The sequence below is a fragment of the Coffea arabica genome, chromosome 4c, assembly GCF_036785885.1.
Source record: "Coffea arabica cultivar ET-39 chromosome 4c, Coffea Arabica ET-39 HiFi, whole genome shotgun sequence".
Taxonomy (NCBI): Eukaryota; Viridiplantae; Streptophyta; class Magnoliopsida; order Gentianales; family Rubiaceae; genus Coffea; species Coffea arabica.
In genome coordinates this window covers 48352206-48424294 of record NC_092316.1, presented here as the reverse complement: position 1 = coordinate 48424294, position 72089 = coordinate 48352206, and the positions used below count along the sequence as shown (strand labels likewise).

Here is a 72089-nt window from a genome sequence, read left to right as displayed (position 1 = left end):
AACATTGGCTAGGCTACAAATACTGTAGCTGAACTGTGGGCAATGAAGGGATGGATTGCAGTTGAACTAAGCAACTTAATATTTCTAAACTCATTAGTACGACAACGGGCACAGAGAGGCGGGCAATCTCGGTCAAACTTTCTAAAAAATTCCTTATAGGGTATTAGCTTTGAATTAAACATCTATCACTTTGTGCCCCCTGGGGCAGTTATGTTTTTTATATCCTTTAATTTTCTCCTTGAAAAAAGCATGACAATCAACTAGCTCTAATTAATAGAAGTAACCCATAATAAATCAACTCTAGTTTCCTTATAATATACAATTATCTTAAGTCTAAATCATACCTAAGTTGCTATATAAATACACACTCACATTTATTGCACCCCTTGTTATAACACTTTCCCAAATTCCCTATACTTTTCCTAAAAAAACTAACACTTAAGACTCTTTTTAATGAGTGCCTCTATAGGCACTGTAGTTTTAAATATAACCTTAGAAAATATTAATTTCTCTTCATGTAAAATTCCTAAAAACAAACTCTTAGTTTCTTCTATTAGCTAAATTTAGAATAACATTATACAAATAGGAAACAAATGATGAATTAAAGGCAATTCAAAAATGGCTGGAACTCTATTTATACGGACTTAAATTTTTTTTTTAAAAAAAAGAACGATAGAAATATTATTCAAAAGCCAGCTAGCGAATTTTGATCAATCAAGCATCAATCTCTAATCTTTTTCTAGGTTCATTGAACTCATATCAAATTCCACTCTTCTTAAAAGCAAGTCTATTTTTTCCTTTACAAGTCCTCCTATATTCTAGTTGATAATCACTAATTTTTTACGCAGTTGTACTTATTGTAAGTGAATGATTTTGAATTTTTTTACGATTATTACGTTGTGAATTAATATTATTCTAAATTTTTATCTTAAGTTATCGTTTATTGAACTTTCATTTTAAATTAGTGTACTCCATTTGTTATGATTTTTTCTTTGTTGTTCCTTGCTCGACTGTTCACCCCCTTAAATCAAAATCTCGCATTTGTCCTTACATATATACACATGTATATGCATATATGTATGTACATATATATATGTGTGTCTATGTATAAACAAATGCACGTACAACCACATACATTTGCATATATGTGTGTCTATGTATATGTGTGTGTGTATTTGAGCTCAAACCCTTTCGGAGGGATCAGTTTGGTTAAGATGTTGAATTTGGTACCAGATGCTCGTTTCTAATTTTATATATGCATCGTAGATTCTCAGTGGCTCTTTTTTTATTGTAGGAAATGATGATTGCCCATTATAAAGGAACATGCATACATGCATATATATACATACATGCATACATACAGACATATACATACATATATGTATACATACAGGTTTGAGTATTAATATTCTCTCTGTTATTCATGTTCCCAATTACAGAGTAAGCGGAAGTGTAGTATGAAAAGATTCTATATTCATATCTTCTTCTTATAGTTCATAAGGAGTAATTATATGGATATTTAAATTAACTAATTCGTCCATATGTTCAACTTTGATTCCTATATCATATTCTGCTAAAGTTATATGCATGTTTATGATTTGAAACTCTTTAGTGCTAGCCATAAAAAATTTTTGTTGATTGTTTATCAATATTTTAGAAAATTACTCTCCAATTTCTATTTGTTTAAAGGGTTAATTCCACTTTGTCCCCCCAAACTTTGGACGATTATCCATTTCAGTGTCTAAACTTCAAAATGGGACACTTAAGTCCCTAAACTTATAATACCTTCCACTTAAGGAAAATTGTTAACAAATCCTGGATGTCGTTGGTGGTTGAAGTGTCCCATTTTATAAAGGTTTAGAGATTTAAGTGTCACATTTTATAAGTTTAGGAACTTAAGTGGGAAATATTTATAAGTTTAGGGACTTAAGTATCCCATTTTGAAGTTTAGAGACTGAAATAGGTAATTGTCCAAAATTTGAAGGGATAAAGTGTAATTAACCCTTGTTTAAATATCAAGAAAAGAATTGGCCCAACACGCTTCCTTCCGTACCTTTTCTTATTTTTGACCGAACAATTTCCTGGTTGAAAAACTCACCACCGATAAGAGTCTCGTGCCGATCTCAATAGGAACGAAGTGACAAAAATAGTCAGGCAACATCTCGGCTCACCTTCAAAATTGCCAGCACAACCTTAATTCGTTTCCTACACTAGTGTACTAACAATAGGCAAAGATTTATGAAAGATTCTTCTCTTATTGATATAAACAAAGAGAAGTACACGAGATTTTCCTAATACTGATAGACTAATATAAGCTATTTAATACATGCTTCTATTGGATAGAAGTAGAAAAGGACGGGTACATGTTCTTTTATTATGGTCTTTCTACTACCCTGACAACTTTCGCCTTTTTCTAATAAATATGAAATATTTTTATTCGTATGGAATAATTTTATTTTAAAAAGTAGATTTATAGTGTTACATCGGCAGATTCACTACCGATGTAGTAAACCGAATATTTGTTCATGATAAATTGGATTGTTGCATCTTTTGCATCAAACTAAAAACAATTACGCAATTCTAGGTTTATATCATTGTAAAAATATTGCAATTAATCCAAAAACATCCATCATCGTTTCGTATACCTCAGTATTTGATGAATGTTATTTCATTATAATAAGGATTGATCCTTCCTACACTAACAGTACCTCAGTATTTGATAAATGTTATTTTATTATAATAAGGATTAATCTTTTCTGCACTGACAGTGTATTGCTTTCCTACATTGTCAGTGTATATAAATGGATGTCTAGTGGCTTTTAAAAATTTTTATGATTGTTGAATACTCAAGACTATAATAGTTTTCCAAAACGAACAATAATTAACAATTTAATGTAATTTTAAAAATGGTTTAACTACGGGGGCTTTGCTCTTTTTCTAGGTACCAGCACCTGTTACAAAACCACATAGAATCAGTCCCAACAGGGATGTCATCTTCATTTCGATGCGCAGCCATGAGTTCAATTCTTTATTTCAAGACTCGCATGCCCAAAACTTGCTTCACGTTCAGAAACAAAACTATATTTTCCTTCCGCATGTTAATCCCAATCCAATATTTGCCAAAGGTCATTCTACGTTCTTGTTCCTATACCACCTGAGCAGCTAATTACCGGTACAGCCAATTGTGCATCGACCATTCCACCTATCTCAGTTCGCATCTACCGTCCCCTTAGTAGATAATAGCATGTTTGTACCTCCTCAAGTTCGTCTTGTCTAATAATGTTCAGTCCGTCCACGTCTAGTTTAAGTGCAGATGGGGTACTAGCTGTTCAATTATTGCCCAGAAAATGAGTTACCAATCATTCTTCCATGTCCTCCTGAAAGAATTACATATGGTAGAAAAATATCTCATCAACGTATCCACAGCTTTTCTCTTCTGACAGGCTCGATTTGAAGGTGCTGCAATTTGATGGCACTGGCCTCCTCCCAACACTCGTTTAAGACGATTATGCTCAATCCATCGGATCTCAGAAAGATACAATACTGAAGATGGACCCTATTGGTACTCATCTAACATTTGGAAAGTAACTACAAACACAAGTCAATTTTCTAGCTTAACAACGTAATGTCTAAATTTTGCGACTGCTACCTAAAACACCATGCCAGTTTTCTTGCTTAATCGCATAATTCTCTAAATCTTGCAGTAACAGTCTGTTGATATGTAATCAACGGACAAAAGAATACAAAATGTCCATTTCAACGTTCAGGTCCGCAATGAAACCAAGCAATTACCCGTTATGTTAGGACCGGGCCAGGAAATAGACAAACTCAAGTTAGCACAAATTAGGCGGTATAACCGACCATATAATAGATAGGCGGTAGATACCAGCCATATAATAATTAGGCGGTAAAACCGACCATATAAAGACGGATAACAAAGCAAATAAAAGACACAAAAGATTTACGTGGTTCGGTCAAATTGACCTACGTCCACGGGCGAGGGAGGAGCAATATTTCTACTATGAAGAAGAAATACAAAAGCCGTAGGAAAGTGGTTCCTAGACCAATAGGGCACTTATAAAAGAGTTTAGAAAATATTCCTAAACTCAAAACAAGAGAGCCTAAAATATTTAACTGAATGGGCTAGATGACTCAAGAAACTAATAGCCCATATAACTCTCTTGAGTGGTGCGAGTTAAAACCTTCAGAAGGCTTCCTTATTTATAGGAATCCAAAGGAGGCATTCCTCAAGCCTTTGTCGATGTGGGATGCAAAATTTTGCCACCAATTCAACCATTGTGGGCGTCAACAATTGCGGCTCAACAAATCTCCACCTTGGCATAATTTTGAGTCCCACCATCGTCAATAGTAAAATCGCTCCACCTTCTCCACATAAGACCCAATGGGTCTAAATCACAAACAACGAACACCAACCAAGTCCAAGCACTGCTTGAACTTGTAATTTGGAAGAGGCTTCGTAAACATATCGGCTGGATTGTCCTTAGTATTGATTTTCTGAATAAGGACTTTTCCCTCAGCAATGATATCCCGAATGAAGTGATACTTCACATCAATGTGTTTCGTTCTCTCATGATACATTTGATCTTTAGTCAAGTGTATAGCACTTTGACTATCACAGTGAATATCAGTAACACCTTGATATAGACTTAGCTCGCTAAATAAACTCTTCAACCACAAGGCTTCTTTGATTGCCTCGGTCACAGCCATATATTCTGCTTCTGTAGTAGACAAAGCTACGACAGGTTGTAGAGTAGCTTTCCAACTAACAGCACAACCGCCAATGCAAAATACATAGCCTGAAAGTGATCTTCTCCTGTCAAGATCTCCAGCGTAGTCTGAGTCTACAAAACCAACCAAAGTATTATTATTTCTTCCAAACTCCAAACATGCATTTGAAGTACCTCGCAAGTATCTGAGAATCCACTTCACAGCCTGCCAATGTGTTTTACCAGGGCAAGACATATATCTGCTAACAACACTGACTGCTTGTGCAATATCTGGACGAGTACAAACCATTGCATACATAATACTGCCGACTGCACTGGAATAAGGAACCCGTGCCATATAATCTTCCTCTTCATCTGATTTTGGTGATTGAGCAGCAGATAGCCGAAAATGGCTAGCAAGAGGAGTAGATACTGGTTTAGCATCTTTCATGCCAAAACGCTCCAAAACTTTCTCAAGGTAATTTTTCTGGGTCAAAAATAACTTTCCTACTCCTCGATCTCGATTGATATCCATGCCAAGAATTTTCTTAGCTGCTCCCAAATCTTTCATTTCAAATTCACTATTTAACTGCAGTTTCAAGGTGTGAATTTCTGACAAATTCTTGGCAGCAATGAGCATGTCATCAACATATAACAATAAGTAAATGAAAGAACCATCATTTAACTTCCGGAAGTAAACACAACTATCATACATGCTCCTCAAATAACCATGACCCAACATAAAGGAATCAAACCTTTTATACCATTGTCTTGGAGACTGCTTCAATCCATATAAGGATTTCTTCAACAAGCAAACATGGTCTTCCTTACCTTCAATTTCAAAACCCTGGGGTTGTCTCATATAAATTTGTTCTTCAAGTTCGCCATGTAAGAAAGCTGTCTTAACGTCGAGCTGTTCTAACTCCAAATTATACATGGCAACTAAAGCAAGCAAAACACGAATAGAGCTATGTTTAACAACAGGTGAGAATATATCATTAAAATCAACACCTTGTACCTGACTATAACCCTTTGCAACCAATCGTGCTTTATATCTTGCATCTTCAACCCCTGGAATACCTTCCTTTTTCTTGAATACCCACTTGCAACCAACAATTTTCTTAGCTGACGGCGGCTTTACAAGAACCCAAGTTTCATTCTGATGAAGAGATTCAATTTCTTCATTCATTGCAATCAACCACTTTGCAGAATCATCACAAGAAACTGCTTCTGAATAGGTGGAAGGCTCACCAACTGCATCAGTTTCTTCTGCAACAGATAAAGCATATGCAACTAAATTTGCATATCTTTGTGGTGGTCGAATATCTCTCCTTTGTCTATCTCTGGCTATGGAATACTCCTCTTCTTCTGAACTATCTTCAATAGTAGATTCAAGTGCATCTACTGGCACTTGCTGAATAGAAGATTTGGATTGAGAAGGACCAGAACTGCCAATATCAAGCTCCACCTGCTTCTGTGTACTATCAGTAGTACAAGGACTAGAAGACTCCTTCTTGGAAGATAACATAGATAATTCATCAAAAGTAACATCTCTACTGATTACAAATTTTGGGGATTTGGGATCAGGATACCATAATCTGTATCCTTTCACCCCAGAAGCATACCCAAGAAAAATGCACTTTTTAGCCCTATGCTCCAATTTTCCATCATTCACGTGCATGTATGCTGGACACCCAAAAACTTTTAAATTTGAGTAATCAGCAGGAGTACCTGACCAAACTTCCTCAGGAGTTTTGAAATCAAGAGATGCAGAAGGAGAACGGTTGACAACATAACAGGCCATATTGATTGCCTCTGCCCAAAAGTCGTTTGTCAACCCTGCATTGGAGATCATACATCTTGCTCTCTCCAAAAGCGTTCTGTTCATACGTTCAGCTACACCATTTTGTTGAGGCGTCATCCTGACGGTGTGATGCCGAGCAATTCCTTCATTCTTACAAAATTCATTAAATTCACCTTCACAAAATTTCATGCCATTATCTGTTGTCAACCGCTTAACATGTTTTCCTGCTTGTTTCTCAATCAAAACTTTCCATTGCTTGAAAGTTAGGAAAACATCATTTTTATGCTTAAGAAAATAGACCAAAACTTTTCTTGAGTAATCATCAATGAAAATCAACATGTACCTGGCACCACCTTTAGAAGGAGCACGAGAAGGACCCCATAGATCTGAATGAATGTAATCGAGAGTACCTTTTGTCTTGTGAATTGCTGGTGAACTGAAGCTGACTCTTTTCTGCTTCCCAAAAATACAATGTTCACAGAATTCCAATGGCCCGGTACTTTGTCCACAAAGAAATCCTCTTTTGCTTAGTATGCCCAAGCCTTTTTCGCTCATGTGCCCCAAACGCATATGCCATAATTTGGTGATGTCTGTATCTGACAAAGATGATGTTGAAACAGCAGCAGCACCTGTCACAGTAGATCCCTGCAAAATATACAAAGTACCAGATCTGTGTGCCTTCATAACAACAAGAGCTCCTCGAGTGATTTTGAGAACTCCATCTCCACCTGAATACCTGCACCCGATAGACTCAAGAGTGCCCAAAGAGATGAGATTTTTCTTCAAATCTGGAACATGTCTAACATTTGTGAGCGTCCTCACAATACCATCGTACATTTTAATCCGGATTGTGCCTTTGCCAACAACTTTACAAACAGCGTTGTTGCCCATTAAGACAACTCCACCTTCAGTTGATTCATATGTTGAAAACCAGTCCTTATTGGGACACATATGATATGAACAACCCGAATCTAAAATCCACTCATTGTTAGACCTAAAATTATTTTCCGTTGCACAGAAAATGGTTCCATCATTCTCATCAGCTGCTATACTAGCTTCAACGGATTCAGTATTTCTCTCAACAAATTTCCCCTTTTGCTTTTCTTTATTTTTCAATTTAAAGCAATCAGAGATAACATGGCCCTTCTTTTTACAATAATTGCACACCACATTTTTATGTCTGGACTTGGATCTACTTCTATTTTCTGTGTTTCTCTTTTCAGATCTACCCCGAACAAACAAGCCATCAGCTTGACTCCCACTAGTTTCCCCAGTAATATCCCTATCTATCTGCTCTTTAGATTTTAATGCAGATTTAATTTTCCGATACGAAATTGTTTCCTTTCCATATATCATAGTATCACGGAAATGTTTAAAGGACTGGGGAAGGGAACATAAAAGTAATAGGGCCTGATCTTCATCATCAATTTTCGAATCTATATTCTCCAAATCCATAATAATGGAATCAAATTTATCAAGATGGGAGAGTATAGATGTACCTTCAGACATCCGAAGCATGTACAAACTCTGCTTCAAATATAGCCGATTCTCGACTGTCTTCTTCATATACAAGGCTTTCAATTTATCCCACATAGCCTTGGCCGAAGTCTCCGTTGCTACCTCACGCAATACCTCATCGGAGAGATTCAAAATTATGCTGGATCTAGCCTTCTTATCCATATCAGCGAAATCCGCATCCTTTACATCTTCTGGTTTATTCTCGATTCCATGAATCGCTAGATCAACTCCGTCTTGAACAAGAATGGCCTCCATCTTGAGCTGCCACATGCCGAAGTTGACATTTCTGTCGAATTTCTCGACAACCGTCTTTGTTATCATCATTGTTGCCACAATTTCTGTAACTTGAAGTTTGTCTCAAAAAACTGGCCAAACAAATATGCAAGTCTCGTGAGCGGGCCCCACAGGGTGAGCGGACCCCACGAGATAAGCGGGCCCCACGGGGATGAACGGACCCCACAAGGTGAGTGGGCCCCACGGATAAACGGACCCCACAGGATGAGTGGGCCCCACAGGATGGACGGACCCCACCAGATGAACGGGCCCCACCAGATGAACCTGTCTTGCAAAATATAACAACCAGCTCTGATACCAGTTTGTTAGGACCGGACCAGGAAATAGACAAACTCAAGTTAGCACAAATTAGGCGGTATAACCGACCATATAATAGATAGGCGGTAGATACCAGCCATATAATAATTAGGCGGTAAAACCGACCATATAAAGACGGATAATAAAGCAAATAAAAGACACAAAAGATTTACGTGGTTCGGTCAAATTGACCTACGTCCACGGGCGAGGGAGGAGCAATATTTCTACTATGAAGAAGAAATACAAAAGCCGTAGGAAAGTGGTTCCTAGGCCAATAGGGCACTTATAAAAGAGTTTAGAAAATATTCCTAAACTCAAAACAATAGAGCCTAAAATATTTAACTGAATGGGCTAGATGACTCAAGAAGCTAATAGCCCATATAACTCTCTTGAGTGGTGCGAGTTAAAACCTTCAGAAGGCTTCCTTATTTATAGGAATCCAATGGAGGCATTCCTCAAGCCTTTGTCGATGTGGGATGCAAAATTTTGCCACCAATTCAACCATTGTGGGCGTCAACAATTGCGGCTCAACATGTTATTAGAATGCTTTGCTACACCATCTTGCATATCTGCTAATCTGTCCGGCAGGCCGAAAGGATCCACCAGCATTGCTACACAGTTCCGACAGAGTCACAAAGCATCAGCTTCTTAAAATATCAGCTCTCCAACCCAAGCACCTTCAATTGCAACAACATCACTACTTGAAACTCTAGAAACTGATGCACCATCACCATTAAGAGAAGAAAAAGATCTTCAATCAGGGAAGTGACCCCTTTTTCCAACATACCAAAGTGAGCCTGAGCGTCCAAGCGTTTAGCAAAACAATCTTCATTTGTACATCTATCCCTGCTTCTGTACATATAGGCTGCTTTAAAATCAGCTAATATGGCTTAACACCAGACAACTTTTTCGTTTACCACTTGCTTCACATAGCAAGTATATGTAGACATTAACAACTACGATGCATCTTTATTATCTATGGTTACATTCATATTAACCTATATTCTCGACTTCAATGACGAACCTAACTTTATCACCTTCACCAAGACAGTCAATTATTTGCACAACCAGACACAAAGCATCAGGCACAAAACTAGTGAAGAGGAAATATGTTGGATGCATCTAACACCTGCGGCAACCATTTATATCCTAAAGGCGCTAGACATAATGTTTAGGGTTCCATATCTAAATTGCCGTTGGAGAAGTATACAGCCTCTTTTACTGTCCTCAAGGGTTGAGGCTTGATATTTCCAGCCATGTAATTGTTACACATTCTAATGTACTCTGTTGTAGATAAATCACCACGGGTTATGTATCTGTCGGCACATCTTCCATAAAGTGCGAAGCCTCATAGCTAGTCTTTCCTAGGCACTATTTGTTTTGAGGGAATGGGAAGGAAAGTAAAGGAAATGGAGAGATAAGCTTATTGATATTTGAATTGGTTTTTCAAGAGGGAAAGGAATGGATAAGGGGGGGAAAGGAGGGATAAGGTTTGATTATTTTTTGTCAACCTACTCTCCATCCAAAAGCGGGTGGAAACAGAGGGAAATGACATCAAGATTAAAGAAAATTTTAAATTTCCTACAAACCTATTATGTGTTAACAAATTAGACTTTTAAATTATGGATAAAAACATAACTAACGCACGATAGTTTCCTTTCGTTTCGTAATCCAAACAAGATGGATAAAGTCCAATTTCCTCTTATATTCTTTCTTTTCTTTTCCACTTGAGTCATCTCCTCTCCTTCCCTTCCCTTCCCTTCCCTTCAATCCAAACGGTGCCTTAAAGAAGAAACTAGGAGACCTTCAATCCAACGGTGCCCTTAAAGAAGAAACTGGGATAGACTAACATATTACACCCACTCTTCCAGAATTTGACAGTAATGATCGCTGTTTACTAGAACCTATTGCTCTCAAAAGGAGGGCAATCTTAAGAAATTCTCAACCTGTTATTCAATATCTTATCTAGTGGAATCAACTTGGTGAGGCGGAAGTTTCTTGGGAAGATCTAGCATTTATCACAAAACAATTTCCACAGTTTCAGCTTCGAGGACAAGTCTTTTCCTGTTCAGAGGTGGAATTGTCAAGATTTAAATTGAAGCACTTGATCAGTGAATTCACCGAGAGTTTGTCTACAAATTGTAATTAGTAGGTATTAATAAGAATTTAGTGGAATGATGTCTATCTAAAGGAACAAGTAGTTAGCTAGCAAGTTAGTTACTGTCAGGATCTATAAGTGCAGAATTCTAACTACTTCAGGAAATCATCTAAGCAATATTAAGAAATGTTTCTCTCTCATCCACAAGATCTCTAAGAGAATTATAGCTAGTCAACACTTAATTACTGAGGAGTCTGACAGAGAGCACCATGTAAAACTTTGGTCCACCTGCCTAGGAGTCCCAAGGTACACCATGCAGCTGCTGTCTAGATCTAAAAATTTCCTCAAACAAATAACACTGTTATATTGTCAAAGATGTGGGTAAAGCCGTTATACTGATGGAAGTTTACAATATCATCCCAACCCTTAACAAGATAAAATGTTTCACATCACTTGTAGATCATATAACTAGTACACCAACTCTATTATACCCCTAAGCAAAGAGAAGTTGCCCTTACATGTACAAAAGAGAGAGAGAGAGAGAGAGAGAGAGAGGGGGCGAAGAAAGACCCAAATGGTTAGCTTTCAACATGAACTAACTAAAAGTGATTGCCGAAGATAGAGAAATAGAAATATCAAATGTGCTGAATCTACTATAAACAGCCTACAATGAGTAATTCTGAAAGTTCAAGGCTTATATGTGAGCTAGTAAATCCATGAAAATAATAGAGAACCAAATCACTAAAACTGATGAACCAGAATCAACATTAAAAATGAAAAAAATCATAAAGATATCAGAATGCTATATTGACTTTCATTTTTGCCGGGTAAAAACGCTGATACATAGCAATCATGATCCAGGTGCAAAATGAGGATGCAGGATGAGCATTTTAGTAAGGCCTTTTGAAGCCACAAGTTCTAAATCACAGCCAATCACCCAAGCTCAACAAAACACGCCTAAGCAAGATGCAATTATACATATCCATTGATATTATCACCAAACCAAATTCTCTATACAAGAAATACAAACTATGGTGAACCAAACAATCATACTTCAGAAAAGTTAGATACTCAGAAATGGTACATGACTTTTCCAACACTTAAGCTTATTAGTGAATGTACCCTTGGCATCATGTTAAAAATTCAATTGGACAACATGCGAGGGCTTTCAAAGTCATACACAATAAGACATAAACCCTGTTGATATAGGATGAAATGCAATAAACTGCAATATCATAATAATACTAGTGATCGATGCACACTCAATGTGTGTGAAAGTGATTAAAAAAATCTTCAGTTGAACTAATGAATATAAATTCATTATTTGACAACAAAATCTGGTAGTGATATAATTTTTTAAGTTAATACAACAAATACCATAAAAATCAAACAAAAAAATTAAATCAAGCTGTTATCTGTAAGTGGTTATGTTTAAGTGATAAACATGTATTCCATTAGTTGAGTGATGTTAGTGGTTGAGCTGAAGTAGGTTACTGGTGAGGAGTTATTTGAAGGGTAAAAAAGGAATTCCAAAAAGAGACAACAGATTATTTACAGCAAACCTGCTCCCATTTTATTGTTGTAGAGATAATTGAAGAAAAAAAGGTTCCACACGCAAAACGAGAGAGATAGACCACCAAATCACAAACATATAATAAATGCCAAAAAAAACCAACATCGTCATCCAAGTTCCGACAAGCACCATGACTGTCAGTGAGAAGTTAAGTATACCACTCTTGCATTCCTCATCTAACCCTTCACACTCAATCAACTGTAGAACAAACCAAGCGTGCCAAAGCAAGAGATATGTGACTGACAATTAAAGCACCAAGTTGCTGCCATCCGTCCATACAAAACATTGGCGGATACAAGCTCGAAAAGGCCTCGAAGTGAGTAATTTGGAGGAGAAAAGGTATACCCTGAAATAAACCCAAAAACCATGAGTTCATTAACTAGGTCAACCAGCAGAAATTAACCATACACCAAGGTCAAGAAACCAGAGACTAATAACAAAGGCAGACTACTAGTTTTTATATCTGTCAATCTAGATTGAACATGGCGGCCAATTTCATCCCAGATCACAGTCACATATGACGCAGCCATTTTTGATGCATTTCTTGATTGATATATGTGAATCATCAGACTATTTAAATCTCAATGATTTTTATGAAATTCATTAAAAAATAAACATCAGATATCCCATGTCCACTCAATGACGACAAATTAACACAAAAAACCAAGTTAAAATACTAACGATGTAACAAAAGCACTCCAGGGTAGGAACCTTCACGAGCAGAGATATTTGCGCCACCACCTGGTACACAAGCAACACACACCAACATGCATCAACCCTTTAGTTTGATTTAAAATTTTTTCCCCAAAAAGGAGCCACGTGTGCGGGATAAATACCAAGAATAAAGTAAAAATACTCGCTATGGCTCTCCCAAACCCAGGATGGTCCGGTTTTAGAGCATTTTTAAGGAATTCGATATATTGCTTAGCCTGCTCCATTAAACAGAATGTCTTGTCAAGAACTTTCTTCTTTTCGCTAATGGTAGTCGTGCTCTCCATTTCTTGCTGCTGCTACCGTAATCACACATGCCAGTAAATAAACCAAAAAAATGAGTTAATTAAGCAGGTCAATAGTCACAAACTAACCACACATCAAGGGCATGAAACCGCGGACTATTATTAAGTGTGTGTGAAACTACTACTTGAGATAGCCTGTGTCTGTCAAGTTAATTTGAACTGGGCTGCCAAGATCATCCAGCATCATGATCACATATAATGAGCCCAGTTTTAATGCATTAGTTAATTTTATGCATGTGAATCACAAATATCAATTTGTTCTCAATAAGTTCTCAATTAATTTCAGTAACAAATAAAATCCGTTTATCTCCCTTCCACTGAATGACAACCAATTAAGTATGAACAATTCACGAGGATCAAAAACCAAGTTAAAAAGCATACTCTGAAACAAGAACGCATGAAACTAGCTTTCATGAGCAAAAACATTTGCAATATTACCTGGTACACAACAAAGACACCATCATGCATCAAGTCTTATAGTCTTACCTTAATTTTTTTATCCATTAAGAAAAAAAGAAAAAAAAACTACACATACAAGATACATACCGAGAACAAAATTAAAATACTCCCTCTGAAGACCCCTTTTACAGCTTTGGTATGTGCTTCATCTTCTTGACAAGTCTGTTAGGACCGGCCCACGAAATAGACAAACTCAAGTTAGAACAAAGTAGGCGGTATAACCGACCATATAAAAGATAGGCGGTAGATACCAGCCATATAATAATTAGGCGGTAAAACCGACCATATAAAAGGGTTGTGTCAATCCAATAAAGACAAATAATAAAGCAAATAAAAGACACAGAAGATTTACGTGGTTCGGTCAAATTGATCTACGTCCACGGGCGAGGGAGGAGCAATATTTCAACTATGAAGAAAAAATACAAAAGCCGTAGGAAAATGGTTCCTAGGCCAAAAGGCACTTATAAAAGGTTTAGGAAATATTCCTAAACACAATACAAGAGAGCATAAAATATTTGACTAAATGGACTAGATGACTCAAGAAACTAATAGCCCATATAACTCTCTTGAGTGGTGCAATTAATTCCTTCAATAGGCTTCCTTATTTATAACCTTCAGCAGCCGACTTTTCCTTGCCATTGTTTGATGTGGGATGAAAAGAAGAAAACTTCCTTACGCAGCATCTGATGTGGAACGAAGAATTTTGCCACACAAGGTCAAACCTTGCGGCTCAACAAAGTCAAACCAGACCTTTCATCTTGAGAAGGCCAATTAGGCATTTCAAATTGAAAAGTCCAATCACAATTTGTCACGCCCCGAGCCCGCACGTGCCCGTCACATGACATCCGCCGTACTCCCAAGTTCCACTCAAGAATACAAGGCTACATTAACTAAGTTAACCTTGACAGTACTAAATAATTTAACTAAATAAAGTGTGGTATGAATTACATATAAGAGAAAGTCTACGAAGATCAAGACGTTCGTACATTTATTCTCTAGTAGAAACAGCGGAAACAAAGGTAAGTAAGACCAACAATTGGACATAGCCAGCCTGCCAACTTCTATTCATCTAAAACTAATAAAAGTCATCCTCAGGATCTCTACGTAAACCAATTCATACTCTTCAGAATATGCAAAAATGGTAAGAAATGGGTTGAGCGACACATCGCTCAGTAGGTAATATTTACCCCTCTGTTGGACCATGCACTCATAATTTTATAGATACATATATATAAGTACAACTCAAATCGTTTGCATATCATTCACATCCGTAATTTTCAAAGTAACGTTATTTATACAGCAATCAGTAGTAAAGAATGACAAACAATTTAAAAGCATCTTATTGATAGTTGTACATGAGAAATCGTAAAGTCATAAATCATTTCGTCTCAAGTTCCAAATCTCTTCATATCCATTCGTAAATCAACTCATATCAGTTATAAGTCTCATTTCAAATCAGTTCATAAATCATTCCGTCAGATCAGCTCATAACAAGTACATGCAATGACCGGCTACTGAGTACTCAACCTAGAGATTAGATCCCTTCGAGGTGGACGACCAATAGATTTCATGACTATCGACTGATCTCATTTCATTCTTGGATCAATCGGCCGGACTTTATACCAGAATACCATGACATTGTCAATCGGTTGGGCTTTATACCAGGCTACCATGACTTTGTCAATCGGTCAATCGGCTGGGCTTTATACCAGACTACCATGACTTTATCAATCGGTCAATCTGCTGGGCTTTATACCAGGCTACCATGACCTCATCAATCGGCCGGACTTTATACCGGGCTACCATGACGATTAGACAGGACTATAACCCCTACCGTCTATTCCATGACCGCTCTGAACTTTACTTGTCAAAATTCATTTCATATACCGTATACATAAATTTTTGCTTTCATAAAAGATTCAGCTCATTTTGTATATAAGAAACGTATCAAAACATTTCAAATACGTCACATGGTCCATTTTTGTATAGTAAAATATAACTTTCATAAATATCTAAGCAAAGCATTTAATCAAACACCTTTCGAGTCAACACAACAAAATAGGATTGAAAACAAGGATTTCATTTTGTACATTTGAAATCTCAGAAGGGTAAGTACCACCTACCTCTGTTTGGCTACTCGAGTGGAACTACCTTAGGTCCTTGTATCGCACCTATCAAATGTATAGGTTCCCTAATTAGTTGGTACTTCCTATAAATGCATAAATATACAACCTCTAAGTAAGTACAAGATTCATATCTAGATCATTATATGGACCCTAATAGCATTCCTCTCAAATTGGATGATTTCTATTTTTAGAAAGTTTCCTAATTTGGAAAGTTTCTATTTTTAGAAAGTTTCTTAATTTGGAAAGTGTTCATTTTGTAAAGTTTCCCAATTTAACAGAAAATAATTATTCATAAGCATGCTTATTATCTTGACTATTATCTTACTATATCAATTTGTAATTTATAATTATTCCTTATTATTATTATCGTTATTATTAGCGTTATCATCCACATTATTATTTACCGCTATGATTATTATCGTTAGCGTTATTATTCGTACTATTATTACCATTATTATTATTATTTTAAGCATTTCGTTTAACAATTTAGAACTTATCTTACCTTGTCTAATTTGGCTTAATACGGCTAAACTACGGTGTTTTAGATTTCCATTATAATATCTTATACGTAATTAACTAAGTATAACTTTACATGACTAACCCTTCCATTCTAACAATTGCCTTAAATTGGGTCTTGCATTTTAACATTCACAATATACTATAAAAATGGGCTAGTTATATTTAAAATTTATTTATTAAACATTTACTAAATTTTTATACTATAGTTTGGTCCAAGTTTAAATTGCCTCCCTTTCCACTTATTTATTTTTGTTTATTGTTATCATTTTTTTTATTTCGGGTGGGACCCATGGTTGGCCAAAGGCCAACCATATCTGACCATGGTCGCCATGGTCCCCCAATTGATTGGCCGAAAAGGCCAACCACAATTGCTCCATTGTCGCCAGCACTTGCTGGCGACATCACCATCATCTTTTTTTTTTCTTTACTTCGGTCTTGGCCAACCTTAACAAATTCTTTCTCGGCCGCTAGAGATAGCGGCCCCCCCACTCTTCCCTTTTTGTGTGTGTGTGTGGCATTGCAGAAGCAACGCCAAGCCGAAACGGAGCAGCGACAGCTCTTCTTTTCCCTTCTTTTTTTTTCCATAGATTCAAACACCCTCTAATCTCAAGATTTAAATCAATCCCCTCTATTTCTATTAACCCAGATACGAATCTTATCAAAACATATATAATCTACACCTACATAGCAACAATACATGTCCATAAAATTCCTAAAACAATTTATACAGCTACTAAAACTTAAAAGAGAGGTTTTCTTGCGTAAACTCGAGACTTACAGGTTTAGGTGCCTAGTCGTCGGATCGATTGACGATGTTGCCTGCTTCTCTTTCTCTCCTCTCTGATGGCTCTTGCTCTAGAAAGGCAGACGAAAGAAAGGTAAGGTTGGGCTTATTTTTTTGTCTAGGGTTTCAATAAAATCCTAAACCTAGCACTACTTATATTAGTACCCCTTATCCCATCTTACAGTTACTTATTTTATTTTTTCCCTTTTACTTAGTAACCTTATCTTTTTAATTATTGAGAGAGAAATAAAATAAAATAAACTAAAATAAGGTAATAAAATCGGTGCCAATGGTCGTGGGTTTCACACTATTTTTATCTAGAGTAGTCGAATTCAGTTTTTGAAAAGTCCAATCAGAATTTTTATCTTTAGAACTCCAATTAGGTTTTTTATGTTGAAAACTCCGATCAGAACTTTTATCTTGATAAGTCGAATTAGAATTTCTGTCTTCAAAAGTCCAATCATGTAACAAGTATTTATCGTCCAGATATTTCTCTCTGCTGCTGATGGTGATCCTTCCTACCATTTCTTGTTGCCACTGCCACAAGCACAGATGTACGCATTCAAGGAGTACCACTTACACCTGATTTGACCGATTTCATCATCAGTTTTGACAAAGGGATCTGTCCGGATAAAATTTCGATGAAAATATCCATTGTCGAAGCCTGGGGAACATTGTCCAATGATGAGGAGATCGCTTATGCTCCACAACTTAAGCAGATGGTCTTAGTTACTCCTCAATACGACGAGTGGCTCAGAGAATCTAATGCCGAGCGACCACTGATGGGACAATCCGAGGAAGTCAAGAAATTAATGGCTATCATTGAGGCGAAGGACAAAGAAAATGCGCAATTAAGGCAATCTGTGGAAATGAATAAAGGTCTGGCAGAGAAGAATAAGAAATTGTGTGAAGAAATGCAAAAAAGATACCAGGAATTGAAAAAGAAAGTGTGACAAGTTGTATGTTCAAATTGAACGCATGCAGAATCCTTATTCCAGAGAGTCAAAAGATGCTGTGATAGATAGATTGAAAAAGTTTAATGATCTTGTACGAAATCAACTTCAAGAAATGATGTAGATGATGTATGAGATTACGAAGTTCATTAATGAAATGATCTTTATCTTCTGTAAGGTTATTTTCAAAACACAGGTTTGGTGAACAGGCCTCACTACGAAGGTGTTGCATCATATTAGGCCTACCCTTGGCAGAAAAAGGCTCCCCCATAGGACATGCATCCGAATTATTTAAATATATGCTAACTCATTTTTTTTTCTTTTTCTTGAATAAATTACAGTAATTTGACAGAAAATCCATTCCTAAATCAGTTTCTTTTCTCCACTATCAGGTATTTCTCACAATAGCTACCCAAAGAAGGCCCATCATCACCAGATCTCGAAGTAGAGCCTTGAGACAGCCTGCAAACACGAGTTCAATACCAGAAACTTCAGAAAGATCTGCTATGGTTACGTCACCGGACTTCACAGCATTGAGAGCTCAGTTAAATGAGGTACTTGGCAAGTTCAATGAGTTAAGTACTGAAATGGCCGCACAAAGGTGTGTAATTGATCAGTTGATCGCAAGCAGTAGTGGTGGTGTCCTGAACGACCAAGAACTTGTCGATAATCATCCATCTGCACATGACCATCAATCACCCCACACATCCAATGCCCAAACAACTTTCCTTCCTCCCTTCGCTAATCCTCTTGAAAATACCTTTACCCGACTAAACTCAGACCTTTCCTATATGCATCCGAATTATATATTGATTAACCCAACCAGTAACCAAATCCCTCAAACTCATCCACAAACCAATCTGAACGTTCCCCCTAACCCTTAGGAATCCCACCACCACGTTGCAGAGCCTTTTGTGTTGGATACTGCATCTCAAGGGAAGGCGGCGATAGAAGAACAACCCGCACCTATAGACAAGGATCTGTTGAGAAGGTTGGATCGATTCGATGATTTTATGAAGCAGAATCAAGGATTGAGCAGACATGGTGGGTTGGACTACGATGAATTGTGTCTTTTCCTAAATATTCAGCTACCATTGGGATTCAAAACTCCCAAATTCAGTAAGTATGATGGAACCGAAAATCCTAAGACACATCTCAAGATGTTTGGCAACAAGTTGGGTAAGCCCGTGGATGATGAAAATCTGCCTATGCGTCTATTTCTGGAAAATTTAGAGGGAGATGCTCTAGATTGGTATTCAAATTTGAAGTCTGGAGAGGTCAAAACCTGGTTGGATTTGTTAACAGTTTTTGTGAAGCAATATGAGTTTAATTGTGAGTTGGCACCGACACGAACAACACTGGAGGGTACCAAAAGAAAGCCATCGGAAGATCATAAGACCTATGGAAAACGGTGGAGAAAGTTAGCTGCCAAAGTGCAGCCTCCTATGACTGAGGAGTAGATTGTTCGTATTTTCATCAAGACTCATGATCCACCCTACTTTGAAGAGATCTTTCGCATGACTGGAAGTTCGTTTGCTGCTATTATTAACAAGTTGGAGGAATACGACGAGTTTGTCAAAGCAGGGAAGATTGTTAATGTATCGGCATTGAAGTTGCAATTGGATGCTTTACAGAATCAAAACAACATTGGGAAAAAGTCCCAATTCAAGAAGAAAGAAGGAGAAACTACTTTTATATGGGATCAAGGCCTATTTTTCAGACCCAAAAACCATCCCACCTATTCTGTTCCTTACCCGTATTACACCAACCCTCAACCAGTCTACCACACTACTACCCAACTCCATCATTCCTGATCAAGTTACTTGAATACCTCACCGTTACCTCCAACTCCACAACCTATCTTTCAAAGTCACTCCCGTCCCAATAATCATTCCAGACCAACCCTGCAAAATAATAACCATTCTCAAAATCTTTTTCAAACCAAGGGAGTTCAAAATCAAAGGCAATTCCGAACCTTCACCAATTTGGGCCGACCCATTGATCAATTGAATGAGCAATTAAAAGCAGCTGGAAAAAGTAGCACTATTCCTCCCAAACTCTATCCCAGAGGTCCTCCTGACGGTTATGATCCACAAGCAATCTGTGCCTATCATTCTGGAAGTCCAGGTCATACCATTGGCAATTGTTAGGCTCCTAAACATAAGATCCAGGACATGATTGATTCTGGAGACATCCTTCTTAGAAGAAAGGGAGAACAAAGACCCATGTCAGTAAGAATCCTTTATCTGAGCATGGAAGCACTGTAGGAATTATCATCGCTGATGAAGATTTTATCGATCCCACTCAGTACATTGTAGATGAAACTGAGGTGTTTGGTGTAATGGAAACTGACCATGCAAGAATGGGAAAATCGCTGTCTGCTGAGAAGTTCATGACTAATGATGATGTTGAGGAAAAGTTAAAGTCTCTTGTATTTGAAAAAGAGGAGCCATTTATAGTAGAAGGGGGAGTTTTCGAGGTTGACAAAATCCCTTTTATTCTGAATCTACCATCTTTTGAATGAGATATATCAGAGCCCGTTATTCTCGAATTTCCAGAATAAATACCTGTCAATAACTTGCAAGAGATACCCTGGAACTATGAGGAGTTTATTCTATTGATGGGAGATAAAAAATGCTTAAAGGAAGAGATATCTACTATTACCACGTTTGAGAGAATCGTGGGAAACTCCGAAATAGACGTTCAATCCAAGGCCAAGGTTAAATCTCCGACGCCCAAGTCTCTTGTGCTTGAAAATGAAGCCGTGGATTTCTTAAAGACACTGAAGAGAAGTGAGTACAAAATAGTGGAATAGTTGGATATGATGCCTGCTCAGATTTCTTTTTTGAATCTTCTTTTAACCTCCGACCTACACAGAGAAACATTATTCAAAATCCTGAATGAAGCTCAAGTTCCTAAAGATATTCCGGTGGATAAATTTTCTAACATTGTGGGGAATGTACTTGCTGGTAATCGTATTACCTTCTCTAATGACGATTTGACTGCAGAGGAGATCGGGTATAATAGAGCCTTGTATATATCAGTCCGGTGCAATGGAAAGCTGTTGCCAAAAGTTTTAGTGGATAATGGGTCAGCGTTGAATATCTGTCCATGGAACACTCTCACCAAGTTTGGATTTCTTGACATTAAACTCCGCCCATCTACAACTGTGGTTCGAGGATTCGATGGTTCAAGGAAGGGATCTATGGGTGAAATAGATTTGGTATTGGAGATAGGCCCTGCTCAATTTCAAGTTACTTGCCAAGTAATGGACTTTTCCAGTGTTTACAATATTTTGCTTGGAAGACTTTGGATACATGTTTCCAATTCAGCGCCATCTTCTCTGCATCAAATGTTGAGATTTATTGTGAATGATCAGCTCATTACTGTGTTTACTGAGGATTACTGTACCATGATTGTTGATGCAAAATTCAAAGGTGAAGACAGAAAAGGGATTCCAATTTCATCTCATCATGTTATTGACATCGTCTCTGTGGGATGGGTATCCAGAGATAAGTTGCTGATTAAATCAGATTTGCCAGAGGCCAGTATCATGATGGCTAAGGAGATGATCCGAGACGGATATGAAATAGGAAAAGGTCTTGGGCGGGAATTGCAAGGAATTTTGGAACCAATAGAGATCCCGACGCAAAAGGATACATTTGGACTGAGATTTCATCCAACTGCTAAGGATAGAAAGGAAATGCAAGCTCGAAAACAAGCGGAAAAGAAGGATAAGCAAATTGTCTTAAATGTCCCACCGCTATATCACACTTTTCCTCGGCCATCAGAAATGATCATGCCAGAAACAAAAAATTCTGTGGAGGAGATTAAAGTGGACCTATCTCAATTATTTGTCGGGACAACTTGTGAGGAGGAGCCATCAGAGAATTCAGAATTTTTACCAATTACCGAAGAAGCCATTCAAAATTGGACTGCTAATTATCTTCCCCCTCGAAGGGAATTTCGGTAAAGTTAAGGGGATTGTCTTTTGTCTAGGTTCATATCTAGATTGGACGGTAGTTTGGATCTTTTGTTAAAATAAATTGCTTTTTTTTTTAAGCCTTATTCTCATTTCAGTTAATATAGCTTGTTTTGTTCAAGAAAATTGTTGAAACGAAAATAAAGGTTTGGGCTAGATATGTCTTTAAATGGCAATCATGTCAGTGTATTTGTCTTTTTGTGAAGTTTTGATGCATTTTGAATTTAATGAAATAGAAGATCTTTCATGAATTATTTATTTATTTATTACATATGTTCTATTTTATTTTCAGATGGCCACAAATAAAATCTTTTGACTCTTTGGATGTCACCATTTTGGAATTCGATGGCTGCAACCTCGATATTTCTCATGAATTTGAAATCATGCAATCTGAAATTCAAAACAAAAACGATATCGAGGAAGAATTTGAGTCTAGTTCAAGGGATTTAAAATAGTATGAAGAGAAACCCAAACCAAATTTAGAAGAAACAGAAATCATCAATATTGGCACTAAGACAGAGGTTAAAGAAGTTAAAATCAGCATTCATTTGAAAAAGAAACAGAAAGAGGAAATGATCGAATTCTTAATGCTATTTCAAGACGTGTTTGCATAGTCATATGATGATATGCCAGGGATCTCTACGGACATAGTGGTTCACGGGTTGCCAACTAATCCAAATGTTCTACCTGTGAAGCAGAAGTTACGTAAATTCAAACCAGAAATGAGTCTCAAGATAAAAGAACAAATTGTGAAACAGCTCAATGCTAAGATAATCATGGTGTCCCATTATCCCATCTGACTATCGAATTCTGTGCCAGTGCCTAAGAAATCTGGGGAGGTGCGAGTATGTGTTGATTACAGAGATCTGAATAAGGCCAATCCGAAAGACGATTTTTCTTTGCCAAATATTCATATTCTTTTGGACAATACTGCTGGACATGAAATTGAATTTTTTGGTGATTATTTTGCTGGGTATCATCAATTTTAATGGCGGAAGAAGACAGAGAGAAAACCTCTTTTATCACCCCTTGGGGAACCTTTTGTTATCGAGTGATGCCTTTCAAGTTGAAGAATACTGGAGCTACTTATCAGAGGACCATGACTACCCTGTTCCATGACATGATTCACAAAGAGATGGAAGTTTATGTGGATGATATCATAATTAAATCCAAGAAGGTCGAGAATCATTTGGTTGATTTAAAGAAACTATTTGAAAGATTGAGAAGATATAATTTGAAGTTTAATCCTGCGAAATGTGCTTTTGGAGCCCCAACTGGCAAATTATTGGGTTTTATTGTCAGCAAACAAGGTATAGAGATAGATCCTGCGAAAATAAAAGCAATTTGAAATATGCCCATTCCTAAAACTCAAAAAGATGTGAAGAGTTTTCTTGGAAAGATCAATTTCATTGGCCGATTCATCGCACAGTTAACCTCTACTTGTGAGCCTTTGTTCGAATTGTTGAAAAAGAATGGGCCGATGGATTGGAATGAAAATTGTCAGCAAGCTTTTGATAAGATAAAAAATTACTTGTTAAATCCTCCGGTCTTAGTGCCACCTCAGCCAGGAAGACCTCTGATTATGTATTTGTCTGTTCTTGATGAGGCTGTTGGATACGTTCTGGGACAGCATGACAAGTTTGGAAAAAAGGAACAAGCCATCTACTATCTGAGTAAGAAATTTACAGCATATGAGGCCAACTATTCTTTCCTTGAAAGAAGTTGTTGTGCTTTAGTATGGACAGCTCAGAAGTTGGGGCATTATTTGCTCGGTTATACCACTTACTTGATTTCTCGTTCTGATCCTCTAAAATACTTGTTGGAAAAGTCGATGCCCACGGGACGTATGGCTAAGTGGCAAATGATCCTTTCCGAGTTCGACATTGTCTTCATAACACAAAAGACAGTCAAGGGTCAAGGCATAGCAGATTATTTGGCAGAAAATCTAAGAGATGATGATTACCAGCCATTGCATACCTACTTTCCTGATGAAGAAATTTTGTTCGTCGGAGCAGTTGAGGATATGAGTGACCAGTATCCTGGATGGAGGTTATTTTTCGACGGCGCGTCAAATTTTTTCGGAACTGGAATTGGAGCAGTTTTAGTGTCGCCTGAAGGGAAACACTATCCTGCTACTACCAAATTACGGTTTCCTTGTGCTAACAACATAGCTGAGTATGAAGCTTGTATTTTTGGATTGAAAATGGCATTGGATATGGAGATTAAGGACCTGATAGCATTCAGTGATTCCGATCTACTTGTGCACCAGACGCTTAAGCAGTGGGTAACTCTGGATTCAAAAGTTATGTTGTATCATTGTAGTTTGCTCAGTTTGACCAACAAATTCAGGAATTTGGAACTCAGACATATTCCCTGCACTGGTAATGCCTTTGCTGATGCTTTAACTACTCTGTCTTCGATGATCCAACATCCAGATGAGCTGGTGATTGAACCTATACATATTCAACTTCAGAATAGACCAGCGTACTGTCTGGTTACGGAAAGGGTCACTGATGGTCGCTCCTGGTACAATGATATTAAGGAATTCATGAAAATGGGATCCTACCCTCCTGATACTGATTCTGTTGCAAAAAAATTTTTACGCAGAATGTCATCAAGATTCTTCTTGAATGGAGATGTGCTATATAAGAAAACATTTGATTTGGGCCTTCTGAGATGCATCAATGAAGAGGAAGCCGGTTATATGATGAAGGAAGTGCATAGTGGGATTTGTGGGTCACACAGGAATGGGCATCTATTCGCTAAGAAGATCATGAGAACAGGATATTTTGGCTTACCATGGAGCATGACTGTGTAGATTTTGTTAGAAAGTGTGTTAAGTGTCAAATGCATGGTGATGTTATACGTGCTCCTCCCACAGAATTGCATAGTATGACTGCTCCATGGCCATGTTCGATCTGGAGAATAGATGTGATCGGAACTATTGATCCTCCTGCTTCAAATGGGCATCGATTCATCTTAATGGTGATTGAATATTTCACCAAGTAAGTTGAGGCCGCGTCCTATAAGCATGTGACTAAAAAAGTAGTGTTGGATTTCTTGAGAAATAATATCATCTGTCGTTTTGGGGTACCAGAGACATTGATCACCGATAATGTCAAGAACCTCAATAATGATATGGTGGATGGATTGTGTGAACAGTTCAAGATTAGACATAGAAATTCGGCCATTTACAGGCCTCAGATGAACGGAGCTGTTGAAGCTGCAAATAAGAATTTGAAGAAGATCATTCATAAAATGACTGAAACACACCAGAATTAGCATGAGAGACTGCCTTATGCACTGATGGCATACAGAACTGCAATCAGGACTTCTACCGGTGCAACTCCTTACTCTTTTATGTATGAAATGGAAGCAGTATTGCCTGCAAAAGTTGAAATTCCTTCCTTACGCATTCTGATGGAAGCTCAGATTGAAGAAACTAAATGGGTCAGAGAACGTCATGAGCAGTTGTCTTTGATTGATGAAAAGAGATTGAATGTCGTCTGTCATAGACAATGTTATCAGCAACGAATGCCTCAGGCATACAACAAAAAAGTCAAACCCCATTTGTTTGAACTTGGAAATAAGGTCTTGAAACAGATTCTTCTAATGCAAGAGGAGGCTAAAGGGAAGTTTTCTTCCAATTGGCAAGAACCATTCATTGTTAAGAAAGTGTTATCCGGAGGAGCGTTTATCCTTATGAAAATGGACGGTCAAGTTTTTCCCCAACCAATCAATGTAGACATATGTAAAAAGTTTTTCATTTGATTATAAAAAATTTTCTTTAAAAATTTGCAAGAGACGGATTAAGGCATACTCCCTCTCATTTTTTTTCCTTTTCGATATCCTATCCCTAATTTATTTTTTATTTTATTTTATTTTTTTTCCTTTTGACTTTTCAGAACCACCTTCCTGTTTCACTTGGCAATCCTTTAAGATCATTAACCCCATACTAGGGCAATTTTGTTTCTTCCAAAAAAAAAAAGAAAGAAAGAAAAGAGAAAAAGAAGAACAAAAAGCAAAAAAAAAAAAGAAGAAAAGAAAAATAGAAAATTTGGGTTAGAATTTAACTGGGGCAAAATTTTATCTCTTTCGACCCTAGATCGGAGCAAGTTTTTGAAAGAATGCTATCCCAAGTGATTGCAAACCCATTATATGATCCACTTTCAAGCCTCAACCTCTCCTTCACTACTTCATCCAATCCTATTTACAAGAGCTCAAAGTTGTCTACTTTCATCTTTTGCAGTATTTTGAGGAAAATTTTTTCTTAATCAATTGGCAAATGATGTAAATATAACTTTTCTGAAATATGTTAGAGAAAGTTGTCTCACTGATGCTACTTATTATCAGAATATGACTGGATTGATACAGTTGGGGTTAGAGTTGTTTTGTCTATGTCTTTAGGTGAAAACCTGAAAGGGCACCTTCTAAAAAAAAGGATAAAAAAAGAAGAAAAGATAAAAAAGAGAGAAGAATAAACAAAAGAAGAAAAAAAAAAGAGAAAAGGGTGGGGGCAACTTTAGTGAAAATCCAAAAAGGCGCTAAGGTAGGGTTTTGGAATACAAGAGAATCAACAACAAAGAAGAAGATTGCTGAGATCTGAAAACTGGTGACTATGTTGATTTGGGTCTCTTTCATACTATTGTTCTTTTGCCGACAATGAATTCCAAAATGGATGACGTCGAAGGGGTCAGATGGAGCATTTTTCCTCATCAAAGGCCGTCCTTTAAATATGAATCCAACTTTTGATCCGTGGACCTATATTCAAAAAATTCAACAATTTTGTTTTACTATTCTATTTACTATTTTATTTATTTATTATGTATCATTATTTATTTCATATTAGCATTATTGCATGATGAATAATATATTTTTTAATTATTTATGTTTCTCATTTATTGGGTCTCACTCAAAAGATAATCCCCTATAATTTATTCCAAAGGAGTCATGAAATTGAAGGTCCTATAATAATAAAGTATGGTCAATTGACATTTGACAGTTGCAAGGATTCTGAAGAGGTTGTCGATTGAACATAAGAAAGAAATTTGTCGATATTGAAACTCATGTTTACATGGCTCTCAAGGCAAAGGGATCACATGGTGGTGGCAGTGTTTCTATCACAGTTGTTTCTTTTCCTTGTTCCTTTTTGCAAGAAAAATTATGTGACACAATACTGGTTTAGTTGAGTATAATTCATACTGGGGCAAATGGTAGAAGGATGGGGCTCCGAACTTCGCTGTACATCTCTGAAAAAAGGAAAGAAAAATCATTATTCCTTCTCTTTTAAAGTCCGAATAATCAAGAAAAGTTATAAGTCCACCAAGTAAGTTTGTCTTGGTTTATTACCTTTTGAGCAACATGCATTCTGATTTTTCAGTTCGATAGCATTGAACTTGTATTTTCATTTCTTCCGCTAGCTATTTGGGTTCGAGTTTAATCCGACCCATTATCTAGGTTTCGAGCATATTTTCATTCTCTCGATAGGTATTTGGGTTTGGATTCAACTCCATTGAACAATCTAGATTCTTGATAATTTAATTTCTTATTGGTGAGTCTCAACGTCTACCGCGTACCCTTCTATCTCCCTTCTTGACAATTTAAATTCCTATTGGTGAGTCTAAACGTCCACCACGCATCCTTCTATCTCCCCTTCTTGATAGATCAGAAGATCAAATTTATTTTTCTGTTGGTGAGTCTCAGCGTCCACCGTGCACCCTTCTATCTCCCTTCTTGACAATTTAATTTTCTGTTGGTGAGCCTCAGCGTCCACCGCGCACCCTTCTATCTCCCCTTCTTGACAGATCAAAAGATCAACTTTAATTTTCTGTTGGTGAGTCTCAGCGTCCACTGCGCACCCTTCTATTTCCCTTCTTGACAATTTAAATTCCTGTTTGTGAGTTTCAGCGTCCACCGCGCACCCTTCTATCTCCTTTCTTAACCCTTCTATCTCCCTTCTTGACAATTTAAATTTCTGTTGGTGAGTCTCAGCGTCCACCGCGCATCCTTCTATCTCCCTTCTTGACAATTTAATTTCTTGTTGGTGAGTTTCAGCATCCACCGCGCATCCTTCTACCTCCCTTTCTTGACAGATCAGAAGATCAAATTTAAATTTCTGTTGGTGAGTCTCAGCGTCCACCACGCACCCTTCTACCTCCCTTCTTGACAATTTAATTTACTGTTGGTGAGTTTCGGCGTCCACAGCGCACCCTTCTACCTTCCCTTCTTGACAGATCAGAAAATCAAAATTTAAATTCCTGTTGGTGAGTCTCAACGTCCACCGAGCACCCTTCTATCTCCCTTCTTGACAATTTAAATTTCTGTTGGTGAGTCTCAGCATCCACCGCGTACCCTTCTATCTCCCTTCTTGATAAATTTAAATTTCTGTTGGAGCGTAACCGCGTCCCTCCGCGCATCTTTTTCAAAAAAAAATTGCATTTAATTTCCTGTTGGAGCGTAACTGTGTCCCTCCGCGCATCTTTTTCTAGTTATGACAATTTACTTTTGTGTTTTATCATTCATTTTTGTGTTTCATGTTTAGAAGTTCTGAGAGCTCAGACTTCTTTGACTTCGCAAAGATCACAAATGGTCAATGTACTTGTTTCATTATGGTTCACTGGTATTCGAACTACGTTTGACATGATTCCCATGGCGGGATACATAGACAACTCTACATGAGTTCAGTCACATTTTTTTGAAATTTCATTGCATCATTTTGTTCAATAATTTCAGCCAATTGTTGGCTTGATATTTTAGTTCAGGTGCAGTTAGAAGACACAGATAAGTGACTTGGTGTCTACTTCTTTGTCTTGAATTTCTTCGAAACTCTAGACAAAGAGGAGCAAGCTATATACACCAAAATTTTGTTAAAATTTTAATGTTTTCTTGAATACTTTTTATTGAAATATTTATTTTCTTACATTTTTTATATATTGACAGATTTGTTTCTTTAAAAAAAAGAAAAAAATAAAGAAAGAGGAAGCGGCGTTGGCCATCATGATGGCCACCAAATTTTGTTTTGACCAAGCTTTGGCGGACAAGATTCCAGAAAGGAATGGAAAAGGCAATGAAAAAAGGCCAAAAAGCAAAAGAAGAAGGAAAAGGAGCTTTTGGCTTCCATTATTGGCACTTTCTCTTGGACAAGATAAAGGGACAAGAAGCACGAGAGAAAGGAAGGAAGCAACGGAAAGAAAAAAGCGGCAACGGATCCAAGAGAAAAAATTGCAAAGAAGGGCTCTTAAGATTACCTTTAAGACCTCTCTCTTGGCCTTTTCTTTGGGGACTCTTGACAGACAAGCAAAAAGGAAGCAAGAAAAAAAAAAAGACTCCACCCTTGCTCCAGCATATACCAAGCTCTCGGCTCTCTCCCAAAAAGAGGAGACAAGACACAGATAAAAAACAAAAGGGCTCTCCCCTTTGGCTTTCCTTGAGCTTTCAACGGACAGAAAAAAGCCAGACAAAAGAAATTTTGGGTGCTCGAGGCTCCTGACTCTCCATTTTTCTTCGGCTACTAACACATTCTCTCCTTCATTGAGGTACTTATTTTTTTTTCTTTTTCAAACCTTCCTTTCCTCAATTAATCAGATTAAATTCATGCTACCATTTATTTGTCCCTTGCTTTCGTTTGTTGTTGTTGCTACTAATGTTGTTGAAGTTTTGGGGTAAAGCCATGAATAAACATTAAGAAAAAGATGATTTCTGTGAATGCATGTTAGGTGTTTGTAAAAATGCAAAAAAATGGAAAGCGAATTAAAAACTGAATATTGTGCATGTTTTTCTTGTCAAAATAGATAACCGTTGGCAAGTATAGGTCTGAAAATGTTGGAATTTTCTAAATATTTTGGAGTTTTTGAGCTTTAAAGGCATTGAAGTAGTTTTCTTCATTTAGGGGCTGTTTTTGCTTTAATTTAACCATTTTATGTTGTTTTCTTGTCAAATTAAAATCATAATTGTATTATAGAAGTTGTAAGAGTGTTGTAGTATAATTTTTATGATTTTTGGTGAAAGATAGGGTGATTTGAAAAATAAAAACTGTAGCTGTTTTTTGGCATTTTGGCCACCTTCAGGTCATCCTTTGTAAAAATTAACTCCGAAAATGGAATCTACGCGAAAAATAGAGTGAAGGGGTGTATTTGGGCAATTTTTGGCCACCGGAAAATTTGCCGGTGGCCGCCGCCGCCGGCAGCTGCCATAACGGCTGGGAAGTGGAGGAAGAAGGAAGAAAAGAAAAGAAGGAAAGAAAAAGGATGGGTTGGGCTAATTTTTATTTGTTTTGTGGGCTTGTTTCTTATTTTTGGTTGGGCTAGAAGGTCAAACCCATGTTTTATTTTGGTTGGATTTGAGTTATAAAAGATGGGCTGGCCTGTGTGTTTTGGCTTGGACTTTTGGCTGGACTTAGGTAGTATCTGGTCCAAGCGCCTATTGGGTTAGGAAGACCAGAAATGAATTTGCTCTTTAATTCCTGTACTTTTACTTTATTGTATTGTGACCCTAAATACTTTAAATTTCTTTCAATTAGGTCCTTAATTAATTGCAAATAGGTCCATAAACTTTATTTTTCTTTAATTTTGACCCCAAATTTTTGTAGTAATTATAATTTAACCCTAAAACTTTATTAATCTTTGCAATTAGGTCCGTGACAGATTTGATTTCTTAAATAGAAGTTGCTTTTCTTCGTAGATTATTAATTATATTCCATTTGAATGATTCAACTGATTGATTTCATATTTATTTTCATTTTTTATGATTTATTTATTAATTAAATTGGTGCCTTGATGATTCTGTTAATTTTGGAGTTAAATAGGGCAAATCCCATTCCCCATTAGCTACTACATCAAGGGAGGTATCTTCTTGTGTTATTTTAAATTCTCCTATGTACTCATATGTGATTTTATGTGTGTAATTGCATGTTTTTGAATGTTTTTATTTTATTTTATTTAGTTATTCATTTTATTTGTTTTTTAAATTTTGTATATTTACTTTAATTTAATTTTTGATTATTTGATAGGCATTTAAATGCCAAATTGTAATAGTTAGGTTATTATTTTATTTTTCGCCCTTTTAGATTGTAGTTAGGACCCCCGAATGTAATAGTTAGGTCTCTATTTGCTTTTATTTGTTTGTGTGCTTGCATACTTGTGTGATTACGTGTTTACTCGCTCCTTTAGGATATTTGCATCTAGATATTATGCTCACGTGTTATGTGCTACGTGCTCTTATATGTTTATTTGTTTTAATTTATGTATTATTTATTTTACTATGTATTATTAATGTATGGCGTCACCACACTAGTCCAACGCTAGTTGTGACTTCTCCTTCCGTATGCTTGCTAGTCCAACGCTAGTAAGGTTCTTTAGAAGTGGGTTAGTCCAACGCTAGACCCTTATATTGTTCATGTATTAGATTCATTTGTGTGATATTCATTACATTTTCATGCATATTTTTATTTTAGGATCTTTTCTCATTTGCATGATATTTTCTATTATATTATTCTCTATCCCCTACCCTCTACATGTGTTAATCATATCATTTAAAATTGCATTTCATTTAAGAAATTGTGGAATAAGTTAGTTCATTTGCTTGTTCATATTAGGAGAATTATTCTTTGAACAGGGATATGGGTGATTATAACTCTTTAGTTTAAATACCCCATTAATCTTTGTATAAGAAAATTATGTCACGAGTTTTCGCCTCCCGTACCCATTATGTTGCATTCCCTATTCTTTGATCACTTATATCTCTATATATAATTTAATTTTCTTTTCTTTTTCATTAAATTTCATCATTCGCATATCCGTGACCCCTTCAAGAAATTATTTTGGCCTTCGCAATTAATGCGATTGGTATCAATTAAACCCTTGAATGGACATTTTGCCCCTCTTGATATTTTATTTGCATCCATGTAGGAAACATCCAAATGTGATAAATTTAAGGGTTAGATTAAGAAAATTTTGACTAAACCACGCAACTAATTTAGATTAGGTTGAAATGGTGCCTTAAATTTGAGATAATCAAACCTTTGCCTTCCCTTTCTTCAACCGTGACTCCCGAATTCATTTTCTCTATTTTCAAAGACCTGAAGTTGTCGAAAAGGGTTTTATTTTATTTTATTTAAAAATATTTTTGGGTGACTTGGTACACCAAAACTCAATACCAAGTGGCGACTCCTTTTTTTTCTTAAAAATCCTTTTTAGACTAAATTTTGGACCCAAACTGTCGCATTCTTTAAAGTCCCATTTTAGGTCATTTTTCTCTTATTTTTAAATAAAATCACATTTTTATAAGCACTCATCTTATTTTCCTATCGCGAAAAAATGGGGCGCAACACATATATGTTGTGTGTGCTCTAAGTGAGAAAGAGAAGGAGAAAGATGGAGAAGTAAGGATGAATCAAAGGAGAGATGAAGTATTAAGGAGACCCCATTTTCGAGCGTTGCTGAATTAACTTTAAGATGCTTTTTACAACTCTGTTTGGGGTTTTGCTCATTGAAATTGGAGAAGGAAGGGGCAATGAATGTTGGGTTGTGAGGCTCCGGACTTGATTGGTTAGAGAACAATGGACTATTTTATGGCAAAAGTGACATGGTGTTGGGTAGCTTGGCAGGGATTGAATTGAGCTTTTATAATCCTAGAAGAAAGTAGAATTACTCTCACTAGTACAGCGGCCAAGTCCATGCCATCACTAGACTTAGGACGTGTTTGATAAAGTTAAAATTTGAAAATTGAAATTATTAAATTATTGAATTATCAAGTATTAAATCTGATACATTTGAGTGTATATCATATTCAGTGATAAATGAATAACTTATTAATTTTGAAGGCAAGTTTTGCCTAAAAAATTCAGTACTATTTAATTAATTTAGATGTTCTATTTGTTGTTATCAAACGCATCTGAAGATCTAAATTTATTAAATTTAAGTGCTAAATTGTATTATCAAATGGGTCTAAGATAGGGGAGTTGGATAGTATGTAAATAAAATAGAAGATCTGAGCTGAAAAAAAAAAGAAAAGAAAAGAAAGAGAGGGTGGGTTACTATAACATCTTCTCTTTGGGACACGTTGGTTGTCCTCTGCTTGACACTTTGCAGATAATCTCTTTTAACATTTAAAAAAGCCATGGGGTCTACCAGTTTCGTTTTGGCCAAAATGGTTAAACCTACCTGATAACATATAATTTGCATGTGTTGTCTAATAATGAATGGCCATCAGATCAAGATTTAGAAATTGAACTCAGTTTTTAGCCCTTAGATCGTGGATAATTTAATATTAATATGGATTACATTTTGGGAAATGATGAATTGATTGATTGGAAACTCCCTTTTCTCCACCTGAGCTGAATGTTTCCTCAAAATTCAAAGAAGACAATAGTCTTCTCTAATCTTCATTGTGCATTCTGAATTCTAAACCATTGATCCACCTAGAGATGATTTGATACTTCCTTTGTGTCTTTTCTTAGGTAATCATAGTGATTTATTTGGTTCAGGGAAAAGAAGAAAAACCAGTTGGTGTTGTCCTACTGCTATCATTTTCTCTGTGGTATGGTTGGTTCCTTTTTTTGCTCTGCTATTTTTCTTCTTTATTTCCCTGGTGAAAATCATCATATTGCCATTCTTTGAGATTAGTTGTATTAGTCTATTGATATTTTGATATTTCTTTTACATTGTACATCCTTTTTTCTCTTTTCCGTACTAATTTTGCATTTTTTTGGCTGTAGTTACAAAATGTCAATCTTCTTCTTCAATCGAAGCTGCCTCTCCCGTTGGCTGCGTGGCCTTTGTTTCCACAAGTTCGCATCTTTTGAGACATTGAATTCTGAGTTGGCCATTTTTTTTGTGTCAACAATTTTGATTCTGCTGTAGCGTGAGGTTTGTCCAAAAAATTTTATGAAAATTTTATCTAATTCAGCAAGGAAATTGGCAAATCATCTACTGGAAATAGATAAAAAAAAAAACGCAAGAGTTCTATATAGAAAGGAAGTATAAAGAGGATCAGGATCATCCTTGTTCCTTTTTTTCCCCTTAATCTTATCTTCTTTAAAATCCAAACTCATTGCATTACAGCTGCAGGCTTTGGTTTCAGAACAACTTTCTTCAGTTGGTTCTTAGCTTGACAGCCCTGTGGCTAGACTCAGCAATGATGGCTCATACTTCCACATTAACTGCATAGATTTTTAAAATGGGGCTCGAGTATTGAATTGAAATATCAAATAAAACCAAGTACATAGAAATTAATCAATTGAATACAAAGAAATCTTTTTCTTTTGGGTTAAATACAAAAAAGTCCCTTGATTTGCCGAATATTGAACTTACCTTCCTATGATTTGAAAATCTACATTCTAGCTCACTTGGATAGAAACCATCTAAACTAACGGTTTGGTTTGGGTTTAGGTGGTTGGCGTGGATTCAAGGTGTGCTAGCAATATTTTATATATTTAGAGTATATCCGCTACATGGAATATAGACCCTCCGATGGTGGTGGTGGTGAATGGATTGTAGTGTCACAAGTGTGCGTGGTGAATTCGATGAATAGATGTTTTCTAGGCTTGTGCTTTTGCGCCAGAATGCCAGGGTCCTATTTTAATCAAAGACCAGATGAAAGCACTATAAAATTTACTCTGTACATGATTCATGACATGGTTGGCCAAAAATTGCAGCTCAAAATAATGGGGCTACCATTGCAATTTTGACCTCTTGCAGCTCAGCACTTATATTTTTGCTACTTTATACGAAATTGATCATGGATTAACAAACTTATTACCGTTGTACCAAGAATAAATTCCAAAGTGATAGGATGTTTGTTCAAAACCAATTTGAGTAAGCCCTTCCCAACCTCAGTGTCACCACCAACCTCAATGTTACCGCCAACCTCACCACCAACAAGCTCAATGTTACTGCCAACCTTACCACCAACAAGCTCAGTGTTACCGCCAACCATTACCCACATCCCCAAAACTTTTGTCCCAGCCTTCACAAAACAAACAAAACCAATTAATTTGAATTTAACGAATATTCTAAACTACAATAATCTTAGATACCAACCAAAAGAACATTTAGTCCAAGCAGGATAACTAGTAGAACTGAATGAGTGAAAGCCTTATCCTTAAGTTTAGCATGTCTGATCTTTGCTAAGATATAATCATGTTCAAGCTTCATCAACTTCAAATCCCTTCTCATCCCCTTGTTGCCAGGATCTATACAGTCAAAGAACGAAAATAAAAACGAAATTAAGCTACTGTTTTCGAAAATAGATAGTGCACAAAATATAATAAAAAGTTAAATGTTAACTGACTAACCACAATTTGGCTCTAAAGTGAAATGCATACCAATAGTTGATTGACAAGAAGACCTCCAAAATCCTACAAACAAAATATAAACAATATAAAGCAAATAAAATTTGATTGCAAATCATTCGACTCTCAATGTAGTCGAGCACAAAAAAAAAAGACCATGATTGATACTGGAGTCCATCCTCCTGGGGAAGAGGCCATTAGATGAAAGACCCTTGCCGGTGAGAAAACAGGGTGAAGAAGATTGAGAAGGAATTAGGGCCCTTCGAATCAGGGATTCTACAAACACAGGCATTTTTGGGGATTTTAAAGAAGAATGAAGAAGAAAATAGGGTGAAGAAGATTTAAAAGGAATTGGGCCATTCCAAACCACGGATTCTAACATTTTATGAAAAATAATCGCGGATTCTAAAGAAGAATGAGGAAGGGGTGCAAACAAAGGGATTTTATTATGAAAATAAAAGCGAACGAAGATAAATAAAAGAGAAAGGTCAGAGAAAGGTGGAATGTGATCGGTTGGGTTTTAAGGAGACAAAAGAAAGAGTATAGTATTGGTAGCAAGAGTCGAACGTAAAAAGCAATGCATTTCAAAAGAGTCTCCCGTGGCAGCCATAATCCTCTCATTCAAATGAGCGTAAATCCTATGGAAAATATAGGATTTATCATCTAATACCTTTTGTATGTAATTACGCAAGTGTACTGGTTGTGTTCTGGTAATTTCACCATGAACAAAAGTAAATTTTAGAGTTAATTTTTGTGCTTCTGGTTTATTCTTTTTGTAAGGAGAAGAGAACATGAAGACAAAAAATGGGGCCAGGGTCCTGATTTTAATAAGTCAAATAGCCCACTTATACTTATAGTGTGAATTTGGGTGGTACTGCGGGCAATGTCATCCACTGAAAGTTCTAACACTTCAAGAATCTCCACCACTTGCATCTGTTGGTCATGGGTCATATTTCTCTTCCTTGAGCGATTCACTGAAAACCGCCAAAAACTACGCCGCCCCCTCTCTCTTTGGCTAATTCCCATTCTCCTGTCTGTTACGCACACAAATATTGACCATGGGTATTTTGGGCATTTTTACTAACTTTGTTATCTTCTTCTGCATTTGTTTTTCTGTTTAGATGGTATGTAACCAATTAACAAAAATAGTAAGGTCATGCATGGGAAGATTACGTGCTGATCACATGCATGGCACCAGAAATAGCAAGGAATGGCAAATGAAGTTAGTTATAACTAACTCCACTTGCACTGCCTCTCTACTAGTATAAAGGATCAGTAGTGCCCAGGGAATATCATCGAACAGTTTGTACAAATTCCTTTTCCCAAATCTCTTGTCTAAACTCTGATCATCAATAGTATCTACTCCCTCGCCACCAAGAGGTGTTCTACATTTTTTTTTCATCTCTTCTGGTAGGGAGCTTTTGGTCCCTTTCTGTCCTCTGTATCAGTGGTATCAGGGCTGGTTCATCCCAGCTCAGTCAAAAGATCCAGTGGTAATGGCAGAAGGCACTAGGGCCAAGAGAACAGGAAGTTCGAGGAAACCATCCGAAATTTGCTGAAGGAACAGAGGGAGCAGTTCGAACGAGAACTGGAAGCAATCAAAAGTTTGGTTTTGGAAGTTTGTAACCAAAAGAGCCCCGGGCAGTAAGAATCACCACGCAATTCTAAGGATGAATTTCCAGGAAGCCGCGGAAGCAGCTATCAGACTCCGACCAGCTTCTCTCGCATCGAGTTTCCCAAATTCGAAGGAGTGGACTTTAAGAGCTGGTTATATAAGTGTGACCAATTCTTTGAAATCGATGAAACTCCTTCAGAAACTAAGGTCAAAATAGCTGCGATGCATTTGGAGGATAAGGCTCTGCAGTGGCATCAAGTTTTCATGAAGGCTAGGATGTCCAGGGATCCACCTTCATGGGAAGAGTACGTGAGGGCCTTAGGCGCCAGATTTGGGGATTGCCTTTATGATGATCCCATGGGAGATCTGAAGAGCTTGAAGCAGACCAGGACCGTGAAGGAATACCAGGATTCATTCGAAGAGCTGCTGAATCGAGTGGCTCTTCCTGAGCAATATGCGGTGAGCTGTTTCATAAGGGGATTGAGGGAAGAAATTCAGTTGTCAGTGACGATGTTCATGCCACGCGACCTACAACACGGAGTGGGCCTGGCTAAAATTGAGGAGGCCAAAATTCTGAATGCTTGGAAAAACAACAAGCACCCGGGACCCTCAAGGATGCCTACCCCTTACTCACCAAATGTTGGCTCCAGTAACAGCTTCGCCAGGCAAAGTAATCTGAACAGCACTCCTATATTACCCAAACCGTGGGAACAAGGGGGGAGAAATGTGAGGGAACAGAGGCGAAACTCCCGATTCTTGAGCACTGCTGAAATGGATGAAAGGAGAGCTAAGGGGCTATGCTACTGGTGCAACAAACGTTACAGTCCCGGTCATCAGTGCAAGAGGAGGCAGCTTTTCAGGATTGAATGCGTTGAAGAGGAGACTGAGGAACAGGAACCAGAATGCTTGGAGGAGGATGAGCAAGAAGTGTTGACAGAAGGTAATCTAGCTCAAATTTCTACAAGTGCCATGTGTAGCTTACTGGTTCCTGATTTCAGGACTATGAGAATACATGGCCAAATCGAAAGAAAAACCTTCAGTATCCTTATCGATTGTGGCAGTTCCCACAACTTCCTACACCCCAACATGGTAAGGAAGTTTGGCCTGAGAACGGTGCAAGTTGCCCCTGTTAAAGTAGTAGTGGCAGATGGAAATTCTCTCACCACGACCACTCCATGCCCTGGGTTCCAGTGGAGAATGCAAGGCCAAGTATTCGAGGGAGATATACTGGTCCTACCTGTAGGTGGCTGTGAAGTAGTACTTGGAATGCAGTGGTTATCTACTTTAGGGGATGTCAAGTGGAATTTCACTGAGTTACGAATGGAGTTTGTTCAGAAGGGCAAGAAGGCGGTATTAAGGGGGACCAGGCAACAACCAGTTCAAGTAGTTTCAAAAAAGCAAATGCAGAAGCTCCTGAGCAAACCTGAGCAAATTGAAATAGCTCTACTGTGCTTGGTGACGGCAGAAAATGACTACAAGGAAGTGACAGCAGACTGTGCCTCCATGGAACGTGAAGTAAAGGTAACTCCCTACAAACACCAACTTGAGCTACTTTTAGCAAACTACAATGAGGTATTTGAAGAGCCTATGATATTACCCCTTGCTAGAATGCATGACCACAGGATCTATCTCAAGGAGGGTACACAACCAATAAATGTCAGACCCTATAGATACCCTGCATTTTAGAAAGGTGAAATTGAAAGGTTGGTGACTGAAATGTTGGATAATGGTGTTATTAGACCCAGTAATAGCCCTTTTTCCTCTCCCGTAGTCTTGGTAAAAAAGAAAGACGGTACTTGGCGAATGTGTGTGGACTATAAGGAGCTCAACAAGGCCACGGTAAAGGATAAATTCCCTATTCCACTGGTCGAAGAGCTCTTTGATGAACTGTTTGGAGCTGTTATTTTTACTAAGTTAGATCTAAGGTCGGGGTATCACCAAATTCGAATGCATTCGGATGATATTGCTAAAACTGCATTTCAGACTCATGATGGACACTATGAATTTTTAGTTATGCCATTTGGCCTAACCAACGCACCATCAACCTTCCAGAGTTTAATGAATGACATCTTCAGGCCTTTTCTAAGGAAGTTCCTACTGGTTTTCTTTGACGACATCTTGATATACAGTAAGTCCGGGAATGAGCATATACAGCACTTGACAACAGTGTTTGAGACTTTGCTCAAACACCAACTCAAGGTCAAGAAGAACAAGTGCTCTTTTGCGACTGACCAAATTGAATACTTGGGTCATGTGATTTCGGCAGAGGGAGTTAGCGCAGATCCTCAAAAACTTGTGAGCATTCAGCAGTGGCCTACACCTGCTACTATTAAGGAGTTGAGGGGTTTTTTGGGTTTGACAGGCTATTATCGCAGGTTTATTAAAGGATATGGGATGATAGCAAGGCCTTTAACGGATCTGCTCAAGAAAAATGCCTTTGCATGGCATGATGGAGCCACCACAGCATTCGATCAATTGAAGCTTGCCATGACCTCCCCTCCTGTACTAACCTTACCAGATTTTTCCCAGGAGTTTGTAGTAGAAACGGATGCTTCCAACTCGGGCATTGGAGCTGTTTTGCTACAGCAGGGGAGACCACTAGCATTCTTTAGCAAGGCCTTAGCACCTAAGCACCAGGGCCTGTCAGTTTATGAAAAGGAAATGCTAGCCATTGTGAATGCAATACAGAAATGGAGACCATACCTGTTAGGAGGACATTTCATCATCAAAACTGATCATCAGAGCCTCAAATATCTGATGGAGCAAAAAATTTCAACACCAAGCCAGCAGAAGTGGTTATCCAAATTGATGGGGTATGACTATGAGGTGCAGTTCAAGAAGGGTAGTGAAAATGTCACAGCTGATGCTTTATCCAGGATACCTCATGCAAGCGCCACCTCTTGGGCAATCCATGGTATTACTACTGATTTGCTATCTGAGATACAGCAATCGTGGCAATCAGATCCTAAGGTACAGAAAACCATTCAGCTGACACTTCCGGGGCCAAACATTATAGTTGGGACAACCAAGTGTTGAGGAGGAAGGGAAAACTGGTAGAAGGAGCTGACAAAATGCTCAGGGACAAAATAATAAAATTCTGGCACACAGGTTCCTTTGGAGGACACTCTGGAGTTCTGGTGACATTCCATAAATTAAAGGGGACATTTTATTGGAAACACATGCATGAGGATGTTTACAAATTCGTTACTGCTTGTGACACCTGCCAAAGGCATAAGGCAGTTTTGGCAGCATATCCGGGTCTCTTACAACCATTGCCAATACCTACAAAAGTATGGACAGACATCTCGATGGATTTTATTGAAGGCCTCCCAAAATCTCAAGAAAGGCAAGTCATTATGGTGGTAGTAGATCGTTTGAGCAAATATGCACACTTCTGCGCCTTATCTCACCCCTACACCGCGATGGAGGTTGCTCAATCCTTCACGGATCACATTTTTAAGTTACATGGACTCCCTTAAACCATCGTCAGTGACAGGGATTCGATCTTTCTCAGCCAATTCTGGACAGAGCTGTTCAAGCTCTTGAAGGTCCAGCTACACTTTTCTAGTTCCTACCATCCTCAGTCAGATGGGCAAACTGAGGTGGTAAATAGGTGCTTGGAAGGGTATCTGCGATGCATGACAAGTGAACAGCCTCGTACATGGTATTCCTGGCTGCCCCTAGCTGAATTCTGGTACAACACAAACTACCACTCGGCTACAAAAATCACTCCCTTTCAAGTGGTTTATGGACAGCTACCCCCTCTCCATGTTCCTTATCTTCCTGGTTCGTCTGTGGTAGAGGCCGTGGATAGAAGCTTGGCTACAAGGGAAAAAGTACTGCACCTCCTTAAGCACAACCTTCAGAAGGCTCAACATCGCATGAAGCAAATTGCTGATGCCCGTAGGTCTGACCGAGAATTCACAGTTGGGGACATGGTTTATGTCAAATTACACCCACATAAACAACATTCCCTCAAATCATCCAGTTGTCAGAAGCTTGCTCCAAGGTATTTTGGACCTTTTCCAGTCATAGAAAGAATAGGGAAAGTGGCCTACAAACTGCAACTCCCGGATCATGCACGCATCCATCCAACCTTCCATGTATCATTATTGAAAAAGAAGATAGGATCTCAGACTGTCGCACCCCATTTACCAGCTGCAATCAACGATCAAGGTCAACTGCTGATCGAACCAGTTGCTATTCTGGATAGGCGCATTGCAAAGAAAGGGAATCAGGTAGCAACTCAGGTTTTGGTCCAATGGAGTAATTCATTTCCAGAGGATGCAACATGGGAGTTCTTGCACGACTTAAAACAGAAGTTCCCCGCCTTTAGTCCTTGAGGACAAGGACTTTCTCAGGAGGGAGCATCTATTACGCACACAAATATTGACCATGGGTATTTTGGGCATTTTTAGTAACTTTGTTATCTTCTTCTACGTTTGTTTTTCTGTTTAGATGGTATGTAACCAATTAACAAAAATAGTAAGGTCATGCATGGGAAGATTACGTGCTGATCACATGCATGGCACCAGAAATAGCAAGGAATGGCAAATGAAGTTAGTTATAACTAACTCCACTTGTACTGCCTCTCTACTAGTATAAAGGATCAGTAGTGCCCAGGGAATATCATCGAACAGTTTGTAACAAATTCCTTTTCCCAAATCTCTTGTCTAAACTCTGATCATCAATAGTATCTACTCCCTCGTCACCAAGAGGTGTTCTACATTCTTTTTTTTCATCTCTTCTGGTAGGGAGCTTTTGGTCCCTTTCTGTCCTCTGTATCACTGTCCTCTCTATATCACTATTATTCGTCCCTAATCGCCTTTCACTCTTCACTCTTCTATTTCTTCATCCGACTTATGTGGTAAAATTGGTTGATGTGTAGCTTATAGGTATCATGTCCCATAGGTAGTTTACGCCCTTGGCCTCTTCAACTCATCCCGATTTGTTCTCAGTTACTCAATGACGTCTTATGGAGCTTCAGGTAAAGCAAGGAACACTTTCATTTATGGGACCTGTTGAATTGAGTGTAAATTTGTGCTCTACGGTTAAAAGATTACTGCATCTTTATGTTAGTGTGTCTCTTACCAATCTTTAATTGATTATCACTTTGTTTTGCCGGCAAGTATGCCCTGATTTATTTTCTAAGATCAATATCTTTTGCTTCCTTTAATGAGATAAACATGCATACCATTCCCCCACACAAGATCAATATTCTTGGCATTTCTTTGTGATCCTTTTATTTGGCGGTTTTGGCTTAATTTTCTTTAATAAGAGCGAGCTTTGGGAAAAACGTCAGATAGGCTAAGTTGATATCTAGCCAATAAAGGCATTTGGCTTGATGGATATTCATTTTTATTTCCTCAAAGGTTATACTGGTTGAGCATCTTGACAATTTTAGGATACTACTGCAAAAAATGGTTGTAAGGGATTCTTGTATATTTCATGATTAAAGAATGGTTTGAATTTGAAAAGAGAAGCCTAAATAAGTTAAAATGCTTTAAGTTGAAGAAAGTGACTTTTGTGTTCGAAGAGAAAATATGTACTTCAAAGGGTATAAAATATTATCAATATTCAAGTGAATGTTGATTAAGTAATTGAAACATTTGACCAGCAAAGCAGAACCAACCTTCATCCTCTATTTGGTATTGTAGATTGATACATTGAAGTTATAGTTTATATGGTATCATAGTTTGAACATTAAACCTTCATTCTTATTTGGTACTTGGAATTTAGTTAGTGAAACTAATGATCTAGCATCAGTTTTGTTTGACTTGTTTAACATGATTAAGCAAGTTTCATGAGAGGAGTCCCTTAAGACTAGGTATTGCTTTTAATTATTCAAGTTCTTAGTTGTTAGGCAAACTGGTTTTTGGATCAAATAGGAGTAGGAGTTTATTAAGTCGATTGAAGTTAATTAAACTGCATCTTGCTGCTTAATATGAATTTTGGATAGGTTTCTTTGACTTCTGCCTATCCCGAGTGAGTTCGTTTTCACAAACTGCAATACATTATTCAACATTGATATATCATCTCCTTAATCTAGATCCTTAGTGTAGCAATGATCTGACACTAGAACAGAGAAAGAATTTAGAACAAACTTGAGACTACGGTTTAAGGCTTAGTGTTCCTGCACAAAAAATCTGCTTGTTTTTTGGAAATAATCAGGAGTACTCTTGTTTGTTGTCCTTATGAGTTGTTTTCACCTTTTCTTTCTTTTTTAAATTGTTTGTTCTCTGCAAGCATCTCTTTCTCCCTCTCCAGATGTTTTGCTATGATGTTCGTAAACAATTTCTCTGTTTACCATCCGCTCCATTTTGGGTTTGTGTATTATGTATAGTAGTTAGACACTACACTTGCAACCATGCCAAAAGAATATACACACATGTACCAAATTCCTCTTTATCTGAAAGTTAACTAGCTTGCTAGCTTGGGTTCTATTTTAGCTGCCAAATTGATTCACTAAGCAATTATTTAATAATGTAAGTTCAAGAATCCAAACATATGCATTGAAGCAAATTGTTTATTTATCTTGGTTTTATACTTGCAGAGGTACTAGTTCTTGGTTTTCATATTCTCAAGGTGGTTTTCCAATATTGGCTTTGATTTGGCTTTTATGCTCAAGGTATCTCTGTTGACAAGTACCTTTGTACTTCTTGGGCATCAAGAATCCATGTTGATGTTATTTACAAAGCTGAGTTATGTAAATTTCACATCATCCGCCCATCACAAAGGTGAGGGTCTTTCAGATTTTTTAGGGTCTTTATTTGTTTTCTTGTAGCAATGGTGCTTGAGACCATGTTTTAGAACATCATCTGCTTGGTAATTGGGGGGTGAGACACATGATTCTGAAGTCCTTAAAATGTAAAATTTTATGTATATGCAGTATTGGAGATTTCTACAAGTTAACGACTGCATGTAGAATAATCTAATAAACTTTGCAATTTGGTTTCAGGTATGCACTTTTCTCTGATGAGTGCAGCTTTCTGGACTGCAATAATTGTCCAGAGTGCAAGTTTCTGGGGCTGCAGAAAATTGTGGAACTATTTAGGACTTTCCTTCACTAGAACTTATTTAGTATTGTAATCTTAGACTTTGATCATCCAATTCTTGAAATAACCAATCTTACTGATTCGGACTTTTGATTTTAAATATCCGGACGTATTTTGGATAGTTATATAACAGAGTTTATGCGTAATGTATTGCTAATATTACATGTTTTTATTTGATTTTATGAAGAGAGGAGCCGGGCACTCTAGTGCAACACGGGAGACTTAAAAACTAGTAGTTCAAGAAATGGGAGACAAACGATCCTCATTGATACACCAAATTGTTATATTGCTTGGACCACAACCTTAACTCCATGCATCACCATTAACTGAGTTTGTAAATAATAATTAAATTCCTTAACTAAGTGCACTTAACTAAGTAGCACTTATCTTATTCCTTAAATTCCTTAACTGAGTTTAACTAAGTAGCACTTATCTTATTTCAAAGTTTAGCTTTGTAAAATTTTTCCAGATTAATAGATGTAAATTTGTTTGTTTTATTAGGTTGAAGTATTTTGCTTTCAGCAATAGGAGGTTTAAAAAAAAATTGCTTTGTGATATCTCTTTTCCTTTTAATTAGGGTTACCAGACTAACCATCCGCCAAAATTATTTCATTGTTAAGTTGAATTTTGGGCACCCCAGGCGTGCTGCGGTACTAAAACACTGGTAGTAAGAATTAAAATTCATTCGCAGGAAAAATCCCTACAAATAAAATCTTACACTTAAAATTTATAAATAAGATATACTATAAAACTATATAAAATGAAATTTTACAAGAGAAGGTTATATGAATTACTAATCAAATTTATTTTGCCTTAACTTTCACAATTGTCAATTAGTTTATGCTGAGGAGATTTTGGTCTAATGGTTAAAGTTGAAATTCTAAGATTTAGAGGTCTTAGGGTGCATTTAATAAAATTGAAGTTCGAAATCTGAAGTATGAATTTATTAAGTTATTAAATTGTTAAATATTAAATCTAATACAATTGAGTGCATATCATATTCAGTGACAAGTGAATAGCTTATCAATTAGAATGCGTTTGATAAAACTAAAGTTTGAAAATTGAAGTCTCAATCCATTAAATTATTAAATTGTTAAATATTAAATCTAATATATTTGAGTGCATATCACATTCAGTGATAAGTGAATAACTTATCACTTAATTTTGGAAACAAGTTTTGTCTAAGAAATTCAGTACCACTTAATTAATTCAGATGTTCAATTTTTTATTTTCAAACGGTCTGAATATATTGAGATCTAAATCCATTAAATTTAAGTGCAGAATTGAGTTATTAAACATGGCCTTAATTTTGGGAGCAAATTTTATCTAAAAAATTCAGTGGCAGTTAATTAATTCAAATATTCAATTTTTAGTCATCAAACGGTTTGAATATGTTAAGATCTAAATCCATTAAGGTTAAGTATTAAATTAGATTATCAAACAGGGCCTTAGTTCAATCCCCCTTTCCCTTCTCTGCTTCTTAATTCCTATGTTTTGAAACTCGGACCACATAGTGACTTGGGTGAAATTAGGGGTCAAGGGTTGTACCCATCTAAGGATTAAATGATGTCATTGTAATGTCATACATATATTTAAATAAATAACACATAAAATAATTATAAACATATTAGTTATTTTCATTTTCATCACATATTTCTTACACATCAAAATTCTTAAAACATAACTAAATTGCAAATTGAACAATTGATAAATCAATATCAAGTACTTGATAAGAATTTTAAAACATACCAGTCAAGTAATAATTAATTTTGTTAATGATTCTTGAACAAAAACTGAGGCTTATTTGTTCAAACCACAAAAACCAAGTTGCACAAAGGGATTATAAGAAGTTTGGCAGTGTATTCTACAACTGTTCAAAAACATAGAGGGATCAAAACAAAGTACTAAAAATATTTTAGACTTTATAAGGTAATTCCTTATCTTTAGTAATCTTCTCCCGGTTCGTCACCAGACGCAAGCTTCTAGCAGTCATCTCCCTTCGTTTCTTATTCGTTTCTCTTTTAATGTTTTTAATGATTTTCAATTTTAGGCCCATCTCTGTATCTTTATTTTCACTCTCTTTTATTATCTTCATTTTTCTTGATTTTTTTATTTGGATCTATAGATCTTTGGAAAATAACAATGCATAGATTTATAGATCCATTTTCTCTCTCTTTTCTAGCTATTTACTTGAAAGTTTCCCCTCGTGATTCAAATATGTTATCAAATGATTGCTCAAGAGATGAAAGTATAGCTTTAGAGATGAAGAAATTGCTGTAAAAAGAATTCGATATCAGCAATGAAAAAAGATTCAGAAAAAGAAGAAGAAAACTTGGTTTTACCATTTCCCTGTCGAGCCCGATTTTTGATTGAATTTGACTGAGTTTTTGACTGGCGATTTTCAAGGCAACTCGCACTGGATGTCTGGTCACTTCCTGATTGGATTGGCGGGTCCATTTTGAGTTCAAAAACAATGTTTGATTCCCATCCATTCCCTGATAGAAATTTTTTTCAAAAAAAAAATCAATAAGTTTATAACTTATGAAGATTTAATAAAATTTGCTTGAACATATTGTATTGTTGAATTCAAAACCTTGAATTCAAAGCCTCAATTGTTTACTTTTACAAGCCAACAATTGTTGAAATTGGTGGCTTAATTCTTAATCCCACATTGGTTGTTTTAGGAGTTGTAGGATTGCTTAAGAGCTATTTATAGCTCTCAAGCCTTCCAATTGAATTGTACCAAGAACAACAAAGAATTACCCATAAGGATTTTGTAATTCTTTGTATTCTTTTTTCTCTCCTAAATTATAAAAGCAGGTCGCTTGAGCGGTGTTCGGAGATTAGGCAAAATTGGCCGAACTCCGTTATCAATTTTTCGGGTGCGTTCTTTCCATATCTCTTTTATTTGTTCCGCATTTATTTAGTAGTTTCTTTTTCTGTTGTAATATAGTATTCAATATATTTGTCTATATTTGTCGGATTTATTTGTAGTGTTTTATACGATTCATTTGGGTGTATTTTTCTTATTCGTGTAAACGTATTATTTATGTATACACGGGTATAGTTGTGATAATACACCGTGCACGTAAGTTCTGTCTAGGAGACTGGGTTTTAAGTGGGACTACTTGTGACCCCTCCAGCCTTTCTTGGAAATTTACTTGGAATGGTAATTTTAGCTCTCAAGCAATCCTACAACTCCTAAAACAACCAATGTGGGATTAAGAATTAAGCCACCAATTTCAACAATTGTTGGCTTGTAAAAGTAAACAATTGAGGTTTTGAATTCAACAAATCTCCACCTTGGCATAATTTCTAATCCCACCCAAAAATAACAACCGGTCCTTGTGGTGCTTCCAAATTTGCGCCCTCAGGCGCCAACTCAAATATGCAGGATATTGATCAAGTCTAAACAATGTTCAAACTTGGACCTTGTAACCACCTTGGTCAGCATATCTGCAGGATTCTCCGTAGTCCGAATCTTCTGAAGAAAAATCTCCTTTTCTTCGAGAATTTTTCGTACAAAGTGATAGCGAACATCAATGTGCTTCGTTCTTGCGTGCAAGACCTGGTTCTTTGCTAAGTGAATAGCACTCTGACTGTCACAAAACACATCAATGTGTTTTTTACCAACTCCCAAGTCTTCAAGCAATCTTTGAAGCCAAATTGCCTCCTTCACAGTTTCTGTAATCGCCATGTACTCTGCCTCCGTTGTTGACAAAGCCACAGTTGACTGCAAAGTAGACTTCCAACTGACTGGCGCCTTGGCAAATGTGAAAAAGTAGCCCATTGTAGAACGTCGCTTATCCAAATCACCTGCATAGTCAGAATCACAATATCCAACCTACACATTGACCAAGTGATTTATCCTGCTCAAATACTAATCCAACATTTATGGTATTTTGGATATACCGTAGAATCCATTTCACAGCTTGGCAATGACCCTTGCCTGGATCATGCATAAACCTGCTTACCACACTAATTGCCTGTGAAATGTCAGGTCTCTTACACACCATTGCATACATCAAGCTACCAACTGCATTAGCATACGGGACTTTCGCCATGTATGCTCGCTCTTCATCCGTCTTTGGAAATAATAGGCTACTAAGTTTCAAATGAGGAGCAAGCGGAGTACTTACAGGTTTTGAATCTTCATTCATGCCAAAACGTTGTAGTACCTTCTTCAAATACTGCTTCTGTGTCAGACAAAGCTTGCCGCTCGTTCTATCCCTGCTTATCTCCATGCCGAGAATCTTCTTGGCTTCTCCCAAATCCTTCATCTCGAACTCTTTACTCAACTGAGCCTTCAATTTATCAATTTCAACTTGGTTCTTTGATGCTATCAGCATATCATCAACGTACAAGAGTAAGTAGATGTAGGAATTATCTCGTAACTTGCGCAAATATACACAGTGATCGTATTTGCTTCTTGTATACTTTTTACTCATCATGAACTGGTCAAATCGTTTGTACCATTGTCTCGGTGATTGTTTCAATCCATACAACGATTTGCTCAGTTTACAAATTCAATTTTCTTTACCAGCAACTTTAAATCCATCTGGTTGAGACATATAGATTTCCTCATTCAAGTCACCGTGAAGGAACGCAGTCTTCACATCAAGTTGAGCTAGCTCCAAATTCAACTGCGCTACCAAGGCCAATAAAATTCTAATAGATGAATGTTTAACAACTGGAGAAAATACCTCATTATAATCAACTCCCTCCTTCTGAGCGTAACCTTTAGCCACCAATCTTGCCTTGTAGCGAATATAAATCTTGTCAGAAAATCCTTATTTCTTTGCAAATATCCATTTGCATCCAATTAGCTTCTTGCCCTTCGGTAGTTGTGTCAACTTCCACGTCTTGTTCTTCTGAAGAGATTGCATCTTTTCTTCCATAGTATCTTTCCATCTATCATTTTCTGTACTTCGAACTGCTTCAGAAAATGTGGATGGAACATCATCAATAACTGGAAGTGCATAAGCCACCATGTCAACAAAACGAGCAGGTTTATGAATTTCTCGTTTTGCCCTATTGACGGCAATTGACTCTTGCTGCTATTGAGGTCTTGGGTTGAAATCTCTTCCTCATCTGACTCCTCTTCTGCCATAGGAGAGTCACTGATGGTGCTGTTTGCTGGACTCACCACTATTTGCTCAAACTCCACCTGTTTCGGCGTACACTCCACCTGTTGAGGAGTACCACTGGTCCCATTTTGTGTTACCTTATTCAACATGGCAGATTCATTAAAGGTAACATCCCTGCTAATAATGGTTTTCTTTGCTTCTAGACACCACAACCGATATCCCTTAACTCCAGCATTAAGGCCCATAAAGATAGCCTTCTTTGCACGTGGATCCAATTTTGATTCATTTACATGATAATATGCAGTAGAATAAAAAATACGCAAAAAATCATAATCTGTTGTAGGTTTTCCAGACCATACCTCTAATGGAGTCTTGCCACCTATTGCAGATGATGGCAAGCGATTGACGAGATGTTGAGCGTATGTCACAGTCTCAGCCCAAAACTTTCTGCCTAACCTAGCATTAGACAACATGCAATGTACTTTCTCCACTAGTGTCTTGTTCATACGCTCTGACACCCCATTCTGCTGTGGTGTTTTTCTAACTGTGAAGTGCTGAACTATGCCACATTCTTGGCCTATCTTCTGGAAAGGATCACTCTTGTATTCTCCACCGTTGTCTGTTCGGAGGATTTTAATCTTTCTTCCTGTCTGGTTTTCAACCCGAGCTTTCCATTTAAGGAAAATCTCTAGCACCTCATCCTTGCTCTTCATAGTAAACACCCAAACTCTTCTGGAAAAATCATCAATAAAAGTAACAAAATAATACCTGCCACCAAGGGATGGAGTCTTGGCAGGTCCCTACACATTTGAGTGCACATAATCCAAAATACCCTTGGTATTATAGATACCAGTGCCAAATTTCACTTTTCTTTGTTTTTCCAGAACACAATGCTCACAAAATTCTAATTTGCAAACTTTCGTACCTTTCAATAATCCTTGTTTGGCAAGATTTTGCAAAGATTTTTCACCAGCATGTCCCAATCGCATGTGCCACAACTTTGTTGCCTCTGCATCTTTCTTGCTACTGGAAGATGTTGTTGCTGCTGCTGTCCCAACAACTATACTACCTTGGTAGTAATACAGATTATTCTTCCTCACACCTTTTAACATCACAAGTGCTCCCGAAATTACTTTAAGAATTCCATCTCGCATTCTCACTGCCAAGCCTTTTGACTCCAAGAGTCCCAAGGAGATGAGATTCCTCTTCAAATTCGGCACGTACCGAACATCCTTCAGGATTCTGGTGGATCCATCATGATTACGTAGCTTGATTGATCCTATCCCAACTGTTTTATATGGATTGTCATTTCCCATGTACACAACTCCACCATCAAGTTCTTCAAATTCAAAGAACCACTTCCGCATGGGAGTCATATGGTAGGTACAAACTGAATCCAAAATTCACTCATCTGGATGGGATGTTAAAAGTGATACAGCCAAAGAGAAATCTGATTCCGCATCACTTTTGCATTCTGCAACATTTACGTCTTGCGGAGCTTTCCCTTTCTTCTTTAACTTTGGACAGTTTTTCTTTCAGTGGCCTTTCTCACGACAGAAAGCACACTCATCTTTGTCAACTCTACTTATCGATTTGAACCTTTCTCTTCTCCCCTTTGATTGGCTTTGTTGACGACCTCTTGCCACTAACGCTTCATCTGCTGCAGCTATTTTATTTTTCTTTTTATCCTACTTTCTCAATTCACGACTATACAAAGCAGAACATACAGCATCTAAAGACACATTTTCCTTCCCATGAACTAACGTAGTTTCCAAATGTTCAACTTCATCTTCATCTTCAAAATTTACATCTAAATTTAACAGGTCTGCTACTAATTGATTAAACATAGTGATATGTTCATTCATAGTAGTACCTGGTTGGTAATCAAATCGGAACAATCGTTTCTTCATTAGGAGTTTATTCTGACCACTCTTCTTCAGAAATTTCCCCTCCAATGCCTTCCACAATTTCCATACAGAAGTCTCGTTCTTGAAAGTATATTTTTGCTCTTTGAATAAACACGATCGAATAGTTCCGCATGCCAACCGATTTATGGTACTCCACTCATTCTCTTCTATGTCATCTAGTTTCTTTTCTTCAATGGCAATGTCAAGACCCTGTTGGAAAAGGGAGTCCATGACTTCGCCTTGCCACATGCCGAAATGGCCAGTACCGTCAAATGTCTCCACCGCCACCTTCAAACTTGACATTGGAATTCTCGACCATGTGGACGAGGAAGCCGATGCCCCAGATATAATTCTTGACGTGGAATTGTCAGATGCCATTACAGATTCAAATGATAGTATTCAATATAACAAATTACAAACAAGCCAAAGGACGAACCTTCGGCTCTGATGCCACTTGTTGGGGAAACCGGGTAATTTTCCACTCAAAATATAACTAGTGATTAAACCGATTCAGTAATTCCCAGCAAAGATCGTTAAAACAATCTCCTTAGGCAGAATTATCAATCCAAATAAATTCCCAGGAAAGGCTGGAGGGGTCATAAGCGGTCCCACTTAAAACCCAGTCTTCTAGACAGAACTTACGTGTACGGTGTATTATCACAACTATACCCGTGTATACATAAATAATACATACACACGAATAAGAAAAATATACTCAAATGAATCGTATAAAACACTACAAATAAATCCGACAAATATAGACAAATATATTGAATACTATATTACTACAGAAAAAAAACTACTAAATAAATGCGGAACAAATAAAAGAGATATGAAAAGAACGCACTCGAAAAATTGATAACGGAGTTCGGCAAATTTTGTCTAATTTTCGAGCACCGCTCAAGCGACCTGCTTTTATAATTTAGGAGAGAAGAAAGAATACAAAGAATTATAAAATCCTTATGGATAATTCTTTGTTGTTCTTGGTACAATTCAATTGGAAGGCTTGAGAGCTATTTATAGCTCTCAAGCAATCCTACAACTTCTAAAACAACCAATGTGGGATTAAGAATTAAACCACCAATTTCAACAATTGTTGGCTTGTAAAAGTAAACAATTGAGGCTTTGAATTCAAGATTTTGAATTCAACAAATCAATTCGTGTGTACGTATTATTTATGTATACACGGGTATAGTTGTGATAATACACCATGCACGTAAGTTTTGTCTAGCAGACTGGGTTTTAAGTGGGACCGCTTGTGACCCCTCCAACCTTTCCTGGAAATTTATTTAGAATAGTAATTCTGCCTAAAGAGATTGTTTCGACGATCTTTCTTGGGAATTACTGAATCGGTTTAGTCACTAGTTATATTTTGAGTGAGAAATTATCCGATTTCCCCAACAAGTGGTATCAGAGCTGAAGGTTCGTCCTTTGGCTTGTTTGTAATTTGTTATATTGAATACTATCATTTGAGTCTGTAATGGCATCTGACAATTCCATATCAAGAATTTTCCCCTCCAATGCGATTGGGGCATTGGCTTCCTCGTCCACATGGTCGAGAATTCCAATGTCAAGTTTGAAGGTGGCGGTGGAGACATTTGACGGTACTGGCCATTTCGGCATGTGGCAAGGCGAAGTCATGGACTCCCTTTTCCAACAGGGTCTTGACATTGCCATTGAAGAAAAGAAATCAGATGACATAGAAGAGAAGGAGTGGAGTACCATAAATCGGTTGGCATGCGGAACTATTCGATCGTGTTTATCCAAAGAGCAAAAATATGCTTTCAAGAACGAGACTTCTGCATGAAAATTGTGGAAGGCATTGGAGGGGAAATTTCTGAAGAAAAGTGGTCAGAATAAACTCCTAATGAAGAAAATATTGTTCCGATTCGATTACCAACCAGGTACTACTATGAATGAACACATCACTATGTTTAATCAATTAGTAGCAGACCTGTTAAATTTAGATGTAAATTTTGAAGATGAAGATTTGGCTTTGATGTTGTTGTCATCCCTTCCTGATGAATTTGAACATTTGGAAACTACGTTATTTCATGGGAAGGAAAATGTGTCTTTAGATGCTGTATGTTCTGCTTTGTATAGTCGTGAATTGAGAAAGCAGGATAAAAAGAAAAAGAAAATAGCTGCAGCAGATGAAGCGTTAGTGGCAAGAGGTCGTCAACAAAGCCAATCAAAGGGGAGAAGAGAAAGGTCCAAATCGATAAGTAGAGTTGCCAAAGATGAGTGTGCTTTCTGTCGTGAGAAAGGGCACTGGAAGAAAGACTGTCCAAAGTTAAAGAAGAAAGGGAAAGCTCCGCAAGACGTAAATGTTGCAGAATGCAAAAGTGATGCGGAATCAGATTTCTCTTTGGCTGTATCACGTTTAACATCCCATCCAGATGAGTGGATTTTGGATTCAACTTATACCTACCATATGACTCCCATGCGGGAGTGGTTCTTTGAATTTGAAGAACTTTATGGTGGATTTGTGTACATGGAAAATGACAATCCATGTAAAACAGTTGGGATAGGATCAATCAAGCTGCGTAATCATGATGGATCCACCAGAATCCTGAAGGATGTTCGGTACGTGCCGAATTTGAAGAGGAATCTCATCTCCTTGGGACTCTTGGAGTCAAAAGGCTTGGAAGTGAGAATGCGAGATGGAATTCTTAAAGTAACTTCAGGAGCACTTTTGATGTTGAAAGGTGTGAGGAACAATAATCTGTATTACTACCAAGGTAGTACAGTTGTTGGGACAGCAGCAGTAGCAACATCTTCCAGTAGCAAGAAAGATGCAGATGCAACAAAGTTGTGGCACATGCGATTGGGAGATGCTGGTGAAAAATCCTTGCAAAATCTTGCCAAACAAGGATTATTGAAAGGTACGAAAGTTTGCAAATTAGAATTTTGTGAGCATTGTGTTCTGGAAAAACAAAGAAAAGTGAAATTTGGCACTGGTATCCATAATACTAAGGGTATTTTGGATTATGTGCACTCAGATGTGTGGGGACCTGCCAAGACTCCATCCCTTGGTGGCAGGTATTATTTTGTCACTTTTATTGATGATTTTTCCAGAAGAGTTTGGGTGTTTACTATGAAGAGCAAGGATGAGATGCTAAAGATTTTCCTTAAATGGAAAGCTCGGGTTGAAAACCAGACAGGAAGAAAGATCAAAATCCTCCGAACAGACAACGGTGGAGAATACAAGAGTGATCCCTTCCAGAAGATATGTCAAGAATGTGGCATAGTTCGGCACTTCATAGTTAGAAAAATACTGCAGCAGAATGGGGTGTCAGAGCATATGAACAAGACACTAGTGGAGAAAGTACGTTGCATGCTATCTAATGCTGGGTTAGGCAGAAAGTTTTGGGTTGAGGCTGTGACATACGCTCAACATCTCGTCAATCGCTTGCCATCATCTGCAATCGGTGGCAAGACTCCATTAGAGGTATGGTCTGGAAAACTTGCAACAGATTATGATTCTTTGCGTATTTTTGGTTCTACTGCATATTATCATGTAAATGAATCAAAATTAAATCCACGTGCAAAGAAGGCTCTCTTTATGGGCTTTAGTGCTGGAGTTAAGGGATACCGGTTATGGTATCTAGAAGCAAAGAAAACCATTATTAGCAGGGATGTTACCTTTGATGAATCTGTCATGTTGAATAAGATAACACAAGATGGGACCAGTGGTACTCCTCAACAGGTGGAGTGTACGCCGAAACAGGTGGAGTTTGAGCAAATAGTGGTGAGTCCAGCAAACAGCACCATCAGTGACTCTCCCATGGCAGAAGAGGAGTCAGATGAGGAAGAAGTTTCAACCCAAGAACCTCAACAGCAGCAAAAGTCAATTGCCGTCAATAGGGCAAGACGAGAAATTCATAAACCTGCTCGTTTTGTTGATATGGTGGCTTATGCACTTCCAGTTATTGATGATGTTCCATCCACATTTTCTGAAGCAGTTCGAAGTACAGAAAATGATAGATGGAAAGATGCGATGGAAGAAGAGATGCAATCTCTTTAGAAGAACAAGACGTGGAAGTTGACACAATTACCGAAGGGCAAGAAGGTAATTGGATGCAAATGGATATTTGCAAAGAAAGAAGGATTTCCTGACAAGATTTATGTTCGCTACAAGGCAAGATTGGTGGCTAAAGGCTATGCTCAGAAGGAGGGAGTTGATTATAATGAGGTATTTTCTTTAGTTGTTAAACATTCCTCTATTAGAATTTTGTTGGCCTTGGTAGCGCAATTGAATTTGGAGCTAGCTCAACTTGATGTGAAGACTGCATTCCTTCACGGTGACTTGAAGGAGGAAATCTATATGTCTCAACCAGATGGATTTAAAGTTGCTGGTAAAGAAAATTGGGTTTGTAAACTAAGCAAATCATTGTACGGATTGAAACAATCACCGAGACAATGGTACAAACGATTTGACCAGTTCATAATGAGTCAGAAGTATACAAGAAGCAAATACGATCACTGTGTATATTTGCGCAAGTTACGAGATAATTCCTACATCTACTTACTCTTGTACGTTGATGATATGCTGATAGCATCAAAGAGCCAAGTTGAAATTGATAAATTGAAGGCTCAGTTGAGTAAAGAGTTCGAGATGAAGGATTTGGGAGAAGCCAAGAAGATTCTCGGCATGGAGATAAGCAGGGATAGAACGAGCGGCAAGCTTTGTCTGACACAGAAGCAGTATTTGAAGAAGGTACTACAACGTTTTGGCATGAATGAAGATTCAAAACCTGTAAGTACTCCGCTTGCTCCTCATTTGAAACTTAGTAGCCTATTATCTCTAAAGACGGATGAAGAGCGAGCATACATGGCGAAAGTCCCGTATGCTAATGCAGTTGGTAGGTTGATGTATGCAATGGTGTGTACGAGACCCGACATTTCACAGGCAGTTAGTGTGGTAAGCAGGTTTATGCATGATCCAGGCAAGGGTCATTGGCAAGCTGTGAAATGGATTCTACGGTATATCCAAAATACCGTAGATGTTGGATTAGTATTTGAGCAGGATAAATCACTTGGTCAATGTGTAGTTGGATATTGTGATTCTGACTATGCAGGCAATTTGGATAAGCAACGTTCTACAACTGACTACTTGTTCACATTTGCCAAGGCGCCTTGGAAGTCTACTTTGCAGTCAACGGTGGCTTTGTCAACAACGGAGGCAGAGTACATGGCGATTACAGAAGCTGTGAAGGAGGCAATTTGGCTTCAAGGATTGCTTGAAAACTTGGGAGTTGGTCAAAAACACATTGATGTGTTTTGTGACAGTCAGAGTGCTATTCACTTAGCAAAGAACCAGGTCTTGCACGCAAGAACGAAGCACATTGATGTTCGCTATTAATTTGTACGGGAAATTCTCGAAGAAGAAGAGATTTTTCTTCAGAAGATTCGGACTACGGAGAATCCTGCAGATATGCTGACTAAGGTGGTTACAAGGTCCAAGTTTGAACATTGTTTAGATTTGGTCAATATCCTGCATATTTGAGTTGGTGCCTGAGGGTGCAAATTTGGAAGCACCACAAGGACCGTTTGTTATTTTTAGGTGGGATTAGAAATCATGCCAAAGTGGAGATTTGTTGAATTCAAAGCCTCAATTGTTTACTTTTACAAGCCAACAATTGTTGAAATTGGTGGCTTAATTCTTAATCCCACATTGGTTACCTTCCAATTGAATTGTACCAAGAACAACAAAGAATTACCCATAAGGATTTTGTAATTCTTTGTATTCTTTCTTCTCTCCTAAATTATAAAAGCAGGTCGCTTGAGCGGTGCTCGGAGATTACGCAAAATTGGCCGAACATATTTGTTGAATTCAAAACCTTGAATTCAAAGCCTCAATTGTTTACTTTTACAAGCCAACAATTGTTGAAATTGGTGGCTTAATTCTTAATCCCACATTGGTTGTTTTAGGAGTTGTAGGATTGCTTGAGAGCTCTCAAGCCTTCCAATTGAATTGTACCAAGAACAACAAAGAATTACCCATAAGGATTTTGTAATTTTTTGTATTCTTTCTTCTCTCCTAAATTATAAAAACAGGTCGCTTGAGCGGTGCTCGGAGATTAGGCAAAATTGGCCAAACTCCGTTATCAATTTTTCGAGTGCGTTCTTTCCATATCTCTTTTATTTGTTCCGCATTTATTTAGTAGTTTCTTTTTCTGTTGTAATATAGTATTCAACATATTTGTCTATATTTGTCGGGTTTATTTGTAGTGTTTTATACGATTCATTTGGGTGTATTTTTCTTATTCGTGTGTATGTATTATTTATGTATACACGGGTATAGTTGTGATAATACACCGTGCACGTAAGTTCTGTCTAGGAGATTGGGTTTTAAGTGGGACCGCTTGTGACCCCTCCAGCCTTTCCTGGGAATTTACTTGGAATGGTAATTCTACCTAAGGAGATTGTTTCGACGATCTTTCCTGAGAATTAGTGAATCGGTTTAATAACTAGTTATATTTTGAGTGGGAAATTACCCGATTTCCCCAACAAGTATTAGTATATATATCAGATGACTTGTATTCAAAATAGTAAACATTAATTGTTAAGATGTTGAAGATGCATCTTCAGCATTCTGTTAAAAACATAATGCATAACTTTGTTGATTGCAATACAAACTACTTAAAAATTTTTTTTTATAAGAATGTATGCTTTGTAATTTGTTTTGATAATTTATGATAATTAAATATATATATATATATATATATAACAAAAATCTACTAGGATAAAGAAATTCTTTAGCAGATTGTTGTCAAAATGCATATAAGAATGGAGGTGTAAGAAAATTGAAATCTAAACATAATAGGGGAGAAAAGAAGAAGAAGAAGAAGCTATGATCATTAGACAATTTTCCTACTATGAGGGCATAATTATTTTTTAACTTTTTGCATACATCTGACTATTAATTATAAGGAAGCAATCTGTACTTGGTACGGATACATCGAATGAATTACTAATAACCCCTAATTATTAGGGAGCAATATATAATTATATTCTCGACAAAAACAAATGGTTTTGTGAAACAAAAGTTTAGGGCAAGGCACTTTGGGCTTTTGTTATCAATTTGAAGTGAAGTCGCAATTGCTTTTTGTTATTAATTTGATTGGAAAAAAAAGTCTTTTTTGGAGTAAAACTTGGGGGAGAGTTGGTAACTGTGCGGTGACGGCAATTACCAAATTGCTAATGTTTAGTTATGACGAATGTGGAAGAAAGGAAAGGTATGAGAAGTAATGGAAGTTACTGGAAATTAAACTTGTGTACTAAAGAATTATAATGCACTCAATTTAAAAAAAAATTACTAAGTAGAATAGAAAGTTAGTCTATAGATGAATAGAAAATAAGAACAGAAAATAAAACAAGCGTATGGATAAAGATTAACATAACCACACCATAACACAAAATAAAGTATTACTTTCAACCGTTGCAATTTCACACAGATTCTAACTGTTGGTAAAGCAACCATAGTGTGTACAATTACTTTGGCATGAAATGTTAGCAATAATTCTTCAAGGGGTATCTTGAATTTTACTTCAACTACAAATTTTCCGTAGTGAATCCTTCTAGATAGTGCGCCCGCCTAGAACAGAAACATTTAGCATAAAATGGTCTCATAAGTTGCATCGCTGAGTACTAGAGTCATGTAAGAAAAGAAGGAATGCTCGTTCTTACACTATCTATTAGATTTCTGTACATTGACCTATCCATTTATTTACTTTTAAAGTACTATAATAGTAGAAAATCATCCAATTATGTTTCTGCTTTTCTTTTGATCTCTAGATCAACATACTAAAAAATAATATTCGTTTGAGATTATTTTGGCATTTCATTACACGAAATATTTGAACATTGAAAAATGGGTCAAATTTTTAATAAAATTTGTAGTGATCAATCAAACTGCAAAACTTGGTCAGCTTCATACAAAATTTATGTATGATATGATTAACCCAGGTGATGAATTTTGTTACGAACAGTGTTGACGTTTGAAAAAATTGCCAAATTAATTTTATTAGGATGTAATAGAGACAAGTTCTCTTCAATGCAACGGAGAAGAGCTCTACGCTTAGTCCGAAATACATAATCATATTCATTAGCGTCAATCAAAACAGAGTTACTAATCAATTTTCACAAAATTTTGTACCTTGATAAATCAATTTCCAAACATAGATATCTTGAGCTCAAAATAAAGCAAGCTTCTAGAAGAAGAGAGATTTAAACAATTTAACAGAAACAATTGTTGGACCAATACACAGTGATTATAACTCACATAATAAAAAGGAAATAGCACATTTGTAAACAATAACAAGAAAATAATTTTACAAATGAACTCATCAAAAAAACAAATTAAGTAGGAGAAGAACAAGCATACCTCCTCAAATAGCCAGAGCAAAATGGGAAGCCGAATAGACGAAGCAGCAGAATGATGAACAATAATAGTTGCATACTAAAGCACAAGAAACCAAAGAATTAGAATCATATTGCAGTTATGCTTGTAACAGGCAGGAAACGATTAAATTTGGTCATGTATCACAATATCGATAGTTAATAATGCAATAACACGATGCTCGATGACTAAATAACGGGACAAATGGTCACTTTTTCATGTCCCTGCATTTCATTCTTCTACAACTCGCATAGTCAATTTGATGACAACATGTGGAATTACTTAATTACCCATACAGGAGGCATATGATAACTTGTGAACAGCAAACTACAAACTCCTTTTTATCTTTGTATAGGATCTCCCTCAAATTGGAAAAGAGAAAAAAGGACTCGTTTATTATTCAGAGAACAGACTACAAGGTGTTTGATAATCTATGAACTACTCAAAATCAGTAAATTCAGTGCTTATTTTATGAAGTTTGGTGGATAATGAAATGAGATAATTTCACATACCTCACCCAGAGTTTATCACAATTACAGGGCCCTCTCCTCAAGTTTCAAAAATAACACTTGTACCACCAATTTTGATATTTCTGGTGACAAGTTACTTACTGCACCAAAGAAACCAATGTATATCCTAAAACACCCCTCCATAGATTTTCTTATAACAAATTAGAAATCGTATATACAACCCCAACCTGCTAATGTTCCAAGTTTTTTTTTAAAAGGTAAATTACACTAACCATCCCTCTAGTTTTAGAAAAAGTTAGGGACCTCAACTATTGCTTTTAGAATTATAGGAACCTCCCCTCTTGTTTGTAGAAAAACATAAAAAACCTCCCCAACTTTTAATTATGAGGAGAAATCAACCAGTTTTGGCCTAAATTCACTTCAATGTAATCCAAAATGCCCTTACAATGACACAAGTAATTAATTTTTTTTTAAAAAAGATGGGTTACAATTTCTTCTCATCAAAGTTTTTGTTTGAAAAGCATTGAGGACACTTAATATTGTGTGTAGAACTTCATCAATTTTTCCTTTTATCTAATGATTAAGAGCTTGTATTTTTAAATGTAGATTTAATTACCTTTTTTATTTCTTTTTATCTATAAACTTGGCATTGAGTTAATGTCTTGATTTTATTGCTTCATATTCATGAATATAGAAGTCGGAAGATCACCGAATTCAAAGCTTTGATGAGTGTATGGTTTTTTTATTTTAATTTATTTTATTATAGGAATAGGTACATATTACATACCTCTTAGTCTCTTACTTTGGTTGGTGAAAGTAATATAGGTCTTCTATTCCCATAAATAAATCTCTCTTTCCTAATTTTTTTCTTCCTTTTAGGAGAGAATTAAAACTTTTTGTTTTAAGAACTATCTTTTGTTTAATGGTAAAGAACATCAACAAGAAACGTAAAAGGTAAATTTTAAAGTCAAAACTATCATAAATGCTAGTTGAGTGAAAGCAATAATAAGGGAGGTTCAACTGTTTAGTTTCTTTTGAACAATTACAAAAATATTACTCCCTCCGTCCCGTTTTGTTAGTTTTGATTTTTTTTCACACAGATTAAGAAAGTGTAATTAATTTGGTTGGAAACATAAATTTAGATTAATAATTGCCTAAAATACCCTTATGCTAATCACGAAGAGTGCCAATTAATATCAGTTACAGCTAATGGGTTAGTATTGGAAAAACTCAATGTATTCAATATAGTGGGTTAGTATTTAATAGCAATGTATTAATAACAAGATATTTAATAAGGGTATTTTAGACAATTTGAAAGATTACTACATTTCTTAATGAAAAAATGGACTACAATCTGGAACGGACGAAAAAGGAAAACAAGACTAACAAAGTGGGACGGAGGGAGTAAGTTTCTTTTAACCAAATTTCTTATAACAAACCAACTGTTTAGTTTCTTTTATTACTCTAACTTTAAAATAGCAACTAAGGTCACACTGTACATGTTACATAGGAAATAAAAAACAAACAATAAAAAAAATCAACTATCATACCAATTGAAGAAGTTTCAACCATAGTAATGAATGCTTCATATTGATAGTAAATAGAATAGCACATAGCTTAATTTTCACGTTTTTCTTTATACTTTGCCTTTATTTTTTTTAAAAAGTTTCTTATTCTTAATTAATATATATTGAACTTTCATTTCATATTTAGTATGCTTTATTTGCTGTCGATTTTTTTTTTTGCTATTATATCATTGATCATTTGCCCCCCAAATTAAAATCATGGGTTCGTCATTGACTGTTATTACTACCTTACTAGCTTTAACAAACAATTGCTTATAAAAAATTAATGATAAAAATCAAAATACAAGCACCCAAATTAAACTTCTAAAAACAATAAAAAATCTCATCCATACGTACATCACAACCTTAACAATCTGATGTTATCTGCATCATAAATTAAACCAACTTTTAGATCCTTGGTCAATATAGGAAGAGACGGTAGGGAGGGAGTTTGTTTGGTTGAAGGTACAGAGTTAACGACAAAGAGAAGAATTATTCTGGAACAACATCGTAACACTTAAGCTCTAGTAGGGCTACAAGAGTACAAGTTCACCAAACTACATGACTCAAGCTCACAAGCAGCTCGGTCAACTACTCAACTTGAGCTTAACATTGATCGAGTTCGACTCGAATTTGAGCTATTCGAAAATACTTACGAGTCAATCTCGAGTATTATATTCTTAAGCTCGTAGGAACAACGAGCCTAATCAAGCTTTTAATACGTACGTACATACATATGTTTATACACACATACACATTATTTTTTATATTTATTATTATGAAATGTCGATTATATTTTTTATTTAAAATTATATGTAAAATATTAATTTTTATTAGATAAGTTCAACTAGACTCGAATAGGCTTAATTGAGCTTGGTTAGACTGCATTAAGCTCAAGCTCAAGTAAGATAAATTGAAGTTGAGCTCGACTTCTAAAAGCTTGACAAGCTCAACTCTATTAGAATGCACTCCTAAGCCCTAGTTGATTTTTGTCAAGTTCTTGAGGTAGCTTGTGTAGCTGTCAAGAAGGGTCACAAGGAAAAGTAATAGATGTGATTTGGGAAGGCTTTTTGATTTATGGTGCTATGAAATTTGGGCCAAGGGCCAGGTGGTGCTGGCAGCATAGAGAATTGAGAGAGAAGATTGGAGAAAGCTCCAAGTCAATGGTAGCAGTGTCAGTTGATGAAACATTTAAAAAAAAAAAAAGAGATGGCCAAGAAGAAGTTGTTCGGAGATTTGAAATGATAGAGAACAAAAAATAGGGGTTCAAATACGGTAGAAGAAACTCTTTATTCTTTATATTTTAAGGCAGTGTGTTTGAATAGTAAAATTATTCTAAATATGTTTTTCTTATTTTACAAGCACAATTTTTAATCAATTTTTTTTTATCTTTTCATTGCCTTTTTATCTCACATACATCATATTACAAAATCTGTTTCAATAATTATTATTAATAATAATTCAAATAATCTCCTATCTAAACACTAGTAATTCTTTTTCTATTAAGCACATTTGTAATGAAATCCTCTTAAAGCCAAATCCTCCTAAAGCACATTTGCCTCAATTTATCACCTCTACCTCAATTGTATTAATTCCAAAAAAGCCAAATCCTCAGGACTTTTCTCATTATAGGCCAATCAGTCTATGTAACTTCTTCAATAAGTTGTTATCCAGGATCTTAGCTGATAGACTGGCTTCTCTATTGCCCAAAATTATTTCGCCCCAGCAGACAGGCTTTGTGAAGGGCCGTAATATAACAGACAACTTTTTGCTAGCACAGGAGGTTGTGTCGGGTATTGGGAAAAAGACTAGGGGTGGTAATGTGGTCATGAAGTTGGATATGTCTAAGGCATATGACCGAGTGACATGGGATCATATCATTGGTGTTCTCAGGAAATTTGGCTTTGGAGAAAGATTCATTGATTTGGTTTGGCGCTTGATCTCCAATGTCTGGTTTTCTATCATTATAAATGGGGCATCGCATGGTTTCTTTAAATCTACACGAGGCCTACGTCAGGGTGATCCATTATCGCCTGCTTTATTCATTATAGGAGCTGAGGTGTTATCTAGAGGATTAAATAATCTTGCCATGCAATCGGGGTTTGTGGGTTTCAAAGTCCCCTTTGCATGTCCTACTATAACTCATTTGGCTTTTGCGGATGATATTCTAATTTTTACAAATGGATCTTCTTATTCTCTAAAGCTTATCATGCAGGTGCTAGATGCGTATCAAAGGTGTTCTGGACAATTGATAAATGTGCTAAAAAGTTGTTACTTAGTACATCCCTCGATACCACCGGCAAGAAGAAGGGTGATTGAACGTATCACCAAATTTATTTATCAACCATTTCCGATACGTTATTTGGGATTTCCCCTCTATTTTGGCAGATGTAAATCATCATATTTTGGGGAAGTTTGCCAATCTATCCTAGGGAGAATAAGGTCATGGAAATCAAGGATGCTTTCTCTTGGAGGCAAAATAGTTCTAATCAAACATGTGTTGGCAACGATGCCAGTACACCTGTTGTCAGCAGCGGTTATCCCGGGTAAGGTTTTTAGAACTATAGAAAAAGCCTTCTCGACCTTCCTATGGGGGTCATCCTCTGAGGAGTCAAAATTTCACTGGATACGGTGGTCTCAGATGTGCTATCCGGTAGATGAGGGAGGAGTTGGTTTCCGGAGGTTACAGGACATCTACACAGCATTCTCATTCAAGCTTTGGTGGAACTTCATAAAGGGATGCTCGTTGTGGGTTTCATTCATGAAAGCTAAGTACTGTAGACTACTACATCCTTGTCAGGTTGAAATCAGGTCATTGGACTCCGCAATCTGGAGAAGGATGGTCAATGTAAGTCGACAAGTGGAGCTATCTATGCTATGGGATATCAAGAATGGAGCTTGTCATTTTTGGTACGACAATTGGTTGGGAGGGGGTGCCTTGTTTCTCCGTACGACAGTTGTCTCTAATTTGTCGTTTGGTGATTTTATCATCAATGGACACTGGGAAGTGAGTAGATTATATCAGACATTGCCGACGGATCTGGTTCCCTCCATTTTAGAGCATCCAGTCCCGGAAGACTGGGGTGAAGTTGAAGTCTTTTGGATGTCCACAACATCTGGAATCTTCTCTCTAGCTTCGGCATTTCGGGATATTAGGCAAGCACGAAACAAGTCTATGGTTTTTGATAGCATTTGGTATCCTCAGATTCCACTCAAAATTTCATTCTTCATGTTAAGATTGTTGCTGCACAGGCTGCCTTTACCGGATAGGTTACGTAAACTTGGTTTACATTTACCATCAAAGTGTTTCTGCTGCGATTCCGCATCTGAGGAGTCAATTGAACATTTATTTTCCAAAGGCCATATAGCTTCAACAGTTTGGAATTATTTTGGAGCTTCATGTGGATTGACTTTTCCAGGCTCTTCTTTACGCTCCTGTATAGTGGGTTGGTGGTTGCACTCATATGATTCAGAGATACAGCGACTCATTGGACGCATTCTTCCCAGTATAGTATGTTGGCAAATTTGGAAAGCAAGAAATAAAGCATTATTTGAGGATGTCCATATGAGATCTCCCGCCATTTGTCTTGCCATTTCCTTGGAAATCCAGACCATTGTGGAAATTCATTTCAAACAAGTTTTCAAGGCTCATTCATTCTACCATTTGTATGATTGGCCGTATTCATCTCACACTTATGTCACGTACAAACTTGTTCGTTGGGAACCAAAGGAAACTGGTCGGTTTACTCTAAATACCGATGGCTGTTCTAAGGGTAATCCAGGACTGGGTGGAGGAGGTGGGGTTCTTCGGGATTCACATGGTATTCCTTTGATTGGTTTTTCGGCATATCTTGGAGAAACTACATGTCTAAGTGCAGAGGCCCGGGCTCTTCTTATTGGCATTCAAACATGCATACATAGGGGTTTTGAGAATCTCTATATTCAATCGGATTCTTTGGTATTAATTGGAATTCTTCAGAAACGTATTCACTGCCCTTGGAAGATTCGACGAGAGATTAGGCAGATTTGGCAATTCGTGGAAGATCCTGATCGCTTTTCACATTGTTATAGAGAAGCTAACACAGTCGCTGATGCATTGTCCAATGTGGGCGTCTCTCATCCAGAGCATCAACTCAAGTTATACGACTCCTTCCACTTGTTTCCAATTATGGCCCGTGGAGCAATTCGCCTTGACAGATTAGGGATGCCTTCAATTCGGAAAATTAAGCGTATGAAGGGCTGAGGATAAAGGAGAATTTGAGATATTTTGCCTTTCAACTAAGCACCAAACATTTCTGGTTCATTTGTTGTCTTTATAATCCAATCCTGTACTTCAAAATGATGTTTCTTTGAGTGTAACTTTTATTCTCATCAATAAAAGACTACAAATTTGAAATAAAAAAAAAAGAAAAAAGAAAAAAAAAAGAAATCCTCCTAAAGCCACTAATAATGTGCATGTAAAACTATAAGAATTAATTTATGCACTTTTAGGGTTAGATGCATGACAATTAATCTATATTTCAATTTGAAATCTAAATTTTACATATGTATCATATATCTAACCATAATAGTATATGCATTGTTAGTATAAAATTTACTCAAACTATAAATAAAAGTTTCATCTCTTAATTTATTGGCCTTGTTTTCAACTGATTCTGTACAATTGATTTTAGGTTTTGATTTTTGAAAAGTTATGTGGCTATGTTTTCAAAACCTAATTTTAGATTTTTTAGATCTAAAAAAGTTGAAAATAAAAAATATGTCTTGAGGTGCTTTTGGATTTTGATTATAGCTAGCCTATTTTTTGATGAGAAAAAAATTACCTTCAAATTTCAACATTATTACTGAACTACCTAAAGATTAGATGACCTTTTTTCTTTTAATGTATTACATCTCTCTATCATCTCGAGAACATCTAATAAAATTGGAACGCCTTTCTATCTCCCTCTTATTCTCTTCCCACTTTCAAATGTCCCTATTCTTTTTCTCATCCAATATTAAACTTCATTAAAAAAATAATTAAGTAAACAAAAATTTAATAAATTAGCACAAAAAATTCATTTATATATAGCATATAATATAATTTGGTCATCTTTTTGTCAATATTAATTTTACAAAACAATATTAATCCAAAGTTCATTTATGTAGAATGTAAAGGTAATTTAGTCCTAATCTAAATTGAGAGGTATAACTTCCCTACCATGTACATTTTGAAAATTTTTAATAACAGGTCGAGATCTATGCCTAATCATTTCTTAATGGTTTCCTTTATAAAAAAAAAAAAAAAAAGTAATTTGGTCATCTGATTCAGACTCTTGAACTCATGCAGTAATGGTTATCCAAAATTAACACGCCTGTGCAGTTTCACACACACACACACAAACTCTCTGTCTCTCTCTCTCTCCTCATAAATACTCGGTAAAAACACATGTTTTCCGCATTATCATGTGGATCCAGGCCTCATAAGTTGTGCCCGCACAATTTGGTGCAAGTTTGCTCTTGACATAAATCAGCAGTAGTTCGATGTACATCATTTAAGGTATTTAAAAGTCGGAGTTTGATGTAAATAAATTGGATTTGGATGTAAATAGGTTGGATTCGAGCTCAATTTGGAACATGATTTCTCACAAACTCAAGAACATAAAGATCAATCATTTTTTCCATCAAATTTAAACGTGATCAGGCTTCCAATTCCAACCAAAACCAACCCAGAAGGAAAGAGATTATACTACACGAAAACCAATTAACACACAATTTTTTCATCATAATAGTAGATAAATAGAGAAGCAAGGGTTAAGTGCCTTTACAGAGTGCTTCAAGGAGCTTTCAAAAGGTGACGGTGGTGGTGGATTCCGGCAACATTGCTTCCCTGCAACTCGACCCTGCGGTTTTTTCTTCTGTCCTTTTTTTCTCCCTTTAATGTTCCCTCGTCGAATTTGGAGGAGCTTGGGTTTGGATATGGTAAGTTTGAAGCTAATGATCATGGTGTTTAGGGCGGTTGAAATTCTTGAAGACGATGGATATTCATGGTTTTTTGTGAGAGCATTGGGGATGATGATTGCCAGATGGCATTGAGATTTTTGCTAGTTGGTGAGTCGCGGGTTGGAGAAATGGCGTAGGAGGTCCCTAGCTCCTGTATTCCAAGGGAGAAAAGGATGGTTCTGGTTTTCGGGACTTTTTCAGGATGATGATGCTGTTGGATGGCGGAGTGATAACGCGTCTTTTGTAACCGTCCCTTTTGCTAGCTGGATGGATGAAAAGGGTTAAGGAGGAGGACAATGCAGCTAACGTCCTTAACCTTTTTTTTTTTTTTTTTTTTTTAATAATTTGGGCCTTTGTGAAACTTGACTTGAAGCCCCACGTGAATGGGCTGGTGGTTGGCGCCTCTTCCTCGGGATCGTCAGGTCCTGAGGTCGAACCTCCGCAGCACCATCGGCTTCTCCATGCATCTAAGGTGCTAGATCTGGTGGGGGCGCTGGGTCGGGCCGAAGTGGGATTAGTCGAGCCGCCTTTACGAACTTGACCCGGACACCCACTCCGTCGACAGAAAAAAAAGAAGTGAAACTTGACTTGAAAAAAAGTGCAATTTGGGCGGGGCTCTGTACAACAGTCCAGGGGATTAGTCTGGTAATGACCGGGATACCTGACCCAAAAAAAAACTGGATTGGGGATAAAAAAAAAAAAAATAGATCGGAATCATTGCAGAAGAAAATAAAGTAACACAAATTTCCATTAAAACTGGACAATGATTAAAAAGAAACACTGTAAATTATGTAAACCTTTATCTAAGAGGAAGCATCTCTTGAGCACTCGTTAAATGTGGTTTTAAGTGAATTCTTTAAAAATTAAATTCAAATAGAAAAAGTGTATAAATATAGAAAGGAATAAATGAATTTGAGTTTGTACCTTTAAATGGAAATTTCAAGGTAATTTAAATGCATTTACATGTGTTCATTCTAACAAGTCATCCTAACTTGAGCTAGGTTTTCAAAATGAGAGCGTGCGAGTTTTGTTAACAACTCCAATTATAGCAAATATAGCCGTAGAAATTTTTATTCTCTGATAATTTCTATTATTTACCAGATCTGCGAAAAATAAAATAAGCACTACTTGAGTTCACTCTAAATTTATACCAAAAATTCGAAGTTTCCCTTCTAAATTTGAATTTCAAGAATAAAACATTAAAATTAATCCTGAACATTAAAGTTCAAACTCAATATGCAGACAACATGCGGTTAAACTTAAAACCCATGCTTCATAAATACACTACATGCATTAAAGCCTATACTTCATCGATACGCATACACAAAGCTCATGATTTTACCTTTCCACTTTCTACCTTCATTCTTCCTCACGTAAACTAACAAAAACTTTCATTTACATAAATGATTGCTCATTTGCTTTTCTCCCACTGAAATCAAATAAATGTTACTTTCTCAAAATTGTTAATGTCGTGTTTCCACTTTATTTATGTACCAAAATAAGAGACATTTTTCACATTCAACAAGTGTTTTCAAATTTTTCCATTTTTTAATTCAAGGGATATATATACAAATTCGCTTACAGTATTATTTGTTTTAGTTTGATTATTGATATCTTGTTGTCCTTTTACAAGGGAGTCTTAAATGACATTGGTCTAGGGTCACAAGGAGCTACCAATACCATAGTTATTAAACTCGGCCTGGAGAGGAGACCGGCGAAGGAGGTGGGTCAACGGGTCACTGGTTCAACCGGTGGGTGAGTGGTTGAACCAGTGGGTCACTACATATATTTAAATAGTATATTTTATAAATTTTGATATAGGATATATGAGATAAATTGTAATAAATAATGTCATAACAAATATTCATTTAATTTAATGTGCTATAGAATATTTAATTCATATAAGAATCAGCAAAACATAAATTTAATTAGGAATCCACCAAACTTCAAGTGTAGATGTTTATTGTAATTATCTAGGTTATTTACAAATTTTAAATGCAAAAAATATTTAAAAAACAATATTTGTCTTTAAAATAAATTATGTAATATGTTATTTTTGAAATCTATTTTATAATTTATAGAATATAAGGGTCATAAGTTTTATTAAAAGATTCCAAATACATTTGTTTTGGAGAGTTTAAAAAAATAAAGGTGAAATTAACAAAACATTCATATAACATAAGAATGGCCATTAATGAACAAGTGACAAAGTGTCCTGGTGGTGAGCTACGCATAAACAATACCGAAGGTCTGAAGTTCGCATCCAAGCAAAGGCTTGGACAAACATTTTTTCCTCAAACCCGGTCTGCCCACAAAACCGGCCGGGTTTCCGGTTTAATCCGGTTGAACCGTCGGTCCGTTAAAAAGTCAACGATTCATATGCAGAAACAATCCAATTGAAGAACCGGGCCGGTTCGCCGGGTTGACCGGTCGAACCGCCAGGCCGGGCCGGGTTTAATAACTATGACCAATACAATAAAAGAGTTCATTCGACAATGAGGTGGGCTATTAGAAACGGGTCACAAGTTTTTTGTTTTTGTTGATAGTTGTGATATTAGGCTTATTCGTTTTATGGGGCCTATATGTATTCATCTAATTCAATAATGAAAAATATAAAATAAGGTATGTATAATTTACATTTTGTGCCAGCTAGATTATGTCTTTTGCAGAGATAGAGATGGGTATCTCGTGACAAGAATTTTGGTAGTCAATTGGTGCACTAAAAATTCTAGAGGGATCAAAAATAGGGGTGGCAAATAAGCGAACTGCTTGCGAGCTACTCGCCTGAAGTTCAAGTGCGAGTTCCATCTCAATTTGCTTCTTAAGCGAGTTCGAATTTGAACTTCAGCTCCCTATATTTTACACAAGTTGAGTTCGAGTTTTGAAATAAAAAATTTGACTAGGTTGAGATTAAGTATCAAAATTGAAGATTTGTTGAGGTTGAACTTGAGTTCGAACTTGGATAATACAGTTCAAACTCGAGCTCGAATACAGTAGTATTTGAACTCTATTCGACTAGTTGCCATCCCTAATAAAAAAGCTCAATTTGGAACCTTAGGCTTGTATTATCAAGAAGTCGATTTATTTTGAGTTTAATGGATGTGATCATGGAATACTTAATTTATCTAGTTGTCAGATCGCAGACAAAATTAAATGGATACATGACCCATAGACATGCTCTTCTCTATTTTTATGGTATGGTTTCTTTTTTCTCTAAATTTTCATTTTGCCTTAGAACTGAAGATAATGGGTAATGTAGCAAACCGCGCAACTTAGATGCAATGAAATTTTCGATCATGTCTTCTAGATTATGGATGGTTTGTGGAAATTATCTCTTGCATTTGTTTTGCATTTTCCACCATACAAGAGAAACTTTAAGACAAATGATATTATTATCATTCCAACAATAGTCTTAGGCACTCAATTGTAGGTCTTTTTATATTTGGATTCCAAAATTATCCTTAGAACTTTATCTCTGCTCCATATCCCAAGACCCATTAGATTCACACAGCCATTGTTCCTTTTCATCATTTTTTGGTAAGCATCCATCCATCATCTTTTATTTTATTTTATTTATATTTATTCATCTTCTCATTCAACATCAGCATATTCTCTGTTGTCCTCTCCTATCCTCCAATCAACCGAAGCAACCTTATGTATCAACATACTCCTAAGTTCGCTTCATGAATTGACATGGAGAATTCATTTAAGCCATTGAGGTTGGTTTTGAATGTGGCATCATCAGTAGCTATGTTTTGCACCATCGATTGAGTGGACTAATTGAACCTACACCATCATGCATGCCCACATTATCATCCAACCTTCACTGTCTAATCCACAAAATTGAGATGAAGAGAATAAAAAACTCTAACAAAGCTGAGAGCTCTGGACTTCACAAGAAGCAAAAAATGGATAAGTTGGTTAAATTGAAAAAAAGTGGGTGAAGTTTATTCTTTCTATGAATTTTGAACTGGACGATGGATTCATGAAGTTCTTGTTTGGTCCAATTCTCGAAAGAGCAACTGAAACATTTATCTCATTAATAATATAATTGCAAGCACTTGAAATTTTAAGAATGGAGGTAAGGTTTTTCTGCAAGTTCCTAAGAAAGAGCCGAGCAAAAGAATTCGAACGGGCGAAGGAGGAGCCATTTACAGTGAAGAATTTGTGGAGAAGGGATTATGATAAGGCAAGTATAAGGATAAAGCAATAAATAAAGAAAAATATGGTGTGGGTTGTAATGCTTTTCATTCTACAAAAGAGAAGATGAAGTGCCAGAGGTAATAGATGGAGTACTAAATTTGATTTGTTATCTCTTGCATTCTACTTTGAATAAGGGACTATTGTTTTCTATTGATCTTGATGTTATTGTTGGATAGAAATATATTCTCCCCCCCTTCTTCCCAAAAAAAAAGGCAAAAATTAGAAGCATTCTCTAGGAGAATGTGCTACTATTTAGAGAAACACTTTATGCTTAGAATGAATAATATTTGGCTTACTAGATACATGTTTCATGATACATTCCTTACACTTTCCTAGAATGAAGAAGTGTGATAGAGAATTAAT

At 36.7% G+C, this 72089-nt stretch overlaps 1 protein-coding gene and 3 long non-coding RNA genes across 4 annotated transcripts; 2 read left to right on the top strand and 2 right to left on the bottom strand.

Annotated features, from left to right (window-relative positions):
• Nucleotides 1-24997: 24997 nt before the first annotated feature.
• LOC113739248 (uncharacterized) lies at nucleotides 24998-25921 on the top strand. Its single transcript, XM_027266478.1, has 2 exons — nucleotides 24998-25155; nucleotides 25468-25921. The coding sequence occupies exons 1-2, from the start codon at nucleotides 24998-25000 to the stop codon at nucleotides 25919-25921; spliced, it is 612 nt and encodes a 203-aa protein (XP_027122279.1).
• Nucleotides 25922-29198: 3277 nt separating this feature from the next.
• LOC140005371 (uncharacterized) lies at nucleotides 29199-34070 on the top strand. The gene is made up of 2 exons (XR_011813212.1): nucleotides 29199-33685; nucleotides 33864-34070. It is a non-coding gene; the product is annotated as an uncharacterized lncRNA (long non-coding RNA).
• A 755-nt stretch (nucleotides 34071-34825) lies between these two features.
• On the bottom strand, nucleotides 34826-46624 carry LOC140004998 (uncharacterized). Its single transcript, XR_011812820.1, has 3 exons — nucleotides 46451-46624; nucleotides 35442-35504; nucleotides 34826-35339 (listed from the first exon to the last, which is right to left on the bottom strand). It is a non-coding gene; the product is annotated as an uncharacterized lncRNA (long non-coding RNA).
• Nucleotides 46625-58584: 11960 nt separating this feature from the next.
• LOC113739246 (uncharacterized) lies at nucleotides 58585-67796 on the bottom strand. Its single transcript, XR_011812819.1, has 3 exons — nucleotides 67349-67796; nucleotides 59492-59566; nucleotides 58585-58702 (listed from the first exon to the last, which is right to left on the bottom strand). It is a non-coding gene; the product is annotated as an uncharacterized lncRNA (long non-coding RNA).
• Nucleotides 67797-72089: the final 4293 nt, after the last annotated feature.

Excerpts from the sequence above, each read along its gene's own strand:
- LOC113739248 (XM_027266478.1), top strand. The coding sequence starts at position 24,998 with ATGCATGGTGATGTTATACGTGCTCCTCCCACAGAATTGCATAGTATG. Across the intron at positions 25,156-25,467 it reads GTGATTGAATATTTCACCAA|AACTGCAATCAGGACTTCTA; the intron begins GTAAGTTGAGGC and ends GATGGCATACAG.